Genomic DNA, 72,089 nt, shown 5'->3' with positions numbered 1-72,089 from the left:
ATCAGAAATACCTTACACTAGAGCAGCAAACAAAATCTATACCATTCATCCTTTTTAGCTTTCAAATTGCTGAAAAAAAATGTTGCTGTTTCATATCATGATGTGATTATCCTTGAATATGCTTTGTTACAAACAAAATATGACACATAGTTTTGATTAATGTCAAACTGAATTATGTATTTCTTGGTTTGACGAAAACATTGTAATTATGATGTTGGCCTGCGATTTGAACACCGAAATATTACGAAACTTGACAAATGCAGGCCATATACAATGTTTTGTGAACATTTATTCCTTTCATGACAAATTCATTTGTTTCGAAGGCATAATGTTAGATGTACATTTGCATATGATGAAACAATCATATTTGTCAATTTCGTGGGGAATGTTAATTTTTTTATCCTCTACAATGAATCACCAAGATAGTATCAAACACATGGCCATTATGGACAATAATAGTTCTGATTTTCACCATTTACTTGTATTTTGATGAAATATTGGTACACGTCTCTATTACTTACTGAACCAATTCTCTGAACACTCCCCTAGGGAAACAAATTCTCAGGTTTGAGAATGTGGAATATGAGGGAAAGCCCAATTACTTCAAGGATCTGTGGTTTCATGTCTTTGGAAAAGCTAATGTGTTAAAATCTTGAATTTGTATAAAAAACATTTGTGCCTGTTTTAACCCTTTCAGCGCCATAGGCGACTACAGTCGACATGCAGACAGGCTGCCGTTGGCGACTTTGGTCGACAAAGTTAATATCTTTATTATTAGCCAAGATATGCTTGTTCAGTAATGCTGCCATTGTTTTCGGGTATTTTCTGAAAAATATTTGGCGCTGAGCTGTACATTGTAAGAGATAATTGGCGCCGAAAAGGGTTAATAATAAAGGGCCCATGGTACAGATATTCTGAGATATTTCCAATGAATCCATAAGTACTTGGATTATTTCTGACTCTTTATATCTTGTAATACAACAAAATCCCAGAGAAAATTTCTTACTGTAGGAAGACAATATTACACAATATCTGTAGGTATTTGTATGTTACTTCTTATAATAAATAAAATCATGTCTATTTCACTGACATCATAGATCTATCTGTATGCATCTTACACAATAATAAAGGTATGTATCTAGTTTGTAGTCTTTCGACATCAACCAGACAGTGTACGCCAACATGACTTTGCACTTATTTGACCTTTGACCTAGAAGTGATAGTCACCTATGACCTCATTTCAAAGAACTACATGTTCACGATCTGTGGGCGATGCCACTGCAAAGGTTTTACTTTAAAAGTATGTGTTGAATGTGATTAGAAGACAAATGTAAAAACAGAATGTAATACCTAGTACTCACAAGGAATCATCAAAACCCCACAGCCTGTATCCCTGTACCACTGTGAAATCATTTATTTTCATTGGGCTAAAATTTTGTGATTTTAAAATCAAAAGCTGGGAAGGGGGTGGGAATTGTTAAATCTTACTCACGAAATGCAGCTTAAGTACATAATATACCAGAATTCATGTCAATTTTGTCTTTAATCATTTAGTGGACATATGAATTCATGGAATGGAGAAACTACAAAATCAACTAAAATTAAACTCCCAAGAAAATGAATGACTTTCCATTGAGTACAGACCAGGTCCCTGTGTTAGACACCACCAGATGTCCTACTTAGCTAGCCACTACTTCCAAACATCTCTGTATAGTTTTTAGGTACTACAAACAATGAAAGAGCTCTCCTAGCCAGCAAATATTTCTACCATACAACAGGTAGGTGCTTCATGACATGTAAGAAAACATCTTACTACATCAGTGTCGTCTATACTTTAACATATAAAAGTATTCCATGTTCGGAAACGAATATCTTTGTAATATTTCCAACAGTATATTCACATGAATTTATATAAACATTATTCATAGCAATGACACTGTAAATAGTGTGTGTAGACAATCAATATTAATTTAAATGATAATTCACACACTTTAATCAGGCAGATTCCAGAGCAAATATCCTTGGGGAAAAGTCAATAGAACCAAATAACCTTTATGACACAGATCACAATAGTAACTGTAAATAAATGTGCACATAGTTACATCTAATTGGATGAACAAGAATTCTACTTCCTGTAAAAAGCACTTGCCAGTTTGCAATTTTGGCAATGATGATCATCAATGATAAGTTATCATGCTGATTTTCAATTTGTTCTGAACACTGTTTATTTGCAAACACATTGATGTTAGAACAATTCAGTGCTGTACATCAACATCACCAATAATTTTCTTTATGCCATTTGGTATCCAGAAGTATTTCTTCTGAATTTCCATGTAAGTTTCTTCCATAATGAAGACTTTCCATCCTTCAATTTTGGCTGACTGTACATAAAAACAGGATTGTTATACTTGATTTCCTCTCCTGGAACAATGCCACTGTCATTGCTGCTGTTGCTTCCATTTTCATTGTGACGATTGCGCAAGAAATCTTCATATGTCCCTTCTTCACTTTCCACAATTCTCCCACGTTCTTTGTTACGTTTCATATAACGTCCTTTTGCCGATGTACTAACAGTGCTACGAACTGTTCCATTTCCCATTTTGGAATGATCGAAAGTGAAGTCTCTTATAGTGTTCCGTCTCATACTCTCATGTGCTGTTTCATGTTGACGTCGGGACTTTGTACCGATGGGTCGGATTTCCTGCTGAGGTTTTGGACCATCTTGTGGTTTCCTCATTTGCGGTAAATGTTTGGCTTTTGAACGTTGAGCTGTACCAGGATTGTTATTTTTGGTTTTGTAACGTTTATGTTTCATTTCTTTTCGCCAGGTGAGTGATGTGTCAAATTCATAGTCTTCTTCATCACTCAAATATTTTGAATAATCTTCCCCTCCAAATTCCTCAAATATCGGTTCATGCCTTGGAGTATTTGTTGGGCCACCGTTAAACTTTCGTGTTGATCCCTCATCATAATCTGGAGCAGGAATGAATGGAGAATTCTCACCATTTTCTTCTTTTTTACCCTTCTTTTTTCGGGGAGGAGGTTTAGGTCTATCTTCCTCCTCCTCTTCTAAAGGATAATCTGCTGGAGGAACATCCTCAAACTCTCGGACATCGTTGTCAAAATGTGGTGTATCATCAGAAGGTGCAGAATCTACAAAACCTTGATTATCGTGAAGTTGGTGATAGACACCACTCTCATCCTCTTGGAATCTTTCCAATAGTGGTGATTCTGGTGAGTCTTTTTCAAAGAGAGGATTTTCCGTAAAGGCTGGTTTATCGGGTGATGCTCTCCCAGAATCCTCCTCATTTTGACCTTCACTCTCACCATTATGAATCGTCATTAACTGCTGATTATCTCCCATGAGGATAAAGTTTTTTGACTGAGGTGGTGGGTCATCCTTTTCATGTAAAACAAATTGAATTGGCTCAAATTTGAAATCATCTGAAAGTCTTGAGTTCTGATTTTGTTTTGGTGAGCGTGGCTCAGATGTCAACAGAGACTTGGGTTTGTAATTTCCAATTTTGGGGAGGTGGAATCCTCCTTGAGGAAGAGGGGCTGGACCCTTTCCACCCCTTTTCTCAAAATGTTCAATTTGTTTTCGCACAGGTGATAATGGTGCATCATCGTCTTTATCTCCATTCATTTCAGGGAACACTCCATCTAATCGTGGTCGACTCTTAGGTTCCATTTTGATTTATTGCCTGAAAAGAATTCAGAATAAACCAGATAAGAATATATACTTGCTTAAGAAGATTAAATCACACCTGCACCTGTAACCTCTGTTCTATTATCAAAGAAGCTAGATATAAATGTATGTGTTAAAAATTTCAGGTTGACTTCATTAATCTAAACTTTACCCAGCAGTTTTAATCATAATAGATTTCCTTTCTCATCTTCTAAATCAGTAGAGAGGAATATTTCTAACTCAATCTGGTAATAAATACATTTCTATTGATCAAATAATGATTGTTAAATTTGGCAAATAACAGCATATAGAAGTTGAATAAGACACCCCTGTGAGCTACAATACATAATTTCCATATTTATCCACGAAATGTCTAATACTTAGGTCTCGGTGAATGCAATTCTTCTTATCCTTTCATCGATTAAATTTGTCACATGAGGACATATATGAATACCACAATTACCTAGATGGGCCATGTTATCTGAGTATACTAGCTATCTTACTACTACATCTGTTTCCACCATAACACAGGTCATCTGAAGTGACAGGGCTCCAATTCCCCTACAACTGTGTCACTACATTTGTTTTAGCTGTAACACATGTCACTTTTGTAACCCCATTCCCTCTACTGCGGTACAACTACGATTGTTTTAGCTGTAACACATGTCACTTTTGTAACCCCATTCCCTCTACTATAGTACGACTTCGTCTGTTTTTGCTGTAACATATGGTTCCCTATTCTAAAAAAGGGTATGCCAAGATTTTACAGCCAATTTGATTGTTTGGTATTCTTTTCTTGACATTTAGAGCAAACAGAGCTCGAGGTATGGATCATAAATGGACAAAAATGTCACTTTTTTAGCCCCTCCCCCTCTACTTCTGTATCACTACATTTGTCTTAGCTGTAACACATGTCACTTTTTTAGCCCCTCCCCCTATACTGCTGTATCACTACATTTGTCTTAGCTGTAACAGGTCACCTTTTTAGCCCCTTTCCCTATACTACTGTATCACTACATTTGTCTTAGCTGTAACACATGTCACTTTTTTAGCCTCTCCCCCTCTACTTCTGTATCACTACATTTGTCTTAGCTGTAACACATGTCACTTTTTTAGCCCCTCCCCCTCTACTTCTGTATCACTACATTTGTCTTAGCTGTAACACATGTCACTTTTTTAGCCCCTCCCCCTCTACTTCTGTATCACTACATTTGTCTTAGCTGTAACACATGTCACTTTTTTAGCCCCTCCCCCTCTACTTCTGTATCACTACATTTGTCTTAGCTGTAACACATGTCACTTTTTTAGCCCCTCCCCCTCTACTTCTGTATCACTACATTTGTCTTAGCTGTAACACATGTCACTTTTTTAGCCCCTTCCCCTCTACTTCTGTATCACTACATTTGTTTTGCTGAGAAACATGTCACTGTGTCAATAAACTCCTTCTCTAAATAAGTACTGACGAATGCTCTTGCAACTGCTGTTCCTGGATTACTACATGGCTGAAGCTGAGACACATGTCACTGTGTCAACCCACACCTTTTGCTGTACTACATCTGTTTTAGATAAGTGGTAACAAATGTCCCTTCCCCTTCTACTACTTTACCTGTAGTAGTACTTCGTTTTAACTGTGACAGCCCCATCCGACCCATTTCTTCTTCACTGGGAGCTTCCCCACCCCATTCTGTTCCTCTACGTCTGTTTAAGCTTAAACACATGTTATTATCCAATACTCTCTATAAATGATAATAGTAATTTTTAACTGTTTACGGCTTTTTGTGCGTGTGAAACAGTCAAAACTATTTCCCCTCTCAGAGTGAACTGTCTTGTTGAGGAGAAGTCCTGAGAAGTTGTTTGTCTATGCCTAGCAACCTCAGGAACTCCATTCCCTATGCTTCCCCCTATCATAAGATGATGGTTAGGTCTATTTCCCATTTAGCCATGAAACAGCTACCTCTAGTTCTGAACTTCTACTTTGAATCTGTCTTAAATGGCACATGCTACTGTCACAGCCCCTTTTTACTTCTGTACAATATCATAGATTTAAGCTGAGACACATGCCACGCTACATCTGTGTTTACTGTGACACATGCCACTTCGACAGGTCCCCTTTCCTCTGCAATTACCATGATTATTACATTTTTTGAGCTGTGACACATGTCACTGTGACACACCTCCCCTTCTACTTCGGTATTTTCTTGATGTCTTCACTATACCTTAAATACTGCTGTGATGCTATGTACATAAACATGTCTGAACAGACATAATCATAAACAATACTTTTGTGAACATATCCTGACAGTTTAAAAACTTCCAACCAGTCTTCGCACGATACCATTCAGTATTGACGTCATACGATTCCCTTAAAGGTAATTTAAATGCTCTACTTCCACAGAAAATGAATTAATTCTGTTCATGCTTCATTTATCAATCTTCTGCATCTCCTACTTCTGTAAACCTCATGGCTAAAGTAATGGGAATGTACATATTTACATAAAATCAATACATCTCTTGTCAAAGTGCTCAGAAGGACCTAATGGGGAATGACAGTCCTTTACAAACAAGAAAAAAACCATCTCTGTGTTTGCATAAGTTTTTCCCTGATGAAATGAAAGGCATAGTTTTAAATATCATGAGACTGAGATCATTAAAAGCAATGTCAGCAAGTCTTTGACAGAGAGACTGTCAGTTGCTGGAGTCAATTAGTTTAGTTTATTGCTGCTTCCTACATCCTATTAACAGACAAAGCCATATAAGGATGTTCCACGTTTAGGTGGTATAGGAAATTATGTCAGAGTTTCCAGAGAAAAATCACTGACCTGCAGCCAGTACCTGGCAACTGCCCCATGTCGCCTCAAACCCACAACCCAAAATTGGAGAGCTAGTGATAAAGACCGCCTTAACCACTCAGCCCCATGCTGGATTCAATATCTGGGTCATTGGTCTTGAATGGTTCAAAAATAGCACCCTTGCTATGTAGAAACATGTCAAAAGTCTGTAAAGGATTGCGCAATCATTATCATAAAATGTCATAATTTTTGAAGACCTTGATAACTCTGTAAATCTTTGTATGGTAACTTTATTGGGTTTTTTTCAATCTGAATTTAATAAAAACTTTATTGATCAGCAGCTACAATTTAGACCTGATATCTCTCTCACTCCCACTTAGGAGAGCAGGCATATGTCACCATATACTGGTAAGTCTGTACTACAGGTAGTTTGTGAATAACAAGTCAGCCTCAAGGTGTGTCTAACCATTTAACCCTTATCAAGTCCAAACTTTCAAATTGACCCCAAAATGTACCCTGTAACTAGTTCATTGGCTTGGGATAGATTTTTGACATTGAACAAGATAAATCACCACTTATACTGTGTATAAATGTCAAAATTACTTTACCATGAATCAACCATCTGACCACACAAATAACTTACTTGTAACTGCAGAAAGAGTTAATGATCCAACACAAAGCACTATACACAGGTTAATACACCAAGTCCGAGGTATAATGTCTTATTTCTGGTTTTAAAATCACTTATTTCTCCGGTAATGGTCTCCCTGAGGGACAAAATTCCACCTGTTGTACTGATCTAGGAACAGGAAACTCTCCCTCCTTTCTTCATTTAGGTCTGAGGTGGGGGTATATATGAGGGGGTATCATTAAGAAATAAACCATTCAGTTATTATGAACAACTTTCACTTGTGCCACACCTGTCTGGTTCCCTTAAATACCTCTGTGATTTTGAATTAAAGGCCAAAAAGTCAGTCTATTGGGATAATCTTCCTAAGTCCAAACTTTCAACTTATTTTCTTAATAACTGAAAATTTGTAATAAAAAAAGACACACAAATGAAAATAAATCTTTCAAAATAAATTTAGAATTAGACACCAAGAGGTGAAAAATCAATCTGCAGTTAGATACTACTTTCCCTAACTCTATCATATTTCTTATATCATAGGTTAAAAGTACACAATAGTGGGTGTGGCATTTTCCATGCACACTCTCCTTTCAGACATCATTATATGTTTGTTTAAACAAACTGCATATCAATCAGAAAAATACTGAATGCACATATAATAGAAGACATTAATGCTATACAAGTCTTCATCAAAACCTGTCTAACAGGGTTTGGTCTGTTTGCTTTGTATAATAATGTCAATGTATTGAGTATCCTGTAAAACCAGCCTTTAATATCTCAGACTTTTTTGCTTTTTTGTTTTTAGTGCTCATTGGAAAAAGTCTTTCTGTGGGAATGGATAAGATTTTTACAGTTGTTTTCAACAACTAACATATATCAACACACAACACACCACACAACACACAAACACAACCTATATGCCTACACTACATCACACAACATACACTACATCACACAACAGTCAAATGGTCATAGGAAGACTACCAGAAGTGGCTAGACTAAGGAAAGAAACTCTTAGTCAAGCTATTGAAAGGAAATGTGAAGATAAAAACATTGAAAGAATTAAGAGGTTATGTAATGTCTGAGCCAGCCAGTATAACCAGTCAGTATATAGTTGTAGAATAAGTCAAGGCTCTTTTCCATGACCCCCAATCATTACCAGGTACAAACATGTTGACACATTATGAGGCCTAGTATAACAGAACATTAGGGAAACTCATGTGTTTAAAATTCCTACCGTTATAATTTAGCTCTGTGTCCAATTTAAAGCTCTATATTTACATAATTTGGGAATTAAGTCTTGCTAGTCCACTTGGCCAAAATCCAAAATCAAGAGTTTCATTGTTCAGAGTTAACACTACAAATGATATTATTCTTTATATTATGGAAAACTGTTGACAATTCTGGAGTGGCTGACTTGAACTTTTGTGTTTTAATTAAGTTTAGCAGGAAAATTTGTTTTGTATGTTCGTTTTTGTTGAAATATAACAGGATAAGCACATGTAAGACAATAATGATCCAGTTTTGTCTCTCATGTCTTGTGTTTCTTTGTAAAGTTGTATCATTGTTGAAAAAAAAAATAAGTAAAATTCCATAACAGCATAACGGAAAACATTTTAAAATGATGACCTGTAGTTATTCTGTGGGTTCATATTTATAAAATCATTTTAAATCTGACATCAAGTCTCTCCAAAATATGTTAAATTTGAACCTAAATTTTGATATCTATTCCAGAACACATTTTTTCACTGCTTAAAGATCCATATGATTCATATTTGAGCTAGAAATTGTGAAGATATACAAACACACTGAGTATTGCTAAGGAGATACCCTACCAGCCTCTATAAGCTATAATACACTGTAATACATGTAATTCATAAAGATATAGTGCTGTTTGGTAATATTTAGGGAAAAAAGGAAAAATATTATAATTGATTTTAATGTTGCAATGCAAAAATGAAGTATCATCACCTGAAAATGAAGTTTCAACACCAATGTGTAATAAGGTGATGTGGTAATTTGTAAGATGTGCCAAGTTTAGTGAAAATCCTTGAAGGAATGAAGCTACTAGAGAACTGACAATGATTTTCTAAAGAGTGACCTAGATCTTGACCTAACCACCCCGACACTTGGGACTTTTTCAAGATATTTCATGCTCTAAAAGCATGTGAAGTTTGATGAAAAACGCTCAAAAAGTGAGGCCATTAGAACACTAACGAAGATTTTCTAAAAATGGTAACAGCAACAACTAGACCAAGATAGTTTGATGTTTTGTAGAGGAGTGAAATTGACGACAATCCTTTGAGAAATGAAACTTCAAGAGCAAACGACAAACTTCAGTATTATGTACTTAGATACATGGAGAAGAAAACATATAAAAATAGCATTGCTTACATTCTATTTCATATACAGAAAACAATTTTTCTTCCCACTTATCACAACTAAATATTTCCTCATCACAACAACATCGTTAGATTATTCCTGGAGCCTTTTTATTCTTCTTCATCATGTCTTACTTTCCTTTTTAACTTAACAACTACATTTTGTATGTCCTTATATTTGACCCCTTCTTATTCAAACACTCATAAATATAGCACAACCTGAAAATAGCTTTTGTGTTAGAATATGTTTTACATTAATTAAATACTCAGTAAAGTCCTGTGACAATATCAACACCTCCAGACTACTAATATACTGACATAAACTTTTACCTTTCAAATTCGACCATAGTCCATTCTTACGCGAGTTTCTGGTACCTGTGTATATTTACTAGAAGACATTATAATCCTGTAGGTACATAGTGGTCCCAATATAACGACTAACCTAAACATATCCAACTTCCAGAGTAGTCTAACTTAATCCAGCACATAAAACAAGACTAAACTATCAAATTTACGGTGTAGTCTAACATAATCCAGCACATAAAACCAGACTAAACTATAGAATTTACGGAGTAGTCTAACATAACCCAGCACATAAAACCAGACTAAACTATCGAATTTACGGTGTAGTCTAACATAATCCAGCAAATAAAACCAGACTAAACTATCGAATTTACGGTGTAGTCTAACATAACCCAGCACATAAAACCAGACTAAACTATCGAATTTACGGAGTAGTCTAACATAATCCAGCACATAAAACCAGACTAAACTATCGAATTTACGGAGAAGTCTAACATAATCCAGCACATAAAACCAGACTAAACTATCGAATTTACGGAGAAGTCTAACATAATCCAGCACATAAAACCAGACTAAACTATCGAATTTACGCAGTAGTCTAACATAACCCAGTACATAAAACCAGACTAAACTATCGAATTTACGCAGTAGTCTAACATAACCCAGCACATAAAACCAGACTAAACTATCGAATTTACGGAGTAGTCTAACATAATCCAGCACATAAAACCAGACTAAACTATCGAATTTACGGAGAAGTCTAACATAATCCAGCACATAAAACCAGACTAAACTATCGAATTTACGCAGTAGTCTAACATAATCCAGCACATAAAACCAGACTAAACTATCGAATTTACGGAGTAGTCTAACATAACCCAGTACATAAAACCAGACTAAACTATCGAATTTACGCAGTAGTCTAACATAACCCAGCACATAAAACCAGACTAAACTATCGAATTTACGGAGTTGTCTAACATAATCCAGCACATAAAACCAGACTAAACTATCGAATTTACGCAGTAGTCTAACATAATCCAGCACATAAAACCAGACTAAACTATCGAATTTACAGAGTTGTCTAACATAATCCAGCACATAAAACCAGACTAAACTATCGAATTTACAGAGTTGTCTAACATAATCCAGCACATAAAACCAGACTAAACTATCGAATTTACGCAGTAGTCTAACATAATCCAGCACATAAAACCAGACTAAACTATCAAATTTACGGAGAAGTCTAACATAATCCAGCACATAAAACCAGACTAAACTATCGAATTTACGCAGTAGTCTAACATAACCCAGCACATAAAACCAGACTAAACTATCAAATTTACAGAGAAGTCTAACATAATCCAGCACATAAACCAGACTAAACTATCGAATTTACGGAGTAGTCTAACATAATCCAGCACATAAAACCAGACTAAACTATAGAATTTACAGAGAAGTCTAACATAATCCAGCACATAAAACCAGACTAAACTATAGAATTTACGGAGTAGTCTAACATAATCCAGCACATGTAGGATGACCAGTGGAGTATTGATAAAGCAGTCACTTATTACTGGTGGTTCAGTTCACAGACCGGTTCAACTACAAGGAGCCATTAGAAGTGGTCTCTTGATAGAGGTGGTCTGTCTGACAGGTTTAAATCTAATGAATTTTGTTTTGGTAGCTATTAGCTTAGTTCTAAAATCAACTAAATAATTAAATACAAATGTAGAAGAAATCAAAAGATTGTGGTAAATTGATGATAATGGCCTATAGATATGTATTGTACTGAAACATATACATATCTTAAGATAGATCTAAATGTGGTAAAAAAAAAATAATATGCCTATCTCATGCTGATATCAAAGCTGTTTTCCACCAGTAGAGGTCTATGTTCCTGATCATGTACAATGTATTTGTTGTACAAATGTACCAGATACATTTAGTGCATACAACATTTATGAGGAAACTCCAATTGTGTGAGAGTGAAAGGTCGTTGATGAAGTAGTAGGTTATTACCTGGATACTGATTACAGGTGAAGCCGGTGTAACAATGTCATTCTACCTTCCATGGCTTCCTGCTAGATGAATTGCATAAATCACGTTTTTTTTACATCAACATTTTTCATACTTTTTGAATAGTTCAGTTCACAATCTTAACAGTTTTAAATCCTCTACATATAAGAATTTATAAACCGTTAGTACATCCTCACAAACCACAATTTTATTTAATTTGAGCAACACTGTTGCTGAATTACTGTTTACAATCAGTTATGCAACAAAAATAAATTGAGGCAGATTTAGACAAGATGAACTGTTGTTGTGTTGGTGATATGTAATAGATACTGCAGATAATTTTAAAATAAAATACTTTATATTCAGGTAAAACAGCTCCTTGTTTACACAAAAAGTTTTTAGTACCCCACAACCAGTAAGATTTTCTCTATAACAGAAATACCTTACCTTCAATTTGAAATCTATCTTCCTGTTTGCATAACTATGCTCGGTAAAATACTGTACTTTCATAAATTATTGCTTTTACTACAAAACATGATACTTGCAAACCTATGGCACAAATGAACTACTTCAGTAGGTAAGACAGGCAGGTAGAGGGGCTCCCTACGGGCGGTTATTGGGCTCTCTTTTTCATTTATATTATATACAAATAAATGGGAATTAGTGGAAGATATGCATACTAAAGTTATAGTAAGTATTACATATCAAAAATTGGTTTTACAAGAAAACCCTCAATTCTCAGGCTTCAACCTAGTGTCTTCCTTTTCATCAATAATAAGTTGGTTGTGTGCATACTTTAACCAACTTTAATTGGGTCAAGGTCATTCCTTTCCACCAACTAACCAGATATCATGATACTACACCAAGTAACTTACAGGAAAAAAATGATAGGCAACATACAATGTTATTAAGTTCCCTTGATCCTTCCAGGTTGGGGCAAAACAAAGTTTATGAGTTCAGTAATCATGGACCATCTTGTTAGATGTCACCTTATCTATCAATAAACCTATGGCTGGTAATAAGCAAAGAAATCTTCATTGTAGTGAAATTAACAATGCAAAGGACATACCAAATTTTGTGAATGGTCCTGTCAAAGGATTGCTTGGACTTATTACAACATTAATGTTGTAAAATGGCTGTTCAGAAAGGATTTATATATAATGGAGAATTTGTAAACAAATCAAGAAATATAGAAAATTTCATTCAACTACATATACTGGTAAAATACAAATTGTTCAGCACATTGATTTTCATATTAATGCCACAGCTCAGCAAAAAAAAAAGATAAATGTGGACTTGCTGTTCTGGTAAAATTTTCTCACCTATCATGCCCAGTACTATAGTCTGATTTAGTGTAATATACCATAAATTTTAATCCTTGATACTTGGGGATTTTTTCAGTGTCAAGCAATCTGAACTGTAAGCTATGGCTTAGAGCTGAATTATCCTAATACGGATTAATGAACATAAGAAGATATGAATAAATACAAAAATGGAAACATGTGTAATGTATTTGTGCGGCCAAACGATAATGTAAACAGTTCTTTTCAGTCCGAACCATGATTTAATCAATACACCTTTACAGATCAGACCTACACCAAGTGTTTGTAATACATCAGTATATCCTTAATAACATGATCAAGTACGTGATGTTGTTCTAAAATTATCGTATATATGCAAATTACAAAATTTATTGAATTATTGAGCTTATGCATTTTCCTATCTAGATTTTCACATTTCTGTCGATCACAATTTATATTTCTTCAGACACCTCCGAGGCTTCAAAATTTAGGCCCTTAGTATCACTGATGAGTCCTAGAATGACGAAATGACATAATGCAGTTTAATTTAATGTAAATCACTCTACTGTATTAAAATCTAAATTTGTAATACAAAGCGCTATTCAGTGGTGTCTTCAGTACAATCTTGAGTCATAAACCTATCAGGAGATTTACACCAGACATCTACTGTATGACCTATCAAATCTGAACTCCAGAGCCAATATTCAATAAACAAAACAAAAATTCTGTCTCAAGAATGCTCATTTACGAGTAATTTGTTTTAGCTATGACAGCATTCTCTGACAACATAAATCTTCTATATATAAGTCAGTTACAAATCAGAAGTTGTCAACTGTCGCCAGTAACACTAATAAATAACCCCGTCGTAAGATGATGCTTCAATCTTCATCAACAGAGCGAAGCCTATTGCATACATACAACAGTCATTACAGATTTATGAAGCATGTATACATAGACACTTCTCAAACCAAAAATAAAATGTTGTACTTTATCAAAACTTCTTTCAAATGTAAATTATTGTTCTTACGCAATATTAAGATCAGCATGATGATGCAAACATAATGACTGGAAAGTAAAGTCAAGGCATTAAGAAACTTACTTTGTCTGTTTTACATATTACTTCTGTTGTTACAACCATCTCTTTCAATAAACACGAAACTTAATATCACACAGAAATCTTATTTAAATCAAGTTATGATTCATCACCTTAATATATCAGCTTTATTATAAATGCATTTCTATTATTGTGTTTCGCTCATCTAGCATTGAGAGGAATATTTGTAATCAGACTATCTAAGTTATTCAATTTTATAGATGACTTGGAGAAAGTCAGTGCACTTTCAAATAGCAAAACAAGTTCTTTGTAATATAATTTGAATTTTATTCAAACTAGAATTGGGTGTGTTCAACTTAACTTTATGCTCAGCAAGCATGTACTGTAAAATGTTGATGACTAGTTACAAAGTAAACAGGTAAAGTATAGAAATTATCTGGTATTTATATAGGTACAATTTCTATAGCAACTGATGTATGACCATAATGTGTAACAGAGTGTGAAAAATAGTTCAATGTTTCAACAGCAAGTTAACTATCATATAGTACATCTGGAGCCCTGAAACTCACTGGTATTGTTACATATTGTTTTCAATTATCATACCGACATATTTTTTCCTGTATGTGTTCTTTTTTTATATAAAATAACACTTCTATATTAATTTATCTTCAAACAATGAAATGCTAGTGCAAAAACATTTCCAAGTGAAAATGTTGATTGGAAATAAATGATCAACATGAGGTATAGCACCACTTAATGTTTTCGTGACCAATGAAAGTGATGTATGTTGTCACACTAATTGTTATGTCAGCTATTGCAACACACTCATGTGATATATATCCATACCTCAAGGTCAGAGAGTCCTTTCTGGGATTATATATCAACCAGAAGTTAAAAAAATTGTGCCAACTATAAGTTATCATTAAGAAATTAGTACAGAACCAGGGCTCTCGATCTGCCAGATTTGGGGCCGAACATTCCCAATGTAAAATAGTATCTTTTTTCCCAATTTATACCCCAAGTTTTCCCAATTCTAAGGAAAACAACGTTATTTTTCCCAATTCTATGGGCCCCGGGCCCCAGTCCCAAAATGGGGTGTGAGAGCCCTGAGAACTCTTCCTAATGGCAGACAGGTGCAATAAAATCAGAGCTGAAGTCTTGTCAGCAAACATATCGGGCTTATTTCATCCTATGACTGCAAGGTTGACTTCATACTACCCATTCATGGTGACGTATCATAATCTTCTAAAATGAAAAGGGGTGTGACGGCATTCAAAAGTAAAATTTCAACATGGAGGATATATTAGGTTCTGATTTAATGCATTTTAACATGTGAAAGTTTCTAAAGCTGTTAACCCAGGTCAAAATTGAGCCAAGCTTTGTGACATGACCCAACGCAGGATTTGGATTCTAAAGATGGCATCTAACTGTGTCACTGCCTAATAGGTACCTGTATGTTACCAACAGTTAGGTGTCAGGTAACATCCAGATACCTGAACACCTTGGGTTTTTTTTTTCGTGGCTGCAGGTATCAGGACCCATCTAATGGGAATAAATACATATCTAGATACACTTTTAAATAGTGTATATATATGATATGTATGTACGAAATCTTAAGAAACTGAAATATAACATCATTTCTACATATGTTAGACACCTCCAAGTATTATAATATCTATTCTACGTAATAAGACACCCTCAAATATAGTGTCGGTCCTAGGTAGGTCAGAAACCTCAAATAAAGAGTCAGTTCTAGGGATTTCAGACAGAAATCCTCAAGAACAGTGTCAGTTCTATGTATGACAGACACACTCTAGTATATTAGTCCTCTTCCAACAGACATCCTCAAGTATAATTTAAATTATCTAGAAACAGTGACACCATCCTCAATTAAAATTTCAGTCCCGAGCATTACAAACATCCTAAACTTCAATATCAGTTTTATGTACAATGACACGACCACCTTCCAAAAATGTACATCCAAGGTACAACAGACCTCCTTATGTATCAAATATCAATATTTAGTATGACAGACACCCTCTCATATATTGTCAGTTCCAGATAGACCAGGCACCTCAAGTCTAGAGTCAGTTCTAGGTATTTAAATATAAACTTTATTTGTTTTACAACAATTGTGAAACAAGTTATGTCAGCTTATACCAATCACTCTTGTTGGTCGGGCAGGTGACCCCTTACCTTTTCACGTCTGTTCCGGGAATCGAACCCCGGTCGGCGTTACCACTGCGCCACCCGACCACCCAGGTATTTAAGGCAGACACCCTCAAGTTACAGTGTCTAGGTAAAACAGACACCCTCAAGTTACAGTGTCAATTCTAAGAGTGATAAATATCCTCAAGTACAATGTCAGTTTTAGGTGAGATAGACATCCTCAAGTTTAGAAGCAGTTCTAGGTATTTAAGGCACACGCCCTCAAGTACAGTTTTAGTTCTAGGTAAGACAGACACCTAAGACAGACACCCATCAAATACAGTGTCTAGGTAAGACAGACACCCATCAAATACAGTGTCTAGGTAAGACAGACACCCATCAAATACAGTGTCTAGGTTAGACAGACACCCATTAAAAACAGTGTCTAGGTAAGACAGACACCCATCAAATACAGTGTCTAGGTAAGACAGACACCCATCAAATACAGTGTCTAGGTAAGACAGACACCCATCAAATACAGTGTCTAGGTTAGACAGACACCCATTAACAACAGTGTCTAGGTAAGACAGACACCCATCAAATACAGTGTCTAGGTAAAACAGACACCCATCAAATACAGTGTCTAGGTAAAACAGACACCTTTAAGTATAGCGTCAGTTTTAGGCATGGTGACCATGTGTTAGTTTCCCCAATATGTACACTTTCAAGTTTGATTTAGTCATATAGAAAACGAATCCCTACCAGTCTCTCTGTGTATCAGGATTGTGTAATACATGTACGTAAAATAGATTTAATTCTTTACCTCACACAGTTTGAAGCTACTAGTGGTAGATGGCCTCACTTGATCTACCTCGATTGGGATATGGCTATCCTACTTCTGTGCCTTGGCACACCTACAGAGTATTGTTACCTGTTTTTTTCAGTGCAGTGGCTGACCATGTTGAACTGGTTGATCAATAATATTTCCAATATCTAGCCATTCTTCCCCTTACAATGGTCTCCTCGTAAAATTGTACAGTCATTACACACAAAACACGGAAATTGTCCGGCACAAACGTATAATTCTCCTTGGCCTCGGAATCAATTCTAGATCTTTTATATATGTCAGAATACCATTGACAGCTGTCGCCTGTATTGTTGTTCATTTAAACAGTTTTAATGTGATACTTAAATAAGTTCAATAAAAATTGACACTACATACTCCGAAGACACTTTCGGGTTACCATGACAATTTTCAAACATTTTTATCCCTGTGTCATAATACGTCATGAACAGGTGTACATGAATGTCGAAATATTTCTTGGACCCCAAAATCAGATATCGCTACATTTTCTTTAAAGCTTAAATTTACCTGTAATAGACTGATTAATATTATATGTAACATGTTATACTTCCATTTGTACAACACTGTAGACTGAAGTATCCTACCTTTGCTGTTAATGCTACAGTTTACATACGGATATACCTGTGTACCCAGGTAACCAATGATACGGGATAATACACAGTCGCCAAAGAATATCCACAGCACACAATTTTGATCCAAAATTTACTTACTTAGTCTGAATTCCTTCCGTCAAAAACCAAATGATCACATTTTCTCCCGATCAGACGTCATGTCCTTGATGTTCCTGTACTACCGTGATAATTATGTCAGTGTAAATATGAGGATCGTGCTATACGTAGCGTCATCGATCCGTGTCTTCATTCAAAACCAGCCAACCGGTGAGTCGGGTATTATCCTGCAAAGGGCGTTTTCGGTGAATAGACTCTGGGTTGGAATGTCGGCCCATTCACAGTAGACACGACTTAGGGGGCCTTTCACAGGGTGTAATTTACATATATATATATATATATATATATATATATAAATACACACACACAATATCGTTTGTATTGTATTCAGATGGTCCTCAATAGGTGTGCGAGATTATTTCAACACCACAACAGTAGTGGTATTGATATTGTGGGATCGGTCGCCGGCATCATAAAATGAATGAGCAAATAAAAAAAAAGGAGAGAGAGAAAGAAAATGTCTTTAAGGACACGCCCTTCGCCAGTCACAAGTCATGTCTTCCTTTCAGGAGATGGACACACAAAATGTTGGTTCCATCCACGCCAAATTGTCACGCCCCACATCATATACTGGGGCTTGATGGCTCCGAGTCCGCATCTTGTTCCGTTCTAGACGAACATTTTTGACAACGATATCGGACAAAAGATAAACTTTATTTATTTTATGGCGGTTGCGAAACAATTCACAATTTACACTGATAACTCTGTTGGTGCGGATAAAAAGCGCGCGAGGGTTTTAACGAAAATATAATGAAATAAAACCACGTGCACAGCTAGTTTTAGGTTCAAAGGAAGTGTGTTACCACTGCGCCACCCAGCCGCCCAATCGGACTAAGAAGACGTGAAACGCAAATAGTATTTCGAACTCGACATGCTTAGCGCCACCTCATCTGTTCGATACTGTTGGTTTTGTTTGTGTTAAACGGAATGTAACTATCTCAATGTCTGGATTAATTGCATTTCAATGGTATGCTACTGTCGTTGAAGCGTCACTACACAACGTGCAGCCATCTATTACTGTGGTAGCATTGCCAGTGATTGCTTCTCCGTAAGTTGTGTACCGACTTCTCAACCAAATTAATTAACATCTTCTGTCGTTGAATATGTCAAGTTTTCGAACTTTTCCTTAAGTTCCTCAAGTGGGATTTTGCTCAAGCTGTCCCAAAATTAACATGAGATACTTATAGTCCTTATCAGGTGTTATCTCTGTGGCCATTTGTAAATCAATACGATCTTGAAAAACACAGTTTAAACGTCTTTTTTCAGCAGTACACGTGCAACTGAGCTAAAACTGGTGAGGCTGTTGAAGAAATGCAGCAGAAAATGTTTTATTTTTGGACCACGCCAAAAATCCCTATAACAGCCGCGGCGACCATTTTGTAAGAGGATGTGTAATCATGGTTTTGTCGAACAAATTAGAGCTGAATCCAACAGGTGGTTTTGACTGAAATCACCAAAGTGTTGTCATTTTTCAAGTTGTAACGAAATCCAATATGGTCGTCATGGCCGCCATCTTGAAAACATATTATAAGCTTATTCTCGAGTTCCACCTGTATCACGATATGAAGACTTGTTTTAAAGATTTACCTCCATTTACCATATGGAACTCCGACCTTCTGCCTACGGCGATTCCGGGTCCTTTGTTCATTGCCTTTCACTTTAGGATGATTTTGACAATTGGATAAAAGTCCTATTACGCGTCGTGAACAAGAGATATTGAAAAGTTTGGGACGTGTGGAGTGTCAACGGACTCTGCAATATGGAATAAACTCAACGGTTCTTTGGCCAGATCTAACAAAGATTGTTTTTAGTAATGGGTTTTGGTTGAAAGAGTTGCAATGAACGATAACTTGCTAATAAATAAATGACATTGATTGGGTCGATCGTCCGCGACCAGGTGGCTCATTTGGTAGAGTGTCCGGTAAGAGTTCGGTGTGTCCCGGTCTGGTCGATTTGTCCATTGCTATTACAATCCAGTGCCTGTGAACAACACTTGATTTATGTAGGTGAATACTTGACATAGGGGAAATCCGAACCTGGTTTGCATATAGTTGTGATTGGGATCGAAGACTTAGAAAAAAGAGGGAGGAACGTAATGGAACTGGATTGGTTTGGTCATTAGCGACTAAGTTGTTCAATTTGCAAAGCATCTGTCTAGAGTTCGAATGGTCACAGGTTCGAATCACGGTCATTCCGTGCCGATCGCATGAAGAATGTTATCCGATAGCTATTTATTAGTCTCTGATGGTATCTTCAAAATAGACTATTGGTAATCTATTAAAAATGGACGGGTGATATCGCCAATGAATTGATATCATTATTCAATGAAAGGTGACAGGGTGATCCCATAAGCTCATTCTTCTGACAAAGTCATACTAATATTACTGTAGTAAAATTGTTGACAACATGGTTTTAATTACTGAATTTTCTGTTGACTTCACTATAATGATATTACACAGAATAAAATGTAAGCAATATTTGAGGTATGACCATGCAACTTTCAAATGAATGTGCTTTCAGTTTTGAAATTGTGTACATCCTCAAACAGGGACTGGAGCATTCGTTACAGTCTATGGACGATGTCACTCTGGACCTGACGTGAACATGCGATATCATCAAGATTCTGTAAAAATGACACTCCTATTTGGTGCTTGTAGTTTTTATTCTTATGTTAATATTGTGAAAGAGAATGATTCAAGGGGGGCAATCCATTTCCAAAAAAGGAACTTGAGGTGGAGGATCGCCAGTAAAACGAGTAACAAACCCCACAGTAGTATCGTAACCATCTGATCTATGATTTACTAGTTAAAGTTCACCTTTGAATTTCATTCAATTCAATTTTCTCAACAACAACTGATTCCTGAAAAAGATAATATCTTAAATTTTGCAGATCAAGAATTCAACTCCAGTTATGATTCATTACTTGAAAAAAAATCTTCCCTGAACATCAACAGAATTAGACTTGTAGCCTTTAAACTTTGAAAATTTGAAATGGAACAGTCTGTACTTTGTTTAACAATATTTCATACAGCATCCCCACCCACCCACCTCATCTTACTCTTTAAGTACAATCACAGTATCTCCAGAATAAAAACTCTTCAGTCACCAGGGGACATTTCAAAGTATTTGTTGCTATTATTCGGAAGGTTTTCCCTGACCATGTCAAGACAACTACAGAATTTAAATACTTAAGAAAACCCATACCATCCTGGAATGTCAAGTAACAATCTATGTGAAGATATATGTGTGTATATATATATATTATATTTGCATTTTTTTCTGTCTGACGTATGTATGACGTGCATATTAAATACTGTAACTTTTTAATAAAATGTAACGACAAATCAGAAATCGACACTGTCCATATCAAAACTAAAATGTGATGCTGTGTGCTGTATGTAAAAGCCATTACAGTTTTTTTTTTATAACTCAGTCATATCCTTCAGTAATACTATTGTGATAAAAATGCTCGTTTCATATTGTCGATTAAATGATAAAAAAAACTTGAGTTACTTGTGTTGCCAAGTTCATAAAATGTACTGACTATAATTAAAACGATTATTTGACATAACTTGATTGTATCGTCTCTTACACCAGGTCATAGTTACACGATTGAACTGCACATTTTGTGTTTATTTGAAAGTTAGATTCAGTACAGCCACTGTATCCACGAATATATCCATGTCAGTGCTGCATCACACAGCTGTTTCGTCCTTCTAGGACTCTTTGGTGATTACTAAGGGCCTACATTAACTGGGGGGATGAAGCCTAGGAGGCAACTGAAGGACATTCAATGCGATTGAAAGAAAAGTCCAAATCCGTATTAATCTCCTGTAAGCCTATGTCATATAAAATGTCGGACTGTTTTGTAGGGAAATATTCACCTTTTTTAATATCTTACTAAATCTATATCGCCTGTCATCGTTATAAACTTATATCATTATTTCACCAATATTAGTAACAACATCAATTAGATCAAGGACCGTAAGATTATTCAGTTTACTTCCTGCTTAGATATATATATCCAGCCTAAGCTCCGCAGAAACTGGATATTTTTAATGACAGATGTCATGGACGCAACATGCAGAGGCTAATTGCCGAACCTGACACGTTTAGGTAATTTACTATCATCTGCTGCTAAACTTTAATTAGCTCCCCGGTTATATCTCCGTAGAGTCATCACCAGCATAAAAATAATATGACCACTATGCCAACTGGTAAGATTTCACTTGGACAGGACAAAAATCCAATGTACAGTAAGAATTATCCGAAGTTAGGTTAGGGAATGCCGTATGTCATAATTTATTTTATTTCACGGGCTGTAAGTCAGCTATAAAGCCATTCGGCCTTTCATCAGAAGATGTTTGTTAACATATCTATGAGCAGGGAATGGTAATTCTCTATTACGCCCGTCTTGAGTAACCCAGAACTTCTGTCTGCTTTCAGTGAATAGTCTCCCTTGTTGATAAATCGGTGAATCACGTGACTGGAAGTGGCCTCCATTTGACAAAACAATATGGAGTCTGCAGTCCTTAGAGTCAAATTAAAAACGTTGTAATGAGTTTTTCGGTGGATAGTTTCGCCTATTTCCAGCAGCTATGGCAGATGAAGACATGGTGCCGCAAGCGATGACGCTTGTTGAGGATGAGTATCCCCATGTCCATATGGATCCTTTCCTGTCCATCATGGAAGATCCAGATGAAGTGCCATTTATTATCCATCGGGTTGACTCCAACGAAATCGTGTATCAGCCTCGCCGGCGGAAGGCAAAACTGATAGGGAAATATCTGATAGGGGATGTGCTAGGCGAAGGGTCTTACGGGAAAGTCAAGGAAGCTATTGACACGGAGACGTTATGTCGACGTGCTGTGAAAATCTTAAAAAAGAGAAAACTGAGAAAGATTCCAAACGGAGAACAGAATGTTCAAAGGTGTGTATGTTGGGAAACAAAACAACTATTGCTCTAAAATAATTCTTGGTATGTGATTGCTTTCTTATCAAATGAACATTAACTGTTGTGGAAAGTGATGGAGAAGTCGCGCAAAAAAAATGCATTGTCTTGATCACCAGTGGAAGAGCTTCACTATTTAAATTACATCACATATAATGCAAAGAATCTTGTAAGGGTATAATGTTTGGGACTAACTTCACCAACACGAAAGTCATGAAAATAAACTCAATATGCACTGTCTCTCTGGTCATTCGATAGCTGTCCAGCTAATAACTGAAACTATTGCTGTATCTTTATTAGCTGTAGCTAATTAACCATTCCTGATGATGTCATTTTGACAAATGCAAAATTGCACATCAATAGAATTCATGCAGTTGTTAGATTATTCTCACAATGAATAATAGGAACATGTATGTGATGTAACAGTTTAATCGGGTAATTCAAACTTACGGGTAAATAGAAATCAAGCATGTCAAAATCAGATGCATATGTAAAACTGTTTTAAGATTCAGAGATCAAATACATAAGTAACATTATTATGTTGCTTTGAATTGCAGAGAAATACAATTCCTGAAGAGACTCTGCCATCGTCATGTTATCAACCTCCTCGACGTACATGTTAATGATGAGAAACAGAAGATGTATCCTTGAAATGAAAATGTAATAGACTTGTCAATGCAGGAATTAATGTTGTTATAAACTAAATTTATGAAGACTGATAACCATCAGATCAAATCATCTGAGATTCCAAAAAGTTTAATGAACAACATTTGCTCTGTAGGGACAGGGAATTAAAAGGAAATACCTGAAAAGAAATACAAGAATTGCACAAAGTCCTTGGAATGCAGACAAACTTACCTGTTGTGACCAAACTACCATCATATGGATTCCAATAAGAACATAGTATGCTTGTTTTTTATGTATATACTGGAGATTAGATCATGAATTTTTGGTTTCAACATGCTATCTCCATTCTAAAATAATTTGAACCTAACAGTGATGTTATTATTGCAATATTAATGAAATTCAACAAATAAGAAATGCATAATTTTGTACGAAATGGTCCCTCACATGTACTTAGCCAATCAAAACACTCCTTTCAACTATTGATACCTGGTGTACATATCCAAAAATTGTCATATCTTTCTCAGAATGGTTAAGGTATTTATTCACTAAAGTAGATCAATAAAACAACAGATATCATGGAGAGGTGTCAATCAGATCACGATGAGAAACTCATCCAAAGTTGTCCGTACGTGTTTCATTCCAATGAAAATTTGGATTTATGTATCATTCTCATTAGAAGGAAAGGAAGGAGACAGTACCATGTGATATGATTTCATTTACCTGTGATATTATAAATGAAGTTGACCCTTGGATTGAGAATACGGATATAATCTTTATTGACATTCTGACATCACCAACCAACTCCATTGAAGCCAACAAGGGTGAATCAGAATATGTTGCAAAAATCATCATCATTGTTTTTACTGTCCACTTAACATTTCGATGACACATTTTAGCATATTGTTTTAGAATGTTGTTATGATAAATTTTTCCAATGTCAATTCGAACATGTGTCTCAACCGGAAAGATGGGCTTGTGTCAGAATTCATTGGTATATTGGGGATAAGATCATGAAAATTGACCATAACCATTATCATTATTTGAGAATGGCATATAAAGAAAATTAATGCGAGATGGGCCATTCATGATTTAACCACATCACCTCCATAGCAAAATAGGTCATATTGAAAACTTATTGTGTGAATTTGACTTTGTTTAACATCTATATTTTCCCTGGTAAGGATTGTGATTATTCAGTGAAATTTTACAGAACTTTGGGTCATTGATTGGATAAAGTCATTTGAATTATTCAGAGAATGGCAAAAATCTTCATGTAATGCACATGCATGAGCTGCAGGTATTGTGAGAATTTGATTAAAAATTATTCACTGATTACTTGTAAGTTCAGGGAAGTTAAATGGGGACATTTGTTAATGTTACATCTTGTTATCAATCTTAAGTTTTATAATCATACATACACATTGTATGCATAGACCTTAACCATTGCCCAGGTACCTTATTATGGAATACTGTGTATGTGAACTTCAGGAGATGCTTGAGAGTACCAAAGACAAGAAATTCCCTTTATGTCAGTCACACAAGTAAGTGTAAACCTTAGTACTCCTTTGTACATTCTGTTAACAAATTTATTACCATTTCAAGATGTAACCTTGGCCACCTTAAATTTGATTATTTTATAAAGCTGAAGCAAAATCTCTTATTGACAGTTGTGTTATTGTTGAAATATAATACTGTTTCGCTTTATCTCTTCAAGAATATTTTACAAATTTGTCATCCTCAACATCAGAATACTGTTGAACATTATGATATTAAAGTTCTGTCATGGTAAACAGCAAGTATATTTTAATGTTAAATAATGTCATTGTGATTTACTTTATAGATAGTCACAATGAAAATAAAAACGGCGATTAATAGACATTGAAATTAGGTGTGTTCAAACATAACTGCAATTTCTGCTCATTTAATATTGAAGATAATTGATCAATTCATATGCATCATTATAAATAAGTGTCAATTTTGTTCTTTTGTTTTTTTCCCCTCAGCTATTTTTCTCAGCTGATTGATGGTCTAGAATATTTGCATGGACAGGGCATTGTACACAAAGATATCAAGCCCAGTAACTTGCTTCTGACCACAGACGAGACATTGAGGATAACTGACTTAGGAGTGGCAGAGGTAGGAGTTTGGTCCAAGCACCAAACATTGTTGAACTTAAAATGACATTAGCAAACTTAACATGTAAAACATCCTTCCATGAACATGCTCACAAAAATTCATGTGGATAATGTAGTGTTCTTCACTACCTGCCAGGCAACCTGTCATTTGTATATAAAATTTAGAATATGCAACAAATTTCACATTACAAATTTATGTCTGTGACATAGTGACATTTAGGCTTGCTCAGGTAAGTAACAATTACTAACTCTATAATGTAGTGGCCCTAGTGTATATGAAGATCATGTTTCAGAATTGGCCTTGTTTAATTCCTCAGATTTGAGAAGAAGCCTGTTTTATCTCTTTGTATGGATTTTTAGGTCATCTGACCCTAAGTGTCAGGATGACCTATAGCCATTGTGTTTTGTCTATTGTCATGTGCCTTGCGTTAAATTTCTATTCAAATGCCTTCTTCTCATCAGTGACCAAAATGCCCAGGGTGCTGATATTTGGCCTGTAGCATGAGGGGATAAAGGGCTAGTTAGTTTGTTAAAATGAATGACCTTGGTCACAGGGGTTAAATATGTTAAAATTTTCAAACAATTTCTTCACTATAACCAAAAGGCTCAGGGTGCTGATATGGGGCCTATATGATGCTGGGATGATGGGCTTCCAAGTTGTTTCATATTGTTGACTTTGACCTACTTTCAAGGTCACAGGTGTCAGACATGTCAAAATCTTCAAACAACTTCTTCTCGATAACTGAAAGGCCCACGGCTCTGATATTTAACCAGTTGCATGCAGAGATGAAGGGCTACCAAATTGGTTCATATTATTGACATTGACTTTTTTTCACAGGTGTCAAACACATCAAAATCTGTAAATGACTTCTCAAAAATGAAAAAGGCCCAGGGTGCCGATATTTGGTTTGTGGCATGTTGGGATGAAGGGTTACCAATTTTTTTCATTAAAAACTTCTTCTCAGACTGTTGATATTGGTGATTTAATGTAAGTTGATGAAGGGCTACCATTTTCTTCAAATGATTGACCTTGACCTATGTCTCTTGAGTTAGATGAGTTCAGAGCTGAACATTTCTTTTTCAACAAGTACAGTTTTTACTAGCCCTACTTTTTATAATAATTCTGTCAGTGATATTACTTCTGTATGACTCACCAAGATGAGGTTACTGACACTGTATTGTTTCAGAAATAATGAAAAGAGTTTATGTCAGGTTCATTTGTCATTTCTACAACTAGCCGTACATTGCACTGAGACAAAATGCAGGTTTATTTCTGAGTATTGTAATTAGCCTACCCCACTAACTTCCATCTTTAAAATTCACTAGTCCCACCGATTCAGAGCTTGAAAATAGTATTTTCTCATAGTACTGACTTGAACATTAACCTTTAAGATAGTATTCAGTTACCAGTATTTTATGGTTTTTTTCAGAAATTGGATATGTTTGCCGAGGATGACACATGTAGAACTAGCCAAGGGTCTCCAGCGTTCCAGCCCCCTGAAATTGCTAATGGACTTGAGACGTTTGTTGGCTTCAAAGTGGATGTTTGGGCTAGTGGTGTTACATTGTATGTATAACTTGCTTTTTGAATCAAACTTTTTCAAAACTTATGTTGAATTACTATTCCAAACTGTATAGCTCTTTTTAAGTACTAGTGTATGATAGGTATATTGATGTATTAGTTTATGTACCATTTATAGTACATGTACTAATACTAAAGATTAATAATGTTTAATTTGATACTGCCAAAAACTAGCTCCACTCTCTGTTTGTAAAGTCATTGGATTCTTGACATAGGGTCAAAGGCATTAGATCCTTGACATAGGATCAAAGGCATTAGATCCTTGACATAGGGTCAAAGGCATTAGATCCTTGATATAGAGTCAAAGGCATTAGATCCTTGATATAGAGTCAAAGGCATTAGATTTTTGTAAAAGGTTCAGGTTGAACTTCTCTGTGGTACATTCCCAGAAATGGAGCAAAGTAATGGCAGACTTAGAATTGATGAGATTTACAATGAGTTATAGGACTACTACCTACCCTCATCTCATTTGTGTATCAGAAGCCAGGATCATGGATACTTCTACATGAGACAGTTTTAGGTTTCTTCATGACGTGGACTGTGTAATTATTTATGTTATTATATATTATATAACATTATTAGCACCCTTATCTTCTCAGAAGGAAATAAATATTTGGTGGTAATGATGATACATAACCTGTGTATTTGAAGAAGTTGACAATAAAAGCTGCATTACAAATGATAGGTACCTGAATAAATGTCTGGTTTACCACAGTGATTCACATTAATTAGAGATCAATGGCAGAGTATCTGGTGACAAATAGCTTGATGTCAGTTTTCATGTTCAACCATACAAGTGTCTGATTAATTTTAAGTTCAAGAGGAGTGTTTTAGTTGCAATTTTTATCTTTGAAAGTTTACATATAGAAGTCAAAGAAATGTTTCAACAGGCCATATTACATGCAATGCTCCTGCATTTGTTTGTAAATATTATTAGAATGTTCTTGTGTTTGGCCAAACTGTTGAAAACATTTAAAACTGACACTTTGCAAGTACATGTGCATGAAGTGTATTAACAAAAACGTTAATTCATGAAAATTTAATTTCAGATACAACATGGCTACTGGTCTGTATCCATTTGAGGGTGACAATATTTATAGATTATTTGTAAATATTGGAAAAGGAGTATACACCATTCCAGACACATGTGACTCACTGTTGTCAGGTCTTTTAAAAGGTCAGTATTCAGGAGTTGAATGCTACTTAGATCTAAATGGAAAAAAGAAAAATTGATTTTTTTTATTGTATGTTTCTATCATTTTAAATGTTATCATAATGTCTGATTTTATGTTGCAGGCATGCTTCATGTTGAGCCAGAGAAGAGATTAGGGATTCAACAGATAAAAAAACATGAGTAAGTAATGGAGACAACATTAATTTGTATAAAAACAGATGAGAGTCACTGACTGGAAATGCCTCTTGGTGTATTTAACCAACTGAAATCAGATGATTATTTCCAATCACTTTTGTTGGTTGTTTGGTACTGGTCACTCAATCAACCTATTACACCATCTATCTGGAAATTCTTAGTGTTACTTCTCAGAAATATAATCTCATAGATACAAGAATTGTGTTAACTACAATTTAAAACAAATCAGGAAAACAAGCCCTGAGAAAGGGTTTTACTAATCTCAAGGAAGAAAGAATCTTCCAATGGAATCCTGATGAAATCTTATATTATCCCTCCATATTGGTACACCGTGTAAATCTAAAGGTTGACGAAGCAAAATGACTACCAAGCAGTCATCTCTTTGATTTTACAGGTGAAATTTGATCCCATTTTCTCTAGATTTTATTGGTAAAATGCAGCTTATTAATGAAAATTGAATGGGTGTTATTAATTCAAAAAGATTTGAATTGTTTACAGATGAAGTGCCTTGCTGCCATTTCTCAGAAAATAAAAAAGACAGGTTCATGATAAAAGTTGATATGTATGATTCTTGTTAATGTAATGAAGTTAGTCTATTCTGACTGGTTATTTGATTTTTTCGCACATGTACTTAAAAAAGTTGTTTCATTGCTTGATTAGTTTCTCAGTTGTTGATTTGTATAATGTATGATTTTTTTATATTCATTTATACTAGCTGGGTATGTAAGAAGCATACAAGGACACAGGACTATGTCCCATTTCCCCCTTCTAAAGAGGAGGGGGATGTATACAGGAGCATGAGTGTGGTCCAGTATCTGGAGGACCTACACTGTGGCACACCCAGTGATGATGAGGAATATGATGACTCACAGATTTTCTCTGACACTATTCCCTCTACAAGTAAGATTGATTTACTCTTCTTGGTACCAGATGATATTTATCATACAGTAGGCCAAGGAACCCTATCACCTAACCTGTGACACTCACAGCAAGGAGATCAGCTTATTTAATTGATACAGGACAGTGATATTGTAATCGTTGACATTCCTATTAAAATGAAAAACAATGTGGATTAGATCTCGAACTTAATGTTGCTATGTTGGTGTAAACTACTTTTTTGTAAGCTTACCTGGCTCGAAGGGTCAAGTGAGCTACAGGGATACTGCGCGTCTGGCCATCATCTGTCAACATTTACTGTATATTGCAATTATTCATGAACGACCGAGCAGATTTTAATAAAATTTGGTCTAAAGCTTTCTACGGGAAAGATGAACATTCTGTGGCCTGAGGGGTAGGGCCCAATAGGGAAAATCTAACCCCCAGGTAGATTTAGTTCGTTTTCATATCAGTTCATTTGGATCTTTGTCTCTTTGAAACACTTCCTCACTGAATAACTATAGCATTGCTTAGCATCAGGAGATAAAACAATCATAACTTATAATCTGTCCTGGGGTCTGGTCCCACCTCAGCACAGATTAAATCTTTGAAGCCATTGAGATGCTGGACATCAAGTGATAAACAACTGATGTCTGAATTTGAAGTTGTATCTGAGGGATGAGGCTCATCAGGGAAAATGTTTTCCTTCTAAAGAAATGTAAAGTTTTGCATTATATCCTTAAATATCCATGTGAGTGATACAGGCATCCGGGCAAAGCAAATAAAAACCAAGCTGTTGATAGTAGTAAATGTATCTCTAATTCTTATTTATGCATTTCTTTACCTTTTCAGACACTGCAAACAATAATGCCCAACCAGTAATTAAAGACAACTCCATTCCAGAGCATAAACACAAGAAGAAGCGAGCGAAGTCTGGGCTTCTGGCCTCTTGTAAACAGTCCTGATTGGTTGCAGTGGTTATATGGTCATTCCTGATTGGTTTAAATGGGTGTGTGTTCCTTAGTGATAGTTGAAATAGACTGAACAGCTCTAAAGTGCATTTGAAATGTGCTTGTATACATGTTAATTGTATGTAAGGAAACAGTGCTGGTACGAGAGGGTTATCAGATAAGACATTTTTATATGAGATATTCAAAGCATGCATAAGTGTGAAAATGAGAGAAATTTTGTTAACTAGATGTCACAATGATATTACTCTGACAAGGGGTATTGGGACGAAAAAAAACCCTCAAGTATGGAAGATGAAAGAGTGTTGGAGGCATTTGTCATTTTCATTTCATTGTCATCAGGGTTAATTCCAGATTTTAAAAATAGCCTTGCACTGTATATTTAGATTTTTATTTAAACATCTGAATGCATTGAAATAGGAATATTATACAAATTTCACCTATAAGAGGGTACTTATTTTTTACTTAACTGTCATTTGCTTTATGAATATAAAATTGACTATAGGTGAATAAATTTTACTCCTTGTAACATTTAAATCACCAACTCTCAATTTTTGTCTTAATATGTTGTAAAGGACAAAGGAATAGGGTAATGATTAAGTGTAAAGGGATGAATGGGGTATTACAAATGTATTGGGTAAAATGGTGATGTAATAAGTTTTGCTGGATTTGATCCAGAACAATATTTGTTATCTTAAATGGTCTAAATGACAGGTATTATTATCCTCTGTCTCAAATAATCATCCTTTTTCATGGTATGTCTGTCGGTCTATATGGAATTTACCTGTTTGCCTTCCATTATGATGGGACAACCAGTAATACTGGCTCGGGAAGTAAATTAATGTATATAAGCATTTGATTTAGTTACCATGATAATTTGATAGCTGGTAAGGGATACATTAGTGGCGTATAACTATACTTTCCACATTCCAGTCTACTGGCAAATCTATATACAGACCAGCATCTTAAAAGAAAAATATTGCTGTCTATCTTTTACAATAATGTTGTGCTTTTCTAATGGGAGGCACACAGGGAGTATACACAATTTGTGTTTTTTTATATCCTGGGAGCCACAAACTATGGCTGATTTTGTGAATACAATTGTAAAGTTACCTCATTGGTTGAAATACTCATCGATGAAGTTGCTGATAGCTCTATTTTTTTGTTGTTTTTTTACACCCAAAGTGCACTCAGCTCTACATTTAAGAAGCACATTAGTTCTAAATCCACGATACAATACCTACCCTTGAACCAAAAACAAATCCCTTATTAGTTGACAGATTTGAATTCTTTCCTCAAATTGTCACAAGTTCGGATTGACATTTTAAAGAAGAACCAATGAATTCATTGAGGTGTGTATCTTTCCTTTTTTTTCATTGTACACAATGAACAGATGGACCAAAAAATCAAGAAAAGAAGTTACTTTCATTATATGACCTCAGGTTCCTTGAATGGATGAAACATACAGCTCCAAAAAGCTTTAACCTGAACTGGAAAAAGTTTACGTAGATCAACACTTAAAATTGGGTAGATTTCATGGGAAATTGTAAAGTTGTGATAAACACATCCGAGGGTTAATCATACTGCAGATGGGATATTTACATACATCTTTGTAGAAGAGAGTTTCATGGAATTTTCACATTTCATGAAAGAAAATAAATAGAAAACGTAGTTTGATTATACTTAATGATTACTTCTGTAGTGGTCATTTCATCAGTGTCCTGCATTACATCTTGTCAGAACCATCTATTCATGAATACAAAATAGATAGATGTTTTTAATTTTCATCTGATTAATATGCCACATTTCTGAATCATCTCTTTATTCCTCTCCTGGAAATCACTTATATTCTCATTAGATGCTGCAACCAAATAAGTAAATTTTTAAATTCTTTTCATGTGTCAAAATTTTGAATTATATTCAACATTGACTTATATGAAAAGTGTTTTTTATGGTTCAGATATTTCCAGATTACTTGTTAGTGTGAAGCAAAAAGGATATGTTTTGGCAGAAATAAGGAAATAGACTCTAAAACAAAAATGCTTCTGGAACTGATTAATGATGGAGATAAAAACATTGTTCACACACGCTATTGATAGAAGTGACAGGATTTCTCATTTCTATGCAAGACAGAAAGGAATAATCTCTGTAAGGAGACTGAAGTTTCTAGGTTAGAAACACAATCTTTTAGAGACAATTTAGTTGCTTTTTGAGATCTTATTGTTGATGAATTACACAAGATATTGCATTTATGTAAAAATGTTGATTTTGTCATAAATTTTGGTACTGGTACTACATTATGAAGACTCATACCGTTTGTTGTCTAATTTATAACTTTGATAGGAACACAACAAAAGGGTAGGTATGTTGGTGATTAACTCTGCCAATAGAAATATAGAACTGAGACAGAATGTCGATCAGTCCCAAACCATCATGCATTATGGGATATTTTATGGGAAAGTATCCACCATTTTAACTGATTTTAGCAAACAGGTGCTTGTTACTTTTTGTGCTGTTATTTTGTAATTTTATGAGTTTGTTTAGTACATTGCCAAACTCTTTGTGTTCCATTAAATTTCCATTTATAGAATCTGAAGTTTGTGAACAATTCAAATCAATCTCTGAAACAGAAAAATGAAAAAGAGATACAATTGTGATACATCCCGACAGAACATGGCAAAAAATTCTTACACAGACCGTATGTATTGTAGACATTTGGAATTCTCGTCGATATCGAGAAATCAACCATATTTCTTCCTTTAAATATTTGGCATATTTACAGATTGAAAAAAACAAGTACCTGTGTGTATGAAATCCATCCTTGTCATAATCATCATTATTATTAGTTATTCCACATTATTTATAAAGTCTGAAATTAGTTCAGGTTGAATTTTGATAAATAAATAAATTTCTACAATTAAATGTGCTGTGTATTCTAGTACATTTTAACATACATATTTCATCAAGTGGCAAATTTAGAAAAAATTGAGTTAAAAATCTACCATCACTGATGAAGAAGGCTTTGTAAAACTTGGAATTACGACTATTTGTTGTACATACTCTATAAGTCAGTAACTGTTTTAGATGTGTTGTACTGTAGTTTATTACAACGTCTTAGTCATTGCACTGAAGTGTATTCAAATACACATTATTTTGTTTATAAAATTGAAGAAGGTACTGTGATGTCGGTAAACTGTGATTTTGTTCTTGTTACAATTTTTAATGAATGGCATTCCTAGAGTAGTTTGGTGTCCTTTGGTACACAAAATCCTGTTATCCTTAAAAGACTAAATTGGCCAGATCTAGATCTAAGTTGGGACTATTCTAATGTGGTTGCAGGAGGGAGAGCGCTTATGAAATCTGACATAACCATTTTTCGCTTGTCTTCCTTTCACTACATTTGATTTAAAACTTGGAAAGAAATGAAGAGATGGTCTGATCTAGATTAACAAATTGGTCTGCTTTGGTTAAAAGTGGTAGATAGATAACTTTTAAGCTAACTACTCCTACAAAGATGTAAAGTCATTTGTAGTTTTATAGTTGGTTAAAGTGTAAAATGAAGGAGAAAATTCCTTACAAGACTTAATGCCTGATTAATGCTACATACATTTATGCATTAGAAGAGGAGAGTTAAAATTGTTGGAGGATTTTTTCCGATTTGTAACTATGTATATGCTCAGTGTTGAATTGTGTATTAAATATGATGCACAGGGGTACTCCTGGTCAATGTAACTTGATGTATAGATATTATTACAATTGTAGCGTAGGTAGGAAACATAACAAATTGATTTACAGATACAAGAAGTATATATATAGCTGTTATCTGTAATTGTCTCTATTGATGTCCACAATTGTACTGTACTACATCAGGACTTATATCCACAAACTGTAAAACGGTGCCCTAATGGCCTTTGGGCACATTATACTGATTTTCATGACATTTGGTATCAGAATACATTTCCTCAGTACACCTCTACTTAATAATACAAATGGAACCAAATAAATTTTAATAGAACAAACATATTGTGTTGTTTTAGTTTTTTATGCTGGTGACCATGGTTTTTTGTGATGAATCACCAGTGATAATGCTGGTATGTAGTATATTTTACCAAACTGGATTCATCAGGCTAACATTAATGTTGGTAGTCTTAATCTGATGGCCCTGCTATGTGAAATCTTTATAGGAAAAAAGATGAGGTTAACAATTATAGCTTCTTCCAAAGAGGTTGGACTTTCATCAGAAGCAAGTTGGTGCATGAAAAGAATGTCTGCTTTGGCATTCTTTGGCATTTATTTGGCTGAAATGTTATCAAAAATCACATTCAAATTCAAAATAAAATTTGTGCTTATTCATGTTTGTAACAAAATGATAGCACAAATTTATGTGTTCCATTATATGAAGAGATCACATGCTGCTCCGTTTTATAAACCCTGTTACCAATATTTGTAGCCATGTGATTGATCATCATGATACATATACAATGTATCTGATTCCGTTTTGTGAGAAGTATTCACTCAAACATTGGAAGTATGAATATTTACAGGGCTTTTTTCTACTCATTTGGAAACTTTTATTTTGTCTCATTTGGGGAACATATTTATCAGTAGGGAAAGAAATTTTAAAATGAGCAAACTAAATTATAAGAATTTAACTGTATTATGAAATAAATCCAGTTGGGAACGGGGCCCAGATTCAGTCCGAAAGAACACCTTGAAAAAGCCTTGATTAATAAAGCTGTCTGTGACACTGTTACTCATGAGACTTGATATTTCACTCATTACTGTTGACATATAGGGATACCCCATTCATGAAAATATAGACATCGTCATAAAACATTATGACATCTTCTATATGAAGGAATGTTAGAATCTTTTAAGTACACATCAATTTTCCAAATTTCCCAATTTTCATGTTCCTTCTTTTGAAAGTTTAAACATTACCATCTTTATCCTAACAAAGCAAAGGTTGAAGGATACACACCAGTAAATACTGTTGGATACAGGCCATTAGAACAGATCAACTTCAGGTTGTCTTACAGGTATATATAATACATGATACCAGACCTGTTTTGAAAATAGATATTTTTGTTTTGGAGTTTTTTATATATGAAGCAATGGTTCAACAGATATCATTCGTGTTCTTCCACCATTGTAGCTTTTTAACAATGGATTCTGGCTTCTTGAGAACCAGTTTGTTTAAAGTCTTAGCAATGTGCAGCATTTGACCTGTAGACAGCTAAAGGTCCATCAGGTTTGCCAAAGTTAATGACCTTGTCTTCAAGGTTACAAATTTCTAACACGTTAACATGGCATCCCAAATTCTTAATGATATCACATTTGATCAAGAGATTGCTGAGATGGAGGGCCATCAATCTTCTTCAAGTCCGGCAAAATGCAGGTACATAAGGCATTGAATAGAACCTCTTAGGACTCAAAAATCCATAAATCAATACAGAAACAAACAACATTTAATATATTTTATTATCAATCCTTGATTCCTCGAGATCATCAGTCAGCCAGGCGTTTACATTTGTCGGTTGCCTTTTCTTTGTTGTTCTCCATCTTTGCTATTCTGGAACCAAACTGGATGGCTCGTTTAGGCAGCACAGATGTGGACAGGAGCCCAAGCTTAGCTGCACAAACTCTGAGAAGTAACTTCTCACCGATGCCACGAGGTAAGTCCAGATTTGCCTATACATACAGTAAAACATGTTTACATTAAAGATGTAAGAGAAAGACTTCAAGCTCAACACTGGAATCATAAGTTATTTTTCCTGAAGATTTTGTTTGCTCTCAAAAATACTAATGTCATCCTACAATTTTGTAAATAAGACCTTGAACTTTGACTGGTCTCAACAAAATTCAATCTTGCTATATGTATGTCCATTACAACAGACCTGTGAAGTTTTATCAAAGTATCATTAAAATACAACCACTACTACATGAATATATTAAATACTGGTGGACTACATTTGGATAGTCTGACAGAACAAAATCAAAATTCCTCGCCTCTCCAAACAGCTGATAAAATTTACTGGCACTGGTCCAGACTAACAGAAATACAAGTTGACTGTTGAATGTGCGAGTATACTATTCATTTCGTTTAGAACTTAAAACACCTGATACTAGATTATTAAACTAAATGCTTATTCTAATTAATTTCACTGATCGACTTGTAGTGTCGTGGCTATATAGAGTTGATGAGAAATGTTTATAGTTCATCAGTGGTCCAGAAGATAAAGTACGTCCATTAGATAAAATTACAAAGAAATACTTGCCTGGTCCCTACATAATTTCTAAAACAACTCCAATGACAATGCCAAAATATTGGGGCTATTTTTCTGTTGTGTATAGATTGCAAAAATATTTAAATTTTGGTAAAGGATCCTTGCACTCATCACTACATGATCTTCATTTTTTTTTTTTTTTTCAAAAATTTGATCTTAATTGCTTGTATGAAATTTTAAAATTTACTTAAATAAAAAGCATTAATGATCTTCAACTATCAAATCAATGATGGCCACCATGAACCTTTTCGTTTTTTTCTGAGCAGTTCCAAAATCAAAAGGATAAAAGTAGGACCAAGGGGAACCTACATATGAAATTTAGAAAGTGATAAAAAGAAATTCAGTCTAAAGCAAAGATGGTTGCATGTCAGCCATTTTACTTCTCCGACCAGTCCTAAAATCAAAATAGTACAAAAAAGGACCAAGAGGAACCTCCACTTGAGAAAGATCCATCCTGTACTTCTGAAGAAATAGTGATAGCACATTTTCATTATCAAATTCAAGATGGCCATCTGACCGCCATTTTATTTTTCTGATCAGTACAAAAATCAAAAGAGCTCAACAAGGGACCAAAGGATACCTAAGTATGGAATTTAGGTTAGACCCAACCAGTACTGCCCATGAAATACCAATTACAAGAATTTTTAAGGATGACAGGTGTAAATTGTGCAATACATGTCCTATATTTATTCTTTAAGTAAGCAGTAATCCCCCACTAACCTTGTAATGCATAGGAACACTGCTCAGAAACTTCACAACCTCTTCATCAAGGAAAGGAAATCTGGACTCTTTACCGTGGTCTGTGATGATCCTAAAAGATGAACTATTTCCAATATCAACTTGTCTTTAAGAAATGAAGTAAGTACTTCAAATCATTATCATTGTAGACTTATGTTTCCACTGTATATTTTCTGCTCAGTGATATAGCTATACATAGATCTTGGCTACTTTAATAGTTATACTTTGAGAGAATCTTAAGCTTTTAAACACAATGTTGATGAAAATTACCACATTCCCCTCAGAAATCCCCCTACCCATACCCTTATATTCTGCCTGAATGATCCAAAACACATTTCAGGTAGTTAAGTATATTGTCTATCAAAGATGCATACAAAAATTGTCAGTTCTTCACTAACAGAACACATCAGTCTCATTACTGCTCCTTTACCATGTCGAGGCAAAATAGAAAAATACAAACATCTTTTCGAGGACTGCTTTAACATGAAAACATCCTGCACAGGGCTTGTTTTGATAATAAAAAAAAATCACTCCAACATGTTGAGCCCTATTTATATCACACGTCTTCATAGACTTACACTGAGAATCTGAACTTAGCAATTGTAAGTCATTTCAATTGGACTTTCAGCTGTAGACCTTTCTTTAACTAAAATGGTCCAACATTATACCTGTCATCCCGACCAAGGTTTCTGGCAGATATGCGGGTGATCTCAAGCTCTACCTCATCCAGTAGTCCTTGCCATCCCTGCTCACTAAAATACAATTAGAGGCAGTCAGATAAACGAATAACAAATCACTGTTAAATTAAATCCCCTAAACAAACCATGAGGTCATAAATGATACTAATGGTTCCTAGAGTCAAAATACAATTAGTATACACTAAATTTGATAAAAATAAGAAAATATCTAAATTTTGTCCAATGCGAGACAGTAATTTTTGTTCCATCACAAAACACAAGTCATATCAGTGTTCATTGAGTCATGATACACCAACATAACAAATCTAAATCAGATGAATGTAAATTTTGACCAATCAGGAGCAAGTAAGATTGGTCAGCAACGACAAAATATCTGATGTATGAGTACCAATAGTGCAAATAAGGTTGCTAAACTTATCACTGTTATTATCTATCAATCGTTTTCCTCGTTTAATATCTGTCATAGGTCTGTAACATCCATCCTCTCTTCAGATATAACATCAGATAACTAGATTCACTGTCCCCAACCTTGTATCAAATAATATCTGGTTATGACTCTCAAAATCAAGGGTGACAGGATGTTTTAAAGTTTCATCAGGTAAGGGGAACTTATCATCAATCATATTGTATTGCTATCACATCTGTATGCATTTAGATGATGTTCTATGTTACATTTTTATTTTGACTATACATGTATTAGATCCAAAAATTGAATTTGAAACTTTAATCTACTGATAAAAAGGAAGGAAATATCAGGTGATTCTAGTATTTTCAACCATTTGAGCAGGTTGTATCAGAAATATCAGGATGACCTGATGAAATCGGGTATAAATTGGCAACACTATAGATTTTTTGTTTATGATTCCAATGTAGTACAAATGTGTATGACATGAGCAAATAATTCCCTCTGAAACAAGAGGCCCATGGGCCAAAACGGTCATCTGACATAAAATACAAGATTTCAAATTATGAACTTGAGAAGAAATTGGAAATGTTTTTCCAAGATGGTGGCCATGTTTGATTTCGGACAAAACCGAAATTAACAAACTTGGTCAGGATCATGTCACGATCATTTCAGGTAAGTTTCAGCTCAATGAGACATGTATAACTTGAGAAGAAGTTGAAAATGTTTACGACGAACCACGGAAGACGCCAGACAAAAGGCAATCGAAATAGGTCATCAGGCCCTTCGGTCGTCAGATGACCTAAAAACTTCTTCTCTCCAGAAATTTTTCAGAAAATTCAGAAAAAATTCAAAAGAACTCATTTTAAAACAATGAATGTTTCCAGGCACAATTTGTAATTGTTTCCATGCCGATTTCTTAATCATCAGGTGAATTCAGATCATTTTATTCTGAGATCATCAATGGTAGGACTGAATTTAATGGAAATCCTGAATAGTTCACTAGATAATGTAAGTATACTAACCTAAACCTGCCCCTGTGCCGGGAGTATCCTGCCAGCTGTTCATCAGCTCCCATCCCACAGAGTATCACCTGGAGAGGATATAATGAAGACTGATAGGAATGAAGAAAATTCAAGTCAATTTCTTAAAAATTCAAAACAAAATCTTAAATGTAACACAAAAAATTACGTCTAGATAGGTCAAATATTTTTCAATTACATTAGGTCTGCCATAACTTATAACAAACACTTAGATATAGATTCATTTTTATCTAAGTCTGTGCCTTACGTATCTATGCTCGTTACTGCCTCAATGTAAGGTTCTTTAACTTTAATAACACCATACTCGTCATAAAAGATATAAACAACAGTATGATCATGTGAAGTTGGCAAACAAGTTTAATAGATAGTTTCTATAGAGCTCACAAAGGCATTAATTATTACAAATTTTTTAATTTAAGTACATAACAGATGTGAATTCAGGTTTTCTTTATATTCATGAGAAAATTATTGTCAGCTAAAATACAAGAAACTTACATGCTTTAAAGTACATATGACCCTGTGGTCGTGTAATGCAGTGGTAACAAATTCGCCTTTCACTTAGGCCTAGATATAGAGTCACCTGCTTGACAACATAGTTTTGTCGAATACTCTCATAAAACATGTTTGTCAATTGTTTTAAAATAGACATATATAGATTTATTTACCCTTGCAGTACTGGTATAAGGAAACCCTTGCTGAGCCCCATTTCCTATGATGCCTTGGCCTCTGGCTGCAAACCATACAGCACAACCAATGCTGTCATCAAGCACTGTATCCAAAGGATATACCAAATGGCGCACATGATTAGATCTGTAATGGAACAACAGATTGATATCAAAACATAATTATCCAAAGTCAGATTATCAAAAATGTTTATACTTAACTCCATTTATACATTAAATCTGTGGCCTTGAAAGTAGTTGCAGTTATCTGTAACCATTAAAGAGATACTAGTCAAATATCATGAGGTCAGTCTAAACTCTGACTTCAGTAACATTGGAATTTGCTTTAGTCATTCATTTACTCAAATTTGTCAGCCCTCATTCCCAGTGTACTACTTACCAAATATCAAGAATTGAACTGTTGCTCTTAATTCACTGATGAAATAGGCTTTAAGCTGGGTAAGCATACATTATTATGAGAAATAATTAAATACTACCAGTAATGTCATTTGGGTTTTTACCTGATTTGCTGGAGTTCTGGAAGTGACACATTTACCTGAAATATACATATAAAAAATGTATCAACAACTCTTCTCCTGGATCTTATTAACAGCAGTTCTAGTCTAAATTGTAGTGTAAGGTGCAGTTTCAAAGGGAACTTGTGAAAATTTGACTGTCTACAATATCAGATGTACACATACTTGTATGAAGTTCCATCTACGTCTTGGGTTGAGTTCTGCAAGGGCACTGTATCCAGTAAGTCTGTCTGGAACATTCCATCTCTGTTCATCAGCTACGGGATCATTCATATTACTGGCCCTAAAGATGAAAATTTTACTATCTTTCTGATAATCTTCAAAATAAATTCAATAGCCATAATATCCTATCTGGGACACAAAACATTAATGATTTGATGGGCTTTATTCGGTTGAGCATAAAAGTCAACCCAAACAATCTGCAGGTCTGTTAGTTTCTAAGAGTCAAGATTTTCTTTGGTCTCATTGCCATTTAGAACACCTTATCAAGGTTCCAATATCTTCATTTATGTACGACTGCAGTGGATCAGCTGAGATGTACAAAATGGTCGCATTGTGTTACAGTTTGACAACACTGCAGTGGTCTTATTGCCTTGTTGTTTTGCCACAATGTAGTGGTGTCATTATGTTACTCTTTTGCCTAACTAGTGGTACCATGCATTACTGTTTCGCCTAACTGTAGTGGTACCATGCATTTACCTGTGTTACTGTTTTGCCTAACTGTAGTGGTGCCAAGTATTACTATTAGCCTAACTGCAGAAGTGTCATTGTGTTACTGTTTTGCCAAACTGTAGTGGTCCCATTGTGTTATTGGTTTGCCTAACTGCAATGCTTTCATTGTGTCACTAAGGAAATAATTGCATACCCGGCAACTAACACTTTCAATGCATGAGAAGGATGATAAATATAATGAATGGTAAAGTATATATTAAGTAATATAGGAACATTCACTAACCCTTTTTTCCTTGATGGTTTCATTTGTTGTTCAAAAGCCACATTCATTAAATCTATAGGCTCACTCTCTGGCAGACACCTGGTAAAATATTGAATTAAAAATCATTTATCTGGAAGGAAAAACATTAAAATTAGTATGTTTGCAGAAATATTTGTAAGGGGCTTATATTTGTCGTGAAGTATCCATATCTATAGTACATTATTTAATCATTGTAAATGTTAAGTTTGGGTACTTTCTTTTTGCTTTATATTTGCACTAAGTACAGGATAAGAATTTAAACAGTAAAATATGTTTATAACAAACACACTTATGTATTTATAGCTATAGTGTAGCATTGTTTATTCCATTACAGATGCCTATCATTTGTATGTAAATTTCAAAAAGTGTACTGATTTTTCACATAGCGAATTAATGTCTATAACAAAGCAGATTCCAGATCTGTTCAGGTAAACGCTAATTAGTGACCTCGGAGAGTCATCATGCCACAGTGACACCACCACTCAGTGTGTGTCCTACCTTTGTATACAACTACTGATACCCATGTCCAGGTAAGTGCCAAACACAGGTAAGGTAATTATAAACAGAGTGAATTGTTGTTATACATACCTCAAGTGTTTTATTGTATTTAGAGTTCGGAGTTACTAAACTATTTTTATCAAAGGATAAAACAGCACATACTATTTCAGTTGTTGTTAGTTTGGAAATGGCTTTGTTGTCTCCATCTCATAAGAGAAAGGCTTGTACTCTCGAAACTAAGTATCAAATTATCAACAAAGTTGACCATGGGACCATACCAAGAAAGGAAACTGCAGCTAAGTTTGAAATCCTCGCATCAACACTTAGGTACAATTTCGAAAAATAGCACTGAAATTTTGGAAAAGCACTTGGCCCTAAATTCATCACAGAGGAGGAAGCAGCATCAAAGTGCTACATATGAAACTGTTGAAATGCTCAATATCAATGGTTTATAGAAAAAAGGAATGCAAATATTCCATCATCTGGGCTTATCTTCAATGTTTTCAAATGAGACATAATATTGTGTGTCTTTCTGTATGTGGGGAAAGCACTGTTGTCATTTGAACAAATAAAATTTTGTCTTCAGTTGTATCATTATTTTTTTAATTTTCTTATAACGAATCATGCAAGATGTTTTCCTCAATTCTTTACAAGTGCATAACAAACTGTGTCATAATGAACTGATTGTCTTGGTGCCCAGAGATTCGTTATAAACATGTTTTACTGTACCTGTATTTTGCATCCAACAAAGAACTATGCAGTACATGTACAGCTGTTGATAATTTCAGGTTTGTTCAGCATTAATTACTTCAGGTTGATCACATTTCAATTCAAATATATTCTATTGGAGATACACACTTTTTTATTTCATTATGATAAAACTATATTACTGAGTTACTTTTTACCTATCTGCTAGTGCAGTGATCACAGCTGAGTCTATTCCCCCAGAAAATAAAATGGCAACTTTTGCATTTTCTTGTTCACATGTAACACTGGTCTTTGTTTCAGCTACACACTCCTCCTCTCCTCTACTTGAAATACTTTCTGTACTGGTGTCTTCATCTGTTGAAGGATTTTTTCCAGATTCATTTGTTTTGTTGGAAAACACTGGATGAGGTTTACACTGAGAACATGGTGACCTCTTGACATCTGGCAAACAATCAGCTGAATTTTGGACATCAGTCATTAAAGACAGGCCAGGCTGATTGTAAATCCTCTTCTTGACTGCCCTTTGAAGGACATCTATGAGCTGATCAGCTAGTTTACCTATAACTTCATTGCTATGAATTAGATTTTCTATATATTTCTGATGGTCATCAATTAATTCTGCATTTGATCCTGATACTTTATGGTCAAGGTCATCTGAAACCTTCTTTTCAAGGTCACTGTCGGTGTTCAGCAATGCCTTGTTCAACTTTGGCATTGGTGAAGGAAATTTCAAGTCAGTATCCATAGAAAATTTCAGTGGAGAATTTTCAGACCTACCACTCCCCAATCTGTCCTTAAAAATTTGACTGTTGTCCACTTTGTCCAATGTTCCTGGCCAAACACTCTCTTCTCGTGGATAGAGGTGAATATTAAGATCACAACCTTCACTCTGGATGTCTGAGAAATGTAAACAATAAATTCCAACTGATGGAATTTCCTGAAATTCCTGAAATGCAAAATGAGCAAGGTTTTGTTAGATTATTTCTAAACCTATTACTACAAGGAAAGGTCTAAATATACCAGTAGCTGGATTTAAAAGTGTAATGTATAGCTAACTAAATTATATTACGCTAAACAATATCATATACTACTACCTCCAATGGACTGCTAGATTGTTTCACATTTGGGTGATAAGGACACAGATATCTCAACAAGATGTTTAAAGTCAAGCCCTTTTAGGCTTTGGTGAGTGCTGAACTCAAAAAACAATCAACCAATGACTGAGTTAGCACTGTCCACATCACACAGAGGTAATTGATTATTTTTCCTCCCATACTTTCTGATTATAAAATAATTGAAGTTATTGTTGTGTTCTGTAAATAACACATCATAAATGCCCTGAAGTGTGTTTTAATATTAATGGTGTTATCAAATTATGTGACATTTTTTGCTATGTGAATGATTTTACTGATAAACTGATAACAGAACAGAGCTGTGAATTGTGAGTAACATAAGAGTCCATTTGTGTTGTCTTTTTCCTTGGGGAAAACATGGAAATACGCTTGTGAAGGGTGAAAGAAAAAATGTGTCAACAGAATTATTATGTAACTACAAAGACACAATACTATATATGAATACATATAAATGGGTTGAAGTCTTGATATTGATTGATATGCATACTTGTTGTAAAATGTCCCTGTATTTTAACTAAAGTCACCATCTACAAATGCAGAGTTCTAACTTTTAAACACGTACCATTGAATATCATTCCGCCGTCTAATATCTCACCTTACCTTGTGTCCACAGTGGAAAAACAGTGTAATTGTAAGCATTATTATCCATTTTGTAGAAGGTACCAAAAAATGCCCTGCCTTTCTTATTAAAGCTGCTACCCCACCTAATTACCTTGTCTCCGATCTGTGTGGATGATAAGATGAATGGTTCCTTCCTGTTTTGTGGGAGGTGCCATAGGAGACTTCGTCTCCCAAACATGTCGCGTCCAAACCACAAACATTTTGTCTTTTCCTGTCGAAAGAAAAGTTCCCATAACACAATAAACTTGATTTCAAGTTTTACAGTTATTAGAAGTAATACAGTTTTCTTTGTATCCTGATAATATTTCTGTGTATCATATAATGTCTGAAATGACTTGTTTCTACTTGGTACAGTCTCTGTTAACTATTGACAGATTGTTGTCATCAACTGACTGTGTACAGCCAAACTGAAGCCATATCTGTTCACATCCTATCTTGTTCACTGTACACTTCAGTGGTCATTCATCTAATGAATGTGAATTATCTTACTGGTTCTGATATAAGAACATCTATTTTTCACAAGTTTGTGTCTCTGTAACACAGCACTTACCTCCCAGTACATAAATGCCCATGGGCCCTGGACTTTGGCCATAGTGGTCAGTAGATTACAAGGGTCAGCAGAGGCAGACAATTCTCTCAATAGGACTTCGGTGTCATTTTCTTCCTCTCCAATCTAATGAGTACCAGAGTATTAATTAGAAGTTTGAGAATCAGAGAGATGGAGTTAGAATTATTGCTGGAAGTCCTATTTATTTTTTAAGAAATTTTTGTTTAATTTCACCACTTACAGATCCTATAATATACCTTTTTGTTATGTTTTGTTTTTTGCGGCGACCATGAAATGATTTGAGGAAAGACCTAAAAATTGAAAATAAAACTACCTCCAGGCCTCCAAATATTTCTCCATTCCAAAGGAGAGTGTTGCCATGGTGATCCTGTAATGGTTGAGGAGTCAGTTCACCTCTGAGGTGAAGGACATGACCTTGTAAAAAGAGCTGTCTGCCCTTACAGCCAGATTCAACCTGAGTAGATCTGCTGCAATCTGGCCCTCTTCTCCCTATTCTGGAATGTTTCTCAATAAAATCCTGAAAAAATATAAAACCGTTTGTGTAGAGATTATCTAACAACAAGAGATCCCAGTGGGATCTGGGCGCCCACCATTTGAGGATCTGTTTTCAGTTCTTGAAGATTTCTTTATTTTTTTATTTTTTTTGTTACAGGTTTTGTAAATGTTCATGAACTGGTCTTCATTGAATGTACTCAATGATGGCACAAGATATTTTTACTAAGCACCTATTGGCAAATATCATTTGAAAAAGATCCCAAAGTATTATTAGATAGCAGTCAGTTACAGGTGGATAATGGACATAGTCTTGAATCTACTTGTGATGTATTACTGTCGACATCCAAGATGGCTGTCTGTGGGCCACCTTGATTTCAAATCAGTCCAAAAAAAGTACAATGCACAACTAGGGACCAAGGGAAACCAATGCCTATGAAATATCAGAAGTATCCATCCAGTACTTCCTCAGAAATAGCATCTGATGATGGTTGGCTAAAAATCAGACATTTTCTAATTTATCTTATCTTGTTAAATGAACAACATCATCATCAATGTATAACAATTTAATTAAACCATATAATGTAACAACTGTATAGCAATTTTCAAATTACATAAAAAAAAACACACCATCTTGATTTTTGGATGGTCGGGTGGCGCAGTGGTAACGCACTCGCCTTTCACCTAGCTGATTTCCGGAACGGACGTGAAAAGGTAAGGGGTCACCTGCCCAACCACGTGGGTTTCCCCGGGCACTCTGGTTTCCTCCCACAATAAGACCCCTTGCGTGCTTACATCCAGGCCAACAAGAGTGATTAGTATAAGTTGACATAACTTGTTTCGCAATTGTTGTAAAATAAATCAAATTTATATTTATATCTTGATTTTTCATTAATTTTTTAATCAGTCATTTAAAACATTATTCCTATGTCCAAACACAGAATTGTTATCCAAAGGCTTACCTGCAATATACTCACTACATTTAAAAGAAGGTTAAAAAGCAAAATAAAAATATAGGTACATCTACATTCATTTCTTAATATTCCTATGAAGTTTCAGCAAAATGGGTTGACAAGTTTTGGAGGAGATGACAGACAGACAGGTATAAAAACATATTACTTGATATTTAATATCATTTTGCGAATGCATCTCACTACCTATCACTATCAGCACTTCACAACTCTAAAATCCTTGCTTGAGAATGACATTAAGAGCCTGTATACTATGAAAGTTTGAAATGAAAAAAGTGAAAAAATATTTACCTTCCAATCCACTGTTTGATCATCTTGTACATTACTACATACACAGCAGATACCACACATAGTAAGAGGTTTCTTACAACTGAAAAATGTACCTGTTAAATATATAGATAAACAAGAGAACATTAATAATTGAATCATTTTTTTAATGTTTTAGTTGGTAATTTTCTATCAGCTCATCAGTCCCAGTTAGCTTGATTTGACAAAAGTTTATTGTGATTAGTTGAGGATCATACAGGTGTAGTTTGAATTTTAACATGTTTTAATTCATCATTCATATATTTGGGTGTGTTTGTAAATGTTGTGGTCATTTTGTTATCCTTACTTTTGATTTTCGATAGGAAGAGAAAATTCTAATTTTCCAAAAAGAAATTATATACTTACAGCTCATACACACTCTCATTCATTCACTGTATGGTATTAAAATCACTTAATGTACTATAATTAAGCAATAATCGGTTACACTTCCTTCATCTTGGCAATTATTTTGTAAGAAATTTATGGTGTTTAAGAACAAACATGTAGTTTGATAGCTATATCCACACATACCACGTCCGATTCTTGTAGACCAACCGGTGTGCCACGTGATTGTCAAATCAGGTAATGGGTTTCGTGTTATTAAAAGATAATAATGAAAATGAGCCTGATTCAGCAGAACAATAACTAACAAACCTTCTATAGGTTATCTGGGGTTCCGTCGACAATAAGGACACGTAAATGATGATGATTTAAGCATGAAATCACCTCCAAATGACGACTGATGTAAACAAACGGCCAAAAGTGAAACGACACCGAATCCCACTGCGCATGATCGAGATTTTGCTATCCGCCTAAAATCTCTATTTGTTATAGCTTACATTGACCTGAACCAATGTCTAATAAAGCTAAGCCCACATTTTAATAACCGTTGATTTGTCCAATAATAAATAGGACCAGGACGTACGTATTGTATGTTCTAGAGAATGGAAATTTGTGAGGCACGCACCATTACAGGTTAATAGTAGGCATGGTGCTGAGCTTGCCCCTAAACAAAATTAAGACACGGGTATATTCAAGATAAAAGACAAAAAAGTACATTGTAATATAATGTAATATCTTAGATACAAAATCAGTTCTAAATTACATCAACAAAAACAATCGGTTAAAGCGAATGTGAAATATATATATATATATATATATATATCTCACGCGCAAAATGTAGTTTAGGCGAAATTGGCAAGTTTTACTTCGCTGTGGGGAGACCATTTTCTGGTTGGCAGTAGTCGCATTTAACTATCAGATATCATTCATCAGATGTTTAACATTGTCAAAACTCATTTTAGAACATGAAAAGTAATTGAAGTAGCCATTTATAAAGCATAAAACATTATGGGGAGTCCGAGAATTCTCTCACTATTATATGGGGTGTATATCGGTACCCCTCTCCCAGAAATGAGAGAAAACATTATTGCAAAGAGGACTTACAGAATCACTTTCCCGTGCCAGATCTTAATTAATTTCAAAAGTGCCATGGCTCACAATAATACATACATGGACTTCGTGAATTTGTGAGTTTTATACACTGACGTGGTCTATAATACACTATGTTCTAATTTTCATATAACTAAATACACATTAGCAAACTTTATTAATACCATAAGTGATAAGTAAAGTTGAGACCTAATACCATACACTCATTAACTACTTGTACTATATCAATAGATGGGGAACCAATTTTGTTATCTCAATATGCAGATGATACCACAGTTATTCTTGATGGTACAGAAATATCATTAAAAGAAACAATGAAGGAGTTAGATTTTTTTGCAAAACTATCAGGGTTAAGAATAAACGAATCAAAAACTGAGGTTATATGGATAGGAAGTAAAAAATATAGTAATGATACTTTCTTTCCTGAATGGAGACTACAATGGGGAAATACACAGTTCTCGGTTTTAGGGATAGACTTCGATGTAGATTTGCATAAAATAACAAAATTAAACTATGATAAAAAACTTGTGAAAATTAAAAGTATACTTAAAATGTGGAGTAGAAGACTACTTACTCCAATTGGAAGACTAACAGTAATTAAAACTTTGGTAATCTCTCAACTAAATCATCTTTTTATTTCACTTCCAAATCCTGATGAAACCTTTATCAAGACTCTTAACACAGAATTATACCATTTCCTATGGAATAGTAAAGTTGATAAGGTTAAACGAGACATTGTTATTAAAGAATATTTAGATGGGGGACTAAAAATGATACATATTATTTCTTTTATAAATTCACTAAAATCTGTTTGGATTCGTAGATTACATTTTGGAAAAGGCAAGTGGAGAAATATTCTTCATGCTAAATTAAACAGTAATATACTTAGTAATTGTGGAAGTGATTTAATTCATGACAACATTAAGAAAACTAAAAATTTATTTTGGAAAGATGTACTAAAATCATGGCTGAAAGTAATTCAGTCTAGCAGTAGTAATAACTATGAATCCTTTTTGAAGTCTCCATTATGGTTCAATAATGATATAAAAATAGCACATAAAACTGTATTCTACAATGATTGGTATCAAAAAGGGTTAAGGATTATTAATGATATAGTTGGTGATAATGGTAGGTGTCTTTCTTATGAAGTTTTCAAGCATAAATATAACATTAGGTGCAACTTTCTAAAGTATCATGGAATCACATCAGTAATAGCAAAAGCACTACACAAATACCAACAAAATAATGAACATGTATCTATAAAATATCCTTATATTCCATTAAGTTTAGAAATTATCCTAAAAAGTAAGAAGGGAGCCAGAGACATGTATGATGTTTTAAGTAAAAATAATGTCACACCCACAGGTAAATTAAAATGGATTAACTACGATATTAATGATGACACATGGAAACAAATCTACATACTTCCTTTTAAAGTCACTAAAAATACCAAATTTCAATGGTTTCAATATAAAATTAATCACCACATTTTGACTACCAACTCTGTGTTGTTTAAAATGGGTTTATCTGATACCTCATTATGTTCATTATGTAAAACAAATAGAGAAACAATTGAACACATTTTGTGGGATTGTCAAGAGGTGAGACGACTGTTACTTAGCTTTGAGAGACTGTCTCAGATTTTTCGTATTAACTTTATATTAAATAAGAAATCTTTCCTTTTTGGTTTCTTAAGCAATGATAAAACAAAGGATGCAGTTGACAATCTGATAAGTTTAATCATTAAATATTATATATATAAAACAAAATGTCTTAAAAAATAGCTTATCTATACTTGCACTTTTAAATGAGATTAAGGAAACTTATAAAGTGCAAACGTATATATCGAAAAATCAAATTGAATCCGAGAAATTTAAAACCTTTTGGAGAAAATGGTCAACTCTATTAGAATCTAATCCTCACACATAATTCTCTCAAAAGCTGCTTACTTAGTAATGATAGTCAACACTCCTGTTCCTTTCCTAAAAAAAAATAAAAATAGATAAGTATCACATTTCTTTTAGCACTGTACTATGTTACACTGTTTTTTTTTATGTCTATTGTCTAGTCTATCTGTTTGATACCTCTTGTCTAGAATGTCACTTGTACAACCTATTTGTATGTCTGTCCTGCTTGTTTACCATGTTTTGCTGTTTATGTAAATATTTCTACTTGTTTGTCTGTCTATTTATATTAGGTTTACCAAAATATTTATTGTTTCTAATGGCTACATGTAAGTGTCTACATGGAAGTGTGTTTGTATGATGAATGAGAGACATCCTGCGTGATGGCACTTATCTGTACGGAGGCTGATCCCAGGGCTCCTCAACCCTGGCAGCCTCCTCCAAATTAATTGCTGAGGGAATAAATATTTTTCTAAACTAAAAAAAAAAAAAAAAAATACTTGTACTATTTGCCCTATCCTGACAGTTTCTTCTCAATATTTTCTACACCTTACAAAGATTACAATTCCTCTTATACCAGACTTCCCGTAAAATGTCCAATATCCATCACGTGCTTCTCAGCAGAAACGTATGCGTGGTATATACGTCTCTGTTCTCAAGAAAGCGCACTGTATGTAATAATAACTCGTGAATAACATAGCTGAGCATAAAACCATGGAAAAATGGATTTCTAGTGCGGTATCATTTTCCGTCCCTCCATCCATCCGTCTGTCCCATTTCTAGAACAGGTCTTGCTTTCAGTGCAACAACTGAGGTGGGGGCATCAATCGTGTCCCCGATCTTCCATATCCAACTTATCGGATCTACAGTGGTGATAAGGACCGTGAAAGTCCGGTCATTTTTGGCAAGAGGCTCTGAATATCAACGTTCATGAAGTAGATGTATGACTCTAAAAACGGAAATTTCTTCAGAGTACGTAGATAAAGGGAACTGGGGTCATAATCACTTGATAATATTTTAAAATACATTGCAATTACCATATTAGGAACTACAGAGAAAAGAACAGGAGTATGTTAAAAGTTTATATGCATGTGACGATGAAAAGATGATGATATTGAACTGCTGATACCCAGTATGAACGTAAAAAAACATAGTAACACAATAACAGTTATGGTTGCGAGAAAGCAGAAAAGATTGGAAGGGGACAAATATAAGTTGAAGAGAGGCGTTATTGGGTGTCTGGAGGATTATTATGGAATTGTTGACCCAACCCATCCTTCTTACTACCCATTTACTATTTAACATTTGATGTTAGATCAATTACTGATTAAATTACTTCAAAATCCGGATATATATATACTATTTTGAAATTAGTATTTTGTTTATTCTTACTTATAGGTACATGTATTTTATATAGAAAGATAACTTGATAGCAGTGAGACTTTTTTGTAACTCTTCCCCATAAAGCGATATATATTTTCCCGCTATTTTTTCCCGCCAAGAAATACAGCATCTAAGAAAATGGCAAAGAGGTACCTAATGGGAAATTACCCATGATTCCTAGACAGTCGGTTTACGGTGAAGTGATAGTCCATGATACGTATTATAAGGATTTTTCCATGTTTGGCCTCATTTTTGTTCAGATTTACACCAGGATCACGAAAATATACCATATGTAAAAGAATGATTTTCAAAGAGGCTCATGAAAAAGTACAAGGACAGTCAGACCAGGTGTTCTCGAATAGTAAACGTCTTCTGATAAACAAAACGGACGCAGCTATTTTCTTTTGCCATGTTCCATATGACATTACAATCAATTGACTGATGCAGACTATGAACACTTCGCCAAGTTAGATTCTACTATCAGTTGGGATAACGGGCCGGTCTGTGCTGTAAAAGAGTTGCGTCCCTTCGTTCATTCTCTACACGACCATGCACAACCTTCTGAAAAACATGCACTGACCTTCGCCAGCGTTTTGTAAACTTCACTCCGCTAAATCATCATCATCTTAACGTGGTTGAGTTAACTTTACGAGAAGGGAGTGAATAAAAAGATACGATTTTAATCATATCGCAAAATACATGACATGATGCTTATTATACATCAGCAAACTCATAGTGATTGGTTTCATTCATAGTGAATTAATGTTTATCGAACTTAAAACGTCTAAAATACCTCCGCGTTGATAAGCCGGTAAGTCGGAAGACATGTGGACGATTTATGTGTGATAGTATATTAATAAAATTGTAGCCTGTAAATTGATGTCAGGCTAAGGTAGTCGATAAATTCAAACACCGTAGGAACTAGATAACATTTAAGATCATGGTACAGTGATTTAGCAATCAAGGTATCGTGCTTTCCAGGGGATACAACTCTGTCGAGTATTTACCGATTTTTCCGCATCATTTCCATGATTATTTTTTAATAGGTAAACTAAGCAGTGGTACCGTAGAATGGGAATATCCATCCACATGTAGTATTTTCTTTTTAATTAATGTTAAACTTGTAGATGAGCAGTAGACTGTGATGAGGTCCACAGATGGTTTCCCTCTCGGTTAGGACTGCAATAGGGTGTCATTTACCGTCCCTAATCTAACTCTAAATACATGTACTGTAGTAATCTTCCAATCCGATCAGGATTGGTCCATTTTCAACTCTTACTGATTATCAGTCTCCTGTGTTCTAAACTGGAGAAGACATGCTGTTTTGGGAGACCTGGGAAACGGAGTTGCCATGTCTCCAAAAACAGAGGTTTAAAATAGATCCTTTCTAGCATGAGCTTTAAATAGATATAAGCCCGTGTTTCTAATATTTAATAATTTTAATAAATAATGATTTTTCTTTGAATACTAATTAACGTTAATTGCGATCACTCAGCTTCTGCCTTGTCGTTTGTAGAAAATAATGTCGAGCAATACTGTTTCAATGTGTTGCCGTATTTGTATAATTTGTAAATGACATGTCAAAAAATATGTACCCGTATTAAGATTCCATAGCAGTAGTACTTTACATGTGAAAATCACTACACAGATCACAAGTTTTCCTGGTATAGTACTAAACCTAGTCCGAAGGATTCTGGCTATATATGCGATTTTATTCTGTCTTGGTCGAGGTCGAACTTGTAGCTTCGTCGACAGGGAGAAGTTTAAAAGAATATTAATTTCATATACATATTGTAATTCTAAAGAATAACAATGAAATTAAATAACCGCGACACTAAAAGCTAAATATAAAATTATTTGAAAACTAAGTTTTTAAAAATTTAATAACCGACATTAATGAGACTATTTTGTCGCTGTTTTTTAAACAAGCAAAGGAAAAACTTGTTTCAACTTGATGATACCAGGAAATTAATTAAAACACCCACATTTACGGTAAAAGTTTTCTCATATTCAAATACACTACAAGTCAAGTAAGAAATTAATTTTTAATAATAACATCTCTTTGCATTGTGGAATTAATTTGATAAACATTACTGTGCAATGTTATTTGTATACAGGTATGATTTTTAAAGAGGATTTTATGTCGGCAAAATCAAAGTGATCTACACGTGACCTACGCCAGCAGGAGCTCATGTTGGTTAGAGCCTTTCAATCTATAGAAAAAAACTGTAATATTATTATATCTGGCGTAAGAGAATTATAAATATAGGTCTACCCGCATGGCAGGTTTCCCTCAGGTACACAGTAACATGCGACGCGAGGTGGCGTTGTTTGTTGACAGACGGCCGTCACACTGAGTGTAGTGGGAATATGCTTGGTTGATTAAGGTGAAAAGCCCTGTCTCTCATGGATTTTAGCTTCGTACTGGGATAACGTGAAGGATTTGCCTAACACCTGGATTCCTTACTTGGATTTATATAATTTCTGTGTTCACGTATGTGTTTTAAGGCCACTTAAACGATGTCTTCTTCTCAAAAAAGTAAGTGGTGTCTTGTATTTCCCGCAAAATTTGGATCGAAAAAAATCGTCTGCAATTGTGGTATCGTTAAAGCTCGCCTGGTGGAGTCTTTACATGTATTATTACATTGTTATTTACGTTTTTCTAAACACTCTCTCAACATTTAATACTCAAGAGCCAATCCTATCTCAGGAGTAGGCCGAATCCTTTGTTGTTAGTTCAAATGTAATTTAGATATTTCCTAATTGGTTGACTTGAAATAGGTAGTTTGGTTGTTTGTCAGATGAAGCGGGTACTATTTAACGGAGGGGTTTTTCAGACCAATCCTAGGGTGGTGCATTTTGTAAATATCAATATTATGAATATTAATAAGAATGTGTTCCATGTATTTTTCGTAGTACTGCCAATAATGAATTTGATAACTTAGAAAAATATTCATAAAGATAAAAATCCTTATTTCTGTTCATTTCAATTGTTCATAAAAATATGTGGCATTGGAAGAATGAGATGATAATATTGAATATTTATTCATTCACCAAAGATTGCTTTAAAAGCAGTGGTCTATAGCTTCTAAATGTTCATTTAGAAAATAAAGCACACTTATGTACCAGTTCTCAATGTGCTACCTCAGGTTTACCAATTTATCTGTATAAAATTGAACTTATTTTTTATTCCATTTCAAAACAATTTGACATACACATGCCTGGAGGAAGACATTGTCTTCATAACATATATTGATTCAGTTTATCAAATGCATGGTTGGTTAAATAAAAATAGACCAATATATCGCTATAGGGGTCATCTCAAAAGGTATCTTTGAATATTTACACTCTGTGCTGGTTCTGTAGTGAAATTTTCATGCAATATGTTACTTAAAAGATTGTTATGAAAATAAGTTATCTTATGATCTGTGACTGTTGCAACATAACACCTGTTATACATTGTTTGCTTACACAAAGTTTATTTGTAATAATTTTTTATAAGATTAGATTGGCTGTAAGAATCAGTGACTTGGTGTAAATAAATTACTTTTCCATTAAGGCACAGCTGACATCATAAAAAGGAGGATTATAAAAAAAAAATCATTTACCATGGACTATTTAGATAAAACATATATTTATCATGTATATTTGTTAGATTTGAAGTGAATTGAAGACTCTGAATCCTATCTATAACCATAGATTTAATTCAATAATCCATGCTAATTTTAGTAAGACGGTCTCTTCCCATGATGCCATCCTCACTATACTGTATATCTACCTCCTTGATAAATGTCTGTTGAGTTTAATGCCACTTTAATGACCTATGTTAATAATGATGGAGGGTTCCCTATGTTAATATGCCGCAGGGTCCCTTATGTTAATGTGAAGGAGGGTCCCCTATGTTAAGGAGACGGAGGGTCCCTTATGTTAATATGAGGGAGTGTCCATTATGTAATATGACGGAGGATCCCCTTTATTGATATGCCAGAGGGTCCCCTATGTTAAGATGATGGAGGGTGCCCTATGTTGATATGGCGGAGTGTCCCTTATGTTGATACGATGGAGGGTCCCCTATGTTGATATGATGGAGGGTCCATTATGTAATATGATGGAGGGTCCCCTATGTTAATATGACGGAGGGTTCCCTATGTTAATATGACAGAGGGTCCCCTATGTTAATATGACGGAGGGTTCCCTATGTTAATATGACGGAGGGTCCCCTATATTAATATGACGGAGGGTCCCCTATGTTAATATGCAGAGGGTCCCCTGTGTTAATATGCAGGAGGGTCCCCTATGTTAATATGACGGAAGGTCCCCTATGTTAATATGACAGAGGGTCCCCTATGTTAATATGATGAAGGGTCCCTTATGTTGATATGACAGAGTGTCCCCTATGTTAATATGACAGAGTGTCCCCTATGTTAATATGACGGAGGGTCCCCTATGTTAATATGATGTAGGGTCCATTATGTAATATGACGGAGGATCCCCTTTATTGATATGCCAGAGGATCCCCTATGTTAATATGACGGAGGGTTCCCTATGTTAATATGATGTAGGGTCCATATATTAATATGACGGAGGATCCCCTATGTTGATATGACAGAGTGTCCCCTATGTTAATGTGACGGAGGGTCACCTATGTTAATGTGACGGAGGGTCCCCTATGTTGATATGACGGAGGGTCCCCTATGTTGATATGACGAAGGATCCCCTATGTTAATATGACTGAGTGTCCCCTATATTAATATGACGGAGGATCCCCTATGTTGATATGACAGAGTGTCCCCTATGTTAATATGACGAAGGGTCCCTTATGTTAATTTTCAGGAGGGTACCCTATGTTAATATGATGGAGGGTCCCCTATGTTAATGGGACGGAGGGTCCCCTATGTTAATATGACGTAGGGTCTCCTATGGGACGGAGGGTCCCCTGTGTTAATATGACGGAGGGTCTCCTATTATGATATGACGGTAGGTCCCCTATGTTAATATGCAGGAGGGTCCCCTTTTAGTAACTGGTGACTACTTCATTGAACAAGATGTTGGATGCAGTCAAACATTTATCCTGATAAAGTGACTTCACCAACTTTTTAGGATGCAATCACAGTAGCTCAGCATGGTCTGTGATCTTGGCTTCCTGAAAAATCAAACCACACACTTGAGATCTTCACTAAAGATTGTTAAATCTGATGTTCAAACTCCATGGTAATGATAGTTTATACCTAAATAAAGAGATTTATGAAAGCATATGTGTTTAACATTTATGTTTGTAATAATTTTTTCTAAATTTAAATGCGGAAGAATAATTTTTTCCCGTAACATACCAGATTTATTAGTACATGGTTGCTTGAATTTACAAACACTAGCAGTTAATTTACTGTCAATTCAGCTATTTCCTGTTATATTCATATAACGACAAAAAGCAAATCATCTTCAAAATGTTTCCAATGATGACGGGGAAAAATGATCCTGATTGTTAGGGCAGTGCATAAATAAAGGTCTAGAGATTAAATATCTTTCAACAATCGATGTTAAAGGACTAGAATGAATTCCTTTTATTCCTGTTATGTAATTCATTGCTTTATCAGATGAGCAAGCATCTCAAATTCAGGAAATTCCAAATGCATTAGAACTCTTCTTTAATACATAAACACAATTGACTTCAGTGTCACCCTTAAGTGAACACTATTCCCTTGTAAGGAATGTCGCTCAGTGTGTCCAGGCATTCCATAAAGAAATAAAAAAGATATCTACACCTGCTGAATTTGCATTGAAACAGTTGATTTATTCTTCCATGTGACAGAACCTAGATAGAAACATTGGTCATTAAAGCGATCAGTGTCTTTGAAGATTTGGAACATACTCTTGTTGGCAAGAAACATGTTACAAGATCTGTTCTAGTTGTCACCTACACCAACCTTCTCTTGTCAAAAGCATGGTTAGCTGTCATTGAAGATTTTCAGGGTATTTACTTACCCTGCTTTACATTTGGATATATATGGATAATTATCCATATATATCCAATGATTTTTTAGACATTCCGTAAAGTCTATTAAAATATGTCTTGATTTCTATGTTTTAACCTATTTATAGAGACACAGATTTCTATTTTTTAACCTATTTATAGAGACACATATTTCAATGTTTAACCTATTCATAGAGATACAGAAGATTTAGACTATATCATAATTTTTTAATGTAATTGGATATAAGGAGATGATTCTTTTAACAGCAAAAAATCTTAAAACTGCATTTCAATTTGTTTTCTGTTGTCTGCTAAATATTGAGCATGCAGCAGGTATGCATGGATATATATAGGAATAGAAAGCATGTGTTTGATTTGTTTCATCAGAAGTGTCCTTAAGTAACAAAATTTTTGCTGATAATGTCAAATACAATGTATATATTTCTGAAAAATGTATTGCAGTTCTTTTTCAACTGTTTGATCTATTTGATACTTACCAAACTTTAATCTATTTTTTTTTTAAATATTAAAGATAAAAATGTTAGGATTCTGATTAAATAATTTTTAATATTGTAGTTTTATCCAAAGTCAGGTGTTTACCATTCAAGCAGGTATTTTTCCAGGGAAAGAAAAAAACCTGAATTCATGTTGATTTTAACAATGGACATGCCATATTTTATATCAGTTGAAAAGGAAAAGACTGAAAAAGTTTACCATAATATTTCCAAATTGACCATTTAAGTCTTGGACTCATGTGTCCTTGCCTACCTGGCAACGAGACACTGACCTAATATTAAGCAGACAAAATGTTGACAGGTAGGTAGTTGTTACCACCTTTTAAATGTTTCTCCCTTGGGCGGTGTGGTTACCTGTACAAGCAGACATGACAGATAACTACCTGGTCAGTTCGGTCAAGCAGAATTAAGATTGATGAAATACAAACATTATTTCAACTGATTTTATTATTTTAACAGAACCCATCTACAGAAATTTTGAAAAGAAATTATTACTGGTAAAAGATTTTATGTTAATCTTAGTATAAGATATTTTTAGACCTGGTTGATGTCTAAAATTCTTTTCTCACTGATTTTACTGAAATATTCTTTTGACTAAAGCAAAATGCTGTATCTCAGGTGTTGATAGTTTGTTGGTATACTGTCAATACAGAGACAAGATTTGACCTCAGGTCAAGTGGAAGTTTTAGTCAATATTTGGGTTAGGTTACATTGCATGTTTAAGGTTATGTTTACTGACTTAATGCATGTTAGATGGTAGAGAACTGATTATGTAGATTTTGAACGTTGTTGTACTGGCTCCTGGTACTTAATGATAATTAGAGTAGATTAGAAAGCAGGGTAAGAAAGAAGAAGGACCAGGATTGAATAAGGGTATAAGGGAGGGATTTCTCAAAGCTTTAACTCCATGCTAAATTATATCATAAGACAATTCAAGTACATTTTGTATCTTACAAATCAAGAAAGTACCCAGTACAACATTAAATGTAATTTCATTGTCAACTAGCTCAGTGTAGGAGACTGCATAAGGATAGGGAAGATCAGGACGGGAGTGAATAGAGTTGAGGAAGACCAGGGTACAATTGATATAGGATGGAGAAGGATCAGAGTAGGAGTAAATGAGGATGGAGGGGGATCAGGGTAGGAGAGAATTAGAATGGAGGGGGATCAGTGTAGGAGTAAAGGAAGATGGAGGGGGAACAGTGAAGGAGTAAATGAGGATGGAGGTGGACAGTGAAGGAGTAAATGAGGATGGAGGGGAACAGGGTAGGAGTTAAAGAGGATGGAGGGGGAACAATGTAGGAGTAAATGAGGATGGAGGGGGATCAGGGTAGGAGAGAATTAGGATGGAGGGGGATCAGTGTAGGAGTTAAAGAGGATGGAGGGGGAACAGTGTAGGAGTAAATGAGGATGGAGGGGGAACAGTGTAGGAGTAAATGAGGATGGAGGGGGAACAGTGTAGGAGTAAATGAGGATGGAGGGGAACAGTTTAGGAGTAAATCAGGATGGAGGGGGAACAGTGAAGGAGTAAATGAGGATGGAGGGGGAACAGTGAAGGAGTAAATGAGGATGGAGGGGAACAGTTTAGGAGTAAATGAGGATGGAGGGGGAACAGTTAAGGAGAACAGGAGAATGAACTCCAAAAAAATAGGAGAAAATGAGGATGGAGGGGGAACAGTGAAGGAGTAAATGAGGATGGCGCAGGATCAGGGTAGGAGAGACTTAGGATGGGAACAGTGAAGGAGTAAATGAGGATGGAGGGGGAACAGTGTAGGAGTAAATGAGGATGGAGGGGGAACAGTGAAGGAGTAAATGAGGATGGAGGGGGAACAGTCAAGGAGTAAATGAGGATGGAGGGGGAACAGTGTAGGAGTAAATGAGGATGGAGGGGAACAGTGTAGGAGTAAATGAGGATGGAGGGGGAACAGTGAAGGAGTAAATGAGGATGGAGGGGGAACAGTGAAGGAGTAAATGAGGATGGAGGGGGAACAGTGTAGGAGTAAATGAGGATGGGGGAGGGGAACAGTGTAGGAGAAAATGAAGATGGAGGGGGAACAGGATGAAGTGAATAGTTATGGGCAGGATATCAGTTAGGTTTACTAGGGCAGAGGGGCGTTCAAGGTCAGCAAAAAATGAGATAGAGAATGAGGGAAGAATGTGGTTAGGGAAGAATATCAGAGCAGTAGAAAAGTGAAATCCGGGTATAATGGAGGAAGAAGAGAGTTGTATGGGTCTGTAAGAGTTTTCTAAGGTACAAGGTAAACATAAACATACTTTGCAAAATCTGGATCAATATACATGACACAAAATTTGTCCTATTGACTGCACTGGTTTTGTACAAACTAAGATCTATTGAATACAATATTGCATGCATGTACATAATCAATTTGTACACAGCTGGTAAAAGACTGGCAACATGTGGTCCAGTTACAGCCTTAAGTCTACTATAAATTCGTGTTATGCAAAGTTGTGGAGCTGAAGGACTATATTTTCACAAAGACATTTTAATCTTTTTGAGGTTTTCTGTCAGGACAACTAGTAGAATTTTATCTGTAATTAACTGATCTACTGATAATGTTTGTGCCTACCTGGTATTCAAGTACTTACTACTCACGGCTTTTTTTCACTGGTTTGGGATGGGACATTTTGGCTTCATTTTAATTGACAAATTGTGAAGGAAATTTCCAAGGGTAAATTGCAAATTTTGGGAATGGGGGTTAAATATGAAATAATTTCAATGGAAATGAGGCAAACTATTGGCCACCAGAAGTCTTGAGAAAAGCCTTGCTTGTAAGTCACAGGTTTGGTTTACATTGAATACATTGTAACTATTTTACTTCACTGATGAACTAAGTTAGCAAATGAAACACTAATAATGAAGTCTGTGGTATATGAAATTTAGAATTTTTGACTGAAAACTTCTCATATTTCTGAATTTTTTGTATATACCTAGCCTTGAGACACTTGGTGTTATCTTTAAAAGACTTTCAAAATAATCGTCTTTGAATCTATCTTGTTTTCACTTGGGATCTCTGTCCATTGTGGTACAATTTCAAGATACTGAAATTTTGCTTCGTAAGGAAAAATCTATTGAGATGTGTATACAATGTGTATTAGAACTACAGGATTTTTATATTTCATTTTTCACTGAACGTTTAATCTAATTATGTTATATTACCTATTTGGTATAAAAAGATAACAATGGTAACAATGATTTTAAAATTCTTTTTCTATTTCTAGATTAAGGAGTTGTAAACAGATATCATGATAAACATTACTTTCATTTCATTCCTTTTAATTCTGATAGGTTTAGATATAATATATATAAATCTTCATTGAATGTTACACAAATTATGGTATGTTGATTTGGTTTTACAGAAAAGTGTTGATGTCAGTGTATAGATCTGTAAAGGCTCTCATGCCTCAAGGCTCTCTTGTCTCAATAATTATTCTTATATATATTAAGGGACATTTTTTTTCCTGATGGGAAGTTTGATTCACTAAGCTAATGGTAAAGTGAATTTTAATGGAACAAGAGAAAAAGGATAGTGACATTTTATTTCATTTTCATGATGTTGATATAGAGTAAGTAGGGTATCTACTACTTTTTAAATCTATAACTTTTCTTAAGGCAAAATTTTATTTCAAATTAATGATGACATTGCAATATTTGTTGGAAAAGTGCTCTTCTTGTGAAAAATGACATTTTTTGTGATGATAAGAGCTACAGAGCTATTACCTTTTTTATTTGAAACATAATTCATTTCATTTTTAGTAAAAAAAATATATTTTTGTGAAGTCATGCAAGAGAACTTTAATTTCTTTCATAAATACTTGTATTTGGTACATTTGTAAGAAGGAAGCATACAGGTATATGTTTATTGGTGTCAGTAGTATGGTGTGATAGGGTGCACAATTTTTACCAGACAGTATGTTGATATCTGCATGGTTAAAGTTGTCCTGAATGTATCTGAATGAACAGGTTGTGAATGTCTTCCTTGTAATATTTACATATTGGTAGACAAAGAACGCAAAATCTGAAAAGGAGTTGTTTTAGATTTAAAGTCAATGTTTTTAAAAAAATTCAAAGTGAAATTAATATTTTTGAAGGAGAAGTCAGTTGAAGGCATGTTGAATAAGGATGATGACTTTTTTCCCTTAAAAAAAACTCTTTTATCCTCTTTTCATTCATTTGTATTTTGCATTCCTGTATCCCAAATGATAGCCGTCGTTCTGTCCATGTTTGTATGATATTGTTTTGCAGGCTGTACATATTGGAATTTTAGGTATAGAAGAGTTTAAAATGATATGAATCTGCCAGGCCCATTTAACTGATAAATGAAATGGTATATTACATCTAGTGATCAATACAAATTATCGCTGACCTGTGTTCATGATCGAAGCTTACAGATTGATCAGGCTGAGAATCACACTCCATTATAATATCAAGTATCGCCAAACTCCTAGCAGCCGATGTTAATTCCGCAAAATTAGACCATTATTCTGACAGAAATTACAACCAGGCATGTGGTTGGTTGTGTAAATAATTCAAGTAGAGTATAAATTACCATGTACACTTTTTAAGTGGGTTGTCAAATAAACATTATATTTGTTAAGAAACTTCTATAGCTTCAATGCATCATTCACATAAATTTCTATGTATTTGAAGTATGAGTTAACAGTACATAGCTTTGGAATCTCTTCATCATGGAAAGTTTGCATTTGGGATATAATCAAGATATATGTCTGTATTGAAAGACTACATATTTATCTTTCTCAGTTAGCATTTATACTGGCTAATGTGGGGAGTATTTTTATTTTCTTTTGTGTTGAGATATATTCATCTTAATTTCAATGTTTACTTGAAGTTTTGAGGTTATTTCTGAAATGCAATCTTGTTTTCTTAAATTGTCACGGGTCATCAAAAAAACATACAGTGGTAAATCCCCAATTTTTCTATATCAAGTTTGTTATGGTTTCATGACAGGCACCAGCCCAGTGTTACAAAACTACCACCACTTAAATGGTCCTGAAAGAGTTCAGATTGCATGCCTCTATTGTTCTGTGACAAACAGAATCAGATTATATAAAGAAAAAGAATGTTGATGTACTTGCATTTCAGCCAATGACTGTGCACCAGCTTGTGTTACTTTCTCAAACAGTTTTAACAGTTTAACAGGTAAATCATATGCCCAAATGATTCCCAATATTTGAGCATTCTCACTCACAGAACCATGTGACTATAGACATTATCCATATCTGACGTTTCTCTTCAAGGAGTTAATCAATTTTTCATACAGATATCGATGATTTGAACAATTTTGGGGTTTTGACATATGTCACTAAATGTTGAATTAGCTGTTTTCACAGTGAAATCAAATTATGCAACTTGACACGGTGGCACTGTTGTTGAACCTAAACAAGTCCATCAGCTTTTTGCAACCAAGCATTTCCCTTTGACTTTTGACATAACGGCATATTTTTGGACAAGACACTGATTTTTTCTTTTTCAATTTATAGTGACTGTAGCTCCAGCAGCAGTTTTGTGAAGCAAGTCCTAAAGATATCACTTGTGAAGAAATAAAAGTGGAAAAAATCAATCCATACTATAAGTCATAAAGTTGTGACACGGAAGTGGAAGTTCAAGTAATGCTTTGTGCCAATGGCGGATAGCAACATGGAGGACGTAGAAATAAACAATCACATGTGCAGACAAGAATCTGGTTTAATGAGACTTCGCGATCAGTTTCATATCAAGCAAACCTAAAAAATGAAACATCACAAAACAAGTTAGGAACACAATAAATACACTATTCAAGGAAGGGAGAATTTCTTATACTTTAGGGTGAATAGATATTGTCACCAAATATTTTGTCACATTTATTATTGACCACAATGAAATACATTGTTGGATAATACCATGCTCGCTCCACATGTCATATTAATGAAGGTGTGTGAGGAAAGCTCATAAAGACATCACAGAACAGTGCATGAGAACCTTCATGAAAGTTTGATAAACTGAAAAAGAAAATTCTTTAATTTTCCTTCTTTGCTTTACCAAAGTGTCAGGATATTATTTGCTAGACTGAACAAGTTTTAACTTAACATGTCAGATGGTCAGACACAGTTTTGCACACACTGACAGGCTTCAACACTTTTGATAAATAGGATCTTTCTTTTTGTATTCTATTATGTACAAATATTTAAACCGCATAAAAATGTGGATATTTTCATTCCAGCCATGACAAATTAACCATGTGTTTTTGTTTCCTGAAACATCATTTAAATCTTGACCTTTACATTACAGCAGAGGAAGAATGGCCTACAATTTCACGTTTTGAGAGGATTTATTATGAGATTCTGTTCTACAGCCAAGGGCCCCTCGATGGCTATCTCCTTGGTAAGTAAGCTTTGAACAGTGACTGCACTTGTAGTGACAAAAGCCTAGCCTTGGTGAAATAATGCCAATATTTATATTAACAATGACACTAAAGAGATGATGGAGATTCTTGATTACAAAAATAATGGCCTTTTTATTAGAAAACTATTCCCGAATTTGTTGTCCACCAGATAAAACTGTCACAGCTTACAGGCTTACAAGCAGAATTTTTGCAGTGTAAAAAGTCAACATTAAATCTCAGCAACACAACTTATTTCTTTGCATAAGATTTTGTCCATTTGCAATATATTAAGGTTCTAGGCACTACATTATGTTCCAAATCCTGCAGTCAAAGAATTCACACTTTTTAGAAAAAACTTGAAATTCACTCTTTTTTCATTAATGTAATTGACTAATATTGAATTAGCATTTATGCAGTCCCATATGAAGATTGTTGGGGAAGTTATATTTGTCTTATAAAGCTTATTCCTGTTTCTATTGAGAAGTTTGTCATATTTACTTACATATACTGTAATTTGTATTCAGGTAAGTTTCTGCATTAAGCAATTAAGGAAAAAAATAAATAAAACGGTCACTGAATGTTGTCCTATAGATATAAACAGGTGAATATTTACATGTTGAATATAAATGAATTTTTTTCACTTCGATAACCTGTGTGTACAGTTGTAAGTAAGTGTTGGAATGCAGCAGTGATTGATAGGTAATCCATCATATGTCACCTTACTTAACCTTTAAGGTAAACATACAGGTATAGCGGAACAGATAAAGACTAATTGATAATATCACATCTCATTAGAACACCTCATTAGGGCACCTGTCTATCAGGATGAAACGTTTATAGATGTTGTCATCATCACTTGATCATACCTCCCATCAATGTTATCCCTCCTTACACATAATCATCAAACCACAGTATAATGTAGGATCCTCTCTGTCAAGTTGTGATCAGTCATTGGCAGGTATTGTTGTAGTGAAACAGTACAGGGTCGATCACCGGTAACTATACTTATATCAGTTCTTAACTATAATGTGCTTGTAAAGGTCTTGGACATGTGTCAAGGTCAACTTTTTTTAATTGCTAAATCTGGTAATAGGCCAGATGTTAAATTGAGGTCAAGGTCATATATATCCACTCATTGTCAAGGCAAAAGATCTGTATACTGAATCTCAGTGTTAGATCAGCTGTTTTGAGATTAATGTCCTTTTAAAATCATACATCTTCCTCATTAACAAGGCTTTTTCTGCTTCATCACACTGAAAGGTTTTTCTCTCGAATAATTGGACACTTGACCATTCTACATATGATAAACTGAGGTATAACAGGTCATATTCGACTTAAGTTTATAAGTAATAATTAAAACTTCAGTCTGATATAGAGGAATGGCTTGTTTCCTTCTTGTATACCCAACTCTTCCTAGGTGTGATTGTAAATTCAAAACCACTTCATTTTCACATTAAAATATGACACATCTATCAGCAGGTGTCTTGGGGTTCTACATTCAGTAACAGGAATACTGTCATGGCAACACAATAAAAAATCTAATCGATTTGACAATTATCTCTGAAAAGCTGAAGCAGTCATCTTGAAAATTACAGACATAAATCAATAGTGTGAGGTGGAACAAATCCCTGAAAGTATACAATGGAGATTGTTTGTGTACTGCTCACTTAAACCTATCATATGGTTTAATTGAACCAATTAACCCTAATTTTCCTATAATTTCTAACTTTCCATAGAAATTCACTTCATAGAGTCAGGTTATTATTCCGAAGAAGATAAGACAGTCATACAGTTTTTTAAAATTAATTTCCTGTATTTGATGCAATTAGTAAATGCTTCACTGCATTTATGTATATTTTGTTAAAGATGATAATAGAGATAACATCACACAAGGGATAATGATTCTTAAGTTGTCATGTGTCTTCATTACCATGGATATGGATTATGTAATTGGGAAAGATAATGACAAGATGTGCTTCAAAATTTTATTTGAGTGGTCATGTTGTAAAGAGAAATATTAATGAAAAAGGTCTTTATTTGACACCTGTGACTTACAAGCTGTGCCAATCTAGATCATACAGAAAATATAGGTCCGTATTTTATAGCAAGCATTTTCTTAATAGGAAATTCCGTTACCAAGGGAACATATACATTGTTTTGATTATTAGCACCAAAGATATGAAATAGGTTGGAAAGTAAAGGTGGTATGACATTTGTCTTGTGGATCATGATGGTGCTGTCCTTGAATCCCTGGAAGTTATTTGTTATTGCCTTGTGACTTTTTGGCTGGTTCATACGGTACAATTTCAATGAATTGCTTTGAAGAAAGATGAAATCTGCCCTTGTCTAAGAAATATCTAAAGTCTTTTTTATTTTAAATTACTTTGCCCGTTTCTCAGAATTATTGATCTAGATATGGTGCAGTTATTCAGAACAAAATGTTTTCGTATTAAACTGTCCAAATGGACTCTCTCATTCTTTGACACAGACTTGAACAGGCTGTTCTTATTGTGGGTTATATAATGAAGCAGTAATGTTTATTTATGTGTGATAATACAACCTATAGGTCTGGAGGGGAGAAAGTTATAACAATTGAATTCAATCTGATAAATCTGTTGCTAAAAATATCTGAGGGCCTACATTACCTACAGGTAAATCACTCAAGATCACAAGTTTCCATGAAATCTGACGATCTCTACAATCATGATTATGATACAAACTTGAATAACAGAAGTCTACTAGTTAAATTAAGTTTGCTAAGATTGCATAATTAATATGATTGAAATTTTTGAAAGTCGCTGTTATTTTTTTAATTCACATTCCTCTCATTTTCATTTTAGTCTTATGACCATTTAATTTCCTTTATTCCAAAGCACAAAGTCTGGGAAGTGATTAAATCCATAGATATCTCATCATTTAGACTTTTCATAAAGAATTATTTTCTTATAATATCTGTCATTGGCCTTTAGTTTTACAAGTTCACATGAATACATGAATCAACAAAGTGATTCAAATTATGTTAATGAACAAAGGAAATAGTGAATCTCCAACCAGAAAATGAGATAAGAAAAATGACTGATACTTAAACATTGAACTGCTTTGAGTTGGCATTCATGGTTTGATGAATGCCAACTGGATACAGTTTTGTTACAACAGATATACAGTGTCAATACCTGTAGCTGATAAATTATACACAGGAAATCATTTTTGGACATTTTTTAATTGGTAAGATCCATTTATTGTTTTCTATATCTGTTGTTTCCTAAAATTGTCTTGAGATGTGGAAACTTAAAAGTTTTTTTTCTGTCTGTGTTAAAGCCATGTGAATTTAAGCAGAGCCTTAGAGCATCTAACCCAGATGGTGTTGAGTCTTGTTAAATGTGAATATCTAAAACAAATTGGTTCCTTAAACAGTTTATAACAGTTTTCAGACAATTCCCACCAAAATATAAGATCCCAAGATGATCCACTGTAGAGAGAGTACACTGACTAAGATATGTAATCTGCAGGAAAGGTCTCCCAGCTCTTTTCAAACCCTAGAGGCACATGTACTTGTGAGACATGCAAGTCTGGGACGCCAAGACTTGGTGACCCGAAGACTTGACACTCAAGGCACCGAGATATACCACTGCTACATCAGGAAGTGCCTACTAGCTCCTACACATGACTTTAGATTTACTGACTTATTTGCATTTTTTTCTGACTAGATACACAAATAAGTCAATGGTTTTTGAAACTGTCATATTATCAGATGAGTTCATTGTAAGCAAATTTTACATGTCATCTTTTTCAACCACGAAATTAAAATCTTCAGTCTGTATTTACATAGTTGTGCATTTGTTAGGGACATAATATTAAGTGTCCTGTTATGTTATTCAGGTATAGGAAGAAGAACATTCTGTCAGAGTCTGATAGGTTAACAGAGTTTAGTATAGAATCAGTTTTAGTCAAAGTTAGCTTTTTATTAGCCCACATTAATCAATAGAAATTAAGTAATTTGTGACAAAACTATAATTCCAAAAAGTCTTAAACGGTATCAGGATTTTTCCTGACTCTCAAAATCCTTCCTTCATTTTGACTCCTGAAATTGATTAACGACCAGTGAAATAATAATGTTTTACTCTATTTCTTATATGATGTGAGTCCCAGGCCTCACTTGTATAAAATATCTCAATTTCAGATTTCCTCAAGCCCAGATTTTCCTCAGCTAATATCTCCTTGAAAATATCTTGTATGAAAATTCCTCAAGGAATTTCAGGACATCCTAGCCGATGACTTCCTCCTGTTCCTTGAGAAAATTTTATACAAGCAGTTTTTGAGGAGATATCAGCTGAGGAAAATCTCGACTTGAGGAAATCTCAAGTTGAGATGTTTTATACAAGTGGGGCCTGGTCTCTTACAATTCATAAATTTGAGAGTTCTAAGTAAAACCCTTAGTACAGATAAACAGTGAAGATTAAAGGTGTTAGAGTTATTTAGAGTTTATAGGGATAGGTATCATATCTTCTCTTAAAGATTTGATTCCAAAATAGTCATTTTTGTTCTTTAGATTATGTAGTTTTACATTAATAAATGTTTTTTTAATGTGTCGTGTGGGTCAAAATGTAAAACACCCACTCATGTTTAAGTTTAAACCGGTTTTTATGAAAACTGTTACTAACCTACTGTTGGTTTTAAAAAGAAGATTGATTGTCTATGCATAGTTGTTTGAAGAGATGGTTTTGAACTTTATTTAAACATAGTTAGTTTTATTATGATGTGTATATTTTGGTTCTCTGTAAGCTTACATACAGATAAACAGGTCCAAGGCAGAGTTCAAGTATTAAGATGGTCTCCTCTGTGTGAAGACTTATTTGTAAACAGGGGTTGTATGGTCATTAACACTCGTAAAAGTAAGTAGTGATCTAAAGGGTTTAAAGAATGACATTTACTGTATTTAGACAAATCCATTGTGTAATGTTTGAGATCAGCAAGATGAATCAAATTCTACTGATGTATATATATATTTTTTTAATTCAAATTTAACATTGCACCACTTAAAATTACAAATAGTTAAAGTGTCCAATGAAACCCTTGCAAAAGACTCCTTGAATATGACCTGGTAATTTTGTATAGGTATGCATTTCTAGTTTAAATAGATTATTTAGATTCTTGCATTTCACAGTATTGCAATATACATCATTCACTTAAGTGGTTCATAAATCATATACTTGACTAAACCGGAACTTTAGTCTAAAGATAATTTTTTTTGTTCAATTTTCTAAAATGTTTTAAATTCATGATTATCTTTTCAGTTCATATGTTATTTAACCAATAAAAGAATTTAACGAGCAGGTTCAGGCAGTTTTACTTTGAAGCTGATCTTCCAACATAAAAAAGGAATGTTCACTGGGCTCTCTAAACTATATTTAATATACAACTCTTCTGTCTCTTTTCGATGCTTTTCCAGTGGTATTTTAATGAGACAAAAACACATCTTTCTTTTCAATTATCACCAAGCAAGTCTATTGTACTTGAATATTTTTGTCTTTGAGTTTAAGGTGACCTAAAATTTCTTTCAGAAAGCTGAAGTTACCATACAAAGGAAATTATGACACCTGGGTCATTTCATATCAATAGCTATAGGAAGGTTGTTGATGATAAAGATCTTGTCTGTCTGCAGGCAAAGTACAGAACGTGCGAATGGTATTTTCTCATACTAAGCCAGTGCTGATTGAAATCTTAGGTGTTTAGGGTAATGTTCAGCTCCACAAAATGACTATATGTTGACATCAATACAGAAGAGACTATTGTGATATTTGTCAAAATTTTCTTCAAGGTTTACACAGGAAAATTCTATTGGTTTGAACTGTAATTAGGGATGTCACAGGAGTGTTACAGGATAGACACTGGGATACAGCACTAAGATAGAAATATTATATTGGTTCTACACATTGGGGCTAAAGACAATGGTGTAGTGTTAGTCTATTTCTTACACACTCTGTAAGTAAGGATGTTCTATGGGTCTTACCTGCCAGCTTATAGACAGGTATGATCTCTTGGTCTTAACTGAGGGCTTAGACAGAAATGTTCTATTGGTCTTAACTGAGGGCTTAGACAGAAATGTTCTATTGGTCTTAACTGAGGGCTTAGACAGAAATGTTCTATTGGTCTTAACTGAGGGCTTAGACAGAAATGTTCTATTGGTCTTAACTGAGGGCTTAGACAGAAATGTTCTATTGGTCTTAACTGAGGGCTTAGACAGAAATGTTCTATTGGTCTTAACTGAGGGCTTAGACAGAAATGTTCTATTGGTCTTAACTGAGGGCTTAGACAGAAATGTTCTATTGGTCTTAACTGAGGGCTTAGACAGAAATGTTCTATTGGTCTTAACTGAGGGCTTAGACAGAAATGTTATATTGGTCTTAACTGAGGGATTAGACAGAAATGTTCTATTGGTCTTAACTGAGGGCTTAGACAGAAATGTTCTATTGGTCTTAACTGAGGGCTTAGACAGAAATGTTATATTGGTCTTAACTGAGGGCTTAGACAGAAATGTTCTATTGGTCTTAACTGAGGGCTTAGACAGAAATGTTATATTGGTCTTAACTGAGGGCTTAGACAGAAATGTTATATTGGTCTTAACTGAGGGCTTTGACAGAGTGGATGTTATGGTCTTAACTATAGACTTCGACAGGGTCAGGGATGTTATATAAGTTTGAAATGAGGGCTTAGACAGAGATGATTTATAATTCTTAACTGAAGGCTTAAACAGGGATGTTATATAGGTCTTAACTGAAGACTTAAACAGGGATGTTCTATTGATCTTAACTGATGACTTATACAGGGAAGCCATGTAAGTCTTGGTTGAGTGCCTAAACAGAGATATTATATAAGTTTTAACTGAGGGCTTAGACAGGAGTGTTTGATTGGTTCTAATTGAGGACTTTGACAAGAATGTTATATCAGTCTTAACTGCAGACTTATACAGGGATGTTATATTGGTCAAATGGACCTTAACACATGGAATAGGTCCCTATATGGTGTCGGTGGGGGAGTCAGAGACCTTGATGGACTTGGAAAGTTTCCAATGGGTTCTGGAGATATGGAACAAGGACTCTGTGAGTTATAGGGCCTCCGTTCTGTGTCGTGGTTACTTTTTCCTCTATCCCGTTTTTGGTGTGGTGATTACTTGTGGAATTTGTTGATCCACTCTCAAGCAGTTCTTTCAACATCAGTTGCCTCATTGGTGGTTGCTCATGGTAACCAGGTGACTGATTACAGTTCTGAGCCTGGTTTCTTTCATGATGTTGTTCACAGCCTCTGTCCCTATACCTGGCTTGATTGTACCCCTGATTTGAAGGTGGGTACCTCAACTGGTTACCTTGGTGGTCTGTCTGGTTACCAATGTGGTATTAGAGGTAACCATAATGAC

The 72,089-nt window shown here is 34.7% G+C and overlaps 4 protein-coding genes across 4 annotated transcripts in view; 2 read left to right on the top strand and 2 right to left on the bottom strand.

Annotated features, from left to right (window-relative positions):
• Positions 1-2,290: 2,290 nt before the first annotated feature.
• On the bottom strand, positions 2,291-17,937 carry LOC132560325 (uncharacterized). Its single transcript, XM_060225001.1, has 2 exons — positions 17,887-17,937; positions 2,291-3,704 (listed from the first exon to the last, which is right to left on the bottom strand). Exon 2 carries the CDS (start codon positions 3,689-3,691, stop codon positions 2,291-2,293), a length of 1,401 nt encoding a protein of 466 aa, XP_060080984.1. The 5' UTR covers positions 3,692-3,704; positions 17,887-17,937.
• Positions 17,938-22,405: 4,468 nt separating this feature from the next.
• Positions 22,406-34,435, top strand: LOC132560498 (serine/threonine-protein kinase stk11-like). Its single transcript, XM_060225166.1, has 9 exons — positions 22,406-22,834; positions 23,413-23,496; positions 24,934-25,023; positions 25,486-25,618; positions 27,048-27,184; positions 28,249-28,376; positions 28,496-28,553; positions 29,284-29,468; positions 30,297-34,435. Exons 1-9 carry the CDS (start codon positions 22,503-22,505, stop codon positions 30,407-30,409), a joined length of 1,260 nt encoding a protein of 419 aa, XP_060081149.1. The 5' UTR covers positions 22,406-22,502; the 3' UTR covers positions 30,410-34,435.
• Positions 34,436-35,907: 1,472 nt separating this feature from the next.
• Positions 35,908-47,788, bottom strand: LOC132560487 (asparagine synthetase domain-containing protein 1-like). Its single transcript, XM_060225155.1, has 14 exons — positions 47,704-47,788; positions 47,035-47,126; positions 45,594-45,797; positions 45,263-45,385; positions 44,804-44,923; positions 43,156-43,904; positions 41,735-41,812; positions 40,945-41,062; positions 40,765-40,799; positions 40,247-40,391; positions 39,564-39,631; positions 38,106-38,189; positions 37,420-37,510; positions 35,908-36,103 (listed from the first exon to the last, which is right to left on the bottom strand). The coding sequence occupies exons 2-14, from the start codon at positions 47,092-47,094 to the stop codon at positions 35,921-35,923; spliced, it is 2,058 nt and encodes a 685-aa protein (XP_060081138.1). The 5' UTR covers positions 47,095-47,126; positions 47,704-47,788; the 3' UTR covers positions 35,908-35,920.
• Positions 47,789-59,494: 11,706 nt separating this feature from the next.
• The window catches only part of LOC132561569 (titin-like), a 130,975-nt gene continuing 118,380 nt past the window's right edge, over positions 59,495-72,089 (top strand). The window contains exons 1-2 of the mRNA XM_060226259.1: positions 59,495-59,540; positions 64,582-64,674. Coding sequence (XP_060082242.1) covers positions 59,495-59,540; positions 64,582-64,674 — 139 coding nt within the window. The remainder of the gene's footprint in view (positions 59,541-64,581; positions 64,675-72,089) is intronic.

Source organism: Ylistrum balloti, unplaced genomic scaffold (assembly GCF_031769215.1).
Source record: "Ylistrum balloti isolate Yb309-2 unplaced genomic scaffold, AGI_CSIRO_Ybal_v1 Utg369668, whole genome shotgun sequence".
Lineage (NCBI taxonomy): Eukaryota > Metazoa > Mollusca > Bivalvia > Pectinida > Pectinidae > Ylistrum > Ylistrum balloti.
The sequence above is the reverse complement of the archived record's forward strand: the minus strand, read 5'-3'. Positions and strand labels throughout refer to the sequence as shown.

Excerpts from the sequence above, each read along its gene's own strand:
- LOC132560487 (XM_060225155.1), bottom strand. The coding sequence starts at position 47,094 with ATGTGTGGTATCTGCTGTGTATGTAGTAATGTACAAGATGATCAAACA. Across the intron at positions 39,632-40,246 it reads CTTATACCAGTACTGCAAGG|GTGATACTCTGTGGGATGGG; the intron begins GTAAATAAATCT and ends TATCCTCTCCAG. Across the intron at positions 37,511-38,105 it reads AACCTTGGTCGGGATGACAG|GATCATCACAGACCACGGTA; the intron begins GTATAATGTTGG and ends TTCATCTTTTAG.
- LOC132560498 (XM_060225166.1), top strand. The coding sequence starts at position 22,503 with ATGGCAGATGAAGACATGGTGCCGCAAGCGATGACGCTTGTTGAGGAT. Across the intron at positions 25,619-27,047 it reads CTGACTTAGGAGTGGCAGAG|AAATTGGATATGTTTGCCGA; the intron begins GTAGGAGTTTGG and ends GGTTTTTTTCAG. Across the intron at positions 27,185-28,248 it reads TGGGCTAGTGGTGTTACATT|ATACAACATGGCTACTGGTC; the intron begins GTATGTATAACT and ends ATTTAATTTCAG.
- LOC132560325 (XM_060225001.1), bottom strand. The coding sequence starts at position 3,691 with ATGGAACCTAAGAGTCGACCACGATTAGATGGAGTGTTCCCTGAAATG.